The sequence below is a fragment of the Solanum tuberosum genome, unplaced genomic scaffold (genome assembly GCF_000226075.1).
Source record: "Solanum tuberosum cultivar DM 1-3 516 R44 unplaced genomic scaffold, SolTub_3.0 scf00120, whole genome shotgun sequence".
NCBI lineage: Eukaryota > Viridiplantae > Streptophyta > Magnoliopsida > Solanales > Solanaceae > Solanum > Solanum tuberosum.
Genome location: NW_006239047.1, coordinates 351762 through 410288, shown reverse-complemented (window position 1 = coordinate 410288; position 58527 = coordinate 351762). Strand labels below are relative to the sequence as shown.

At 33.3% G+C, this 58527-nt stretch overlaps 2 protein-coding genes across 4 annotated transcripts; both read left to right on the top strand.

The window, feature by feature from the left end:
• The first annotated feature begins 5463 nt into the window (after window positions 1–5463).
• On the top strand, window positions 5464–15272 carry LOC102588365 (uracil-DNA glycosylase, mitochondrial). Of its 3 annotated transcripts, none has more exons than XM_006350302.2 (8): window positions 5466–5889; window positions 6783–7003; window positions 7814–7972; window positions 9318–9348; window positions 11139–11274; window positions 12421–12504; window positions 13930–14067; window positions 15058–15272. In XM_006350302.2, the coding sequence occupies exons 1-7, from the start codon at window positions 5625–5627 to the stop codon at window positions 13994–13996; spliced, it is 963 nt and encodes a 320-aa protein (XP_006350364.1). In that variant the 5' UTR covers window positions 5466–5624; the 3' UTR covers window positions 13997–14067; window positions 15058–15272. The 3 variants fall into 3 exon arrangements, with proteins under 3 accessions (XP_015165515.1, XP_006350364.1, XP_006350363.1); XM_006350301.2 differs by having other exon boundaries at window positions 14994–15272; XM_015310029.1 differs by lacking the exons at window positions 13930–14067; window positions 15058–15272 and having other exon boundaries at window positions 5464–5889; window positions 11143–11274; window positions 12421–12505.
• A 10416-nt stretch (window positions 15273–25688) lies between these two features.
• LOC102588036 (uncharacterized) lies at window positions 25689–32182 on the top strand. The gene is made up of 2 exons (XM_006350300.2): window positions 25689–26315; window positions 31667–32182. The coding sequence occupies exons 1-2, from the start codon at window positions 25819–25821 to the stop codon at window positions 32076–32078; spliced, it is 909 nt and encodes a 302-aa protein (XP_006350362.1). The 5' UTR covers window positions 25689–25818; the 3' UTR covers window positions 32079–32182.
• The last annotated feature ends 26345 nt before the right edge of the window (window positions 32183–58527 follow it).

The window sequence follows — 58527 nt, the reverse complement described above, 5'->3', positions numbered from 1 at the left end:
GGTATGTCCCAACATTTCTAGTCAGTTTAGAGGCTTATTTCAGACATAGATAGATTCAGCTTAGTATTGAGTTAATATATTTCTTTTGTATTAAACTCTCAGATTTGATAAATTCAGTTATAGTATATGGATATTCCCCATCTTTTCAGATTTACTTTATGATTTAGCTTCCGCATCAGTTTCTATTATTCAGATTATATTTAGTATGCTCATGATCATGCCAGCAGGGTTAGCTTGGGATCACTTGTGGTCCTAGGTCCCGTGTCCGCGTCTCGGGGGTAGCTCGGGGCGTGTCACCCCCCCTCCCCCCGAATATTTTATTTATCTATTTACTACACACTTGAGTGTTCTCACCTCCTCTAGGCGCGTTAGAAGTGGCAAGAGCTTTAAATTTTGACGAAAACTTTTTATTTCTCCAACGGTCATCTTCCCCAACTTAAATAAATCATTGTTCCTTCTTCCCCACCATTAATCCTTGTTCCTTTTTTTAAAAAAATTCACGATTTTCTTTCAAAAATAGGTAGGGTTTTGTTGTTTATGTTCATTTCTACTTTAAAAATCTTGAATTTACGGTTTGTAATATGCTATAATTTCTAATTTAGGTCTCTAATTTGAATTTTGAATTTTCTCGAAATTCGTCAAAAATGACAAATGAAAACTTGAATAAGCTTTGTATGGATGAATCAGACCCAATGCTCAATGCCGTAATGAGATGCAAGCATGAAATTTTGTTGAATTTGCAAACTTCTTGGTCAAAATTAAATCCACGAAAAAGACTTTGGTCTTGCCCATGCTATGGTGTATGTGTTTTCCTTGTATTCTTGCTTCGCTTTATATTGAACGATGCTAATGTACTATTTTGGATTGTTTTCAGTCTAAAAATTGCAAAATATTCCGATGGAGGGACAAAGAAGAAGTGGATCCAAGATCAAGTTTTAACCTTTCAAGATTGGTGAACAAAATCAATGAGTTGGAGCATGAATTATGGATTAGACAGGTTCATATTGACAACTTGAGTAGCTCTAATTTGTTATTGGAGAGTAGACTTAATAGAATGTGGAAATGGTGTAGGTTCAATAGGAAGATACTTTTATGTATTTTGATTTGTGTTGTTGCTATGTTCATCAACAACCAATCTATTCGAAAGTAGTATTTGCTTTGAATTTCTCTTTGATTTGTATTGTTGTTATGTTTAATCATAATTGTCAATGTATGTGACAAATTTTATAACTATGATGTCAATTGAAGCTTGTATAAATAAATTGCACTTCATCTGTAAACTGAACATCAACAACAACCTAGTCATTCATTCCTACTTCAACATAGACAACACAACACCATTTGTAAAACACATAACCAACACAATATTATTTCTATAGTCAATTGAACCAACACAACACCATATGTAAACACACCTGAATAGCCAATACAATTCGATAGACAACACAACAACATTTCTAAACACATTTGAACATAACATCATCATTCATAACACAACATCACCGTTCATTCATAAGGCCTTACATAAAGCAGAATTTACAAAAATAAAGTCGTATTCATAAGGCCTCACATAAGGCAGAATTTATCAAAATAAAGTCATATTCATAAGGCCTCACATAAGGCAGAATTTACCTAAATAATGTCATATTCAAAGGCAAAATTTACCAACAAACAAAATCCAAAATAGTAGGCCCTTAATGCAGCATGTCTCGACTAACTTAAAAGTGCTTAAATACATCAATATCACTACAATTTTCATGGCATCTTTGACTGTGAAGAAGTGTTATTTTGACTTGGATTATTTGAACTACTTCCATTGTCTTCTTTCTTTGCTTCTCTCTAAGCTCATGAAGTTTTCTTGTTAAGATTGCTGCTTTACCATTCCATTTCAGCTTACTTGTATTACTTGGTGTATAACCAATGTCACCAGTTACATCAAATCTTTTCACTTTCACTTGTCCAGTAGAATAGATCTTACTACTTGACATGCCATGCTACAGTAAAATTAGGAATATAATTCAATATTTAAGTTGTTTAAATAAAGTAAACAATTTAAGATATAGCAAAGACTCGCATTCATGACTTTGAAGCCATCTGTAGCTTGGAACACACTCATTCCCATGACTCTTGGTCATTTCTCTGGAGATGTGTTTCCCCTGCCCCTACCTCTTCCTCTTTTAATAGTACCAGAAGAGAATGCAGGAAAATCAGTTGGTGCAGTAGGTAGGGGAGGTGCATTAGGTGCTACTGATGATGTTTTTTTTTGTCTTCTTCTTCCTCTTTTTAGTGGAGGCTTACCTTCTGATGGTGTTGATGGAGTTTTCTATACAAATAAAGAAATAGTAAGTTATAAATTAAGAAAAAGTAAAACAAGTTCAAATATTACCTTTGGTTTGCCACTGTTCAAGTTGATTCTGCCCTTACTCAACACCTTTTGTTTGAGGTCACCCTATCTTGCTATGGCCTCTGACATACCTTCTGCATATCCGTAATCAAGGTGAGACATTCACATCTCCAAGTCCTAAATCATCCCTTATGCACTTGACAAACATGGTCCATGAGTTTTTGTTCTCCTTTTCAACTATTGCCCAAGCAAGTGGCAACATATGATTGTTACCATCCTTGGCCACAACAACTATTAGTTGACCTTTACAAACACTTTTATGGAAACAACCATCTAAGCCTATGCACTTCCTACAATGTATCCATGCCTTCCTTAAAGCATCAAAGCATATGTAAAAATTCTGAAATATTGATTTGCCTTTTGCATCAGGTTCACCAACTTTTACAACACATTTGGTCCCTGAATTGGTCCTCAACACTTCATCCTTGTAGTAAAATATTCTTCCAAATTCCATAACATGATCACCCATTATATCTTTCAACACTTTAGCTCTTGCTCTTCTCACAGTAGTCTTGCTAATATAAAGTTTAAACTTTTTCCTAATCATCTCCTGCAAATTGAAGACTCTTGTGTTTGGTTGCTCAGTTATTCTTTCTCTGAAGGCTTTAGATAAAAACTTTGCATTGCATAAGTAATTTCTAGTTGTCTTGTTGCAAGTATGCTTTGGATTGTAAGTTTTTATCATGAAATTATTTGTTGTCTTGTCAAGACATCTGTACAAAAGTCATGGACGCCCATCTTTGCATCTAACTCTAACTTTGTTTGGCTCATTCACCTACTTCTCTACCTGAACCCTCCTTCTAACTACATATTTAGTTATTGTTCGTCTAAATTCTTTCACATCTTTAAACACCATACCCAACTGCCACACAACTTTTTTTGCAGTAGGATCATGAATGATTTTTTGAGTTGTTGTCCTTCTCTTTCTTGACAACTTTACTATTCTTGCTCTACCAGATTCATGTTCATCATCATCACAACACTCATCTGACTCAAAACAATCCTCATCAGAACTTGCAAAGTAAGGCTCATCACCTCCTAGCCTTCCTTCATGACTCACTTTACCTGTTCCAGTTTCATCAAAATCAAGATCTGGTCCATCTTCACCTATTAGTACCTCTTCATTGTCAGCTGATACTCTTTCCCTTCTTTTCATCCTTTGAAAAGTTCTCTGTTCAGCCCTCAACTCCCTAACCTCCTCATGTACATCACTACCATCACTTTTCATCCTCATCATCTCCAATTAATTCAGCTTTAAACTCAACACTATTCTCAGTTGAATAATCAGAATCCTCTACTTCTTCTTCTTAGAAATCATCTATATCATCATCTTCTACAACATCTGCAGTAGCACCATCTGCAGTATTGAAAGGAGGTGTGGTAGTGAAAAGATGTGAGGTTGAAAAAGTAGCAAAATGGTTCTTACTGTTTAAATGGTCTTCACCTACCCCAAAGTTAAAGTTTTTGCTCTCACTAGTCCTTATATTAAAAGCTGAACCAGATTCTCCCATATCCACATGACTATCATTTTCTATTAGCATGGACCCCACAATTGGCTCATCAACTAAATGCTTAACAAATACCTCCACTACATCCCCATCTTCCAAGGAACACTTCATGTCTAAAATATCCTTATCATCATCAACATCTACCAAAATGTCACTGTTAGATGCTTTAATACTAAAGGTGCAGGTTGTACTATTTCTCAATTCTCTAATATAGTCTCTCAACTCAAAATATGACATTTTATCTACATCAACATCCAAAAATTATGTAATTTTCCACCATTATATATTGGTTCCCCACTACTTAAATATAACACCCCACCATGGTACCACCTTAGAGTAATCAGTAACCACAGTAAACCCATACATGTCTTACCTGAAGGCAATCAAAAAAACAAAATAGTAATTATAGACATACTCTTACTTGAAGGCAATAAAAAAAAATAGAATAGTACTTATAAGCATAGTATCATTGTAGCATTATGAACATAATACTAAGACGAACATAAATACAACATAGTAGCATTAGCTTCTCTATGAACATAATACTAAGACCAACATATATACAACACTCCATGAACATAATATTAAGACGAACATAAAATACAAAATTACGCGACTTAGACGAGAAAGGAAAAAACCTAATTTCATGAAAATTGTGGTATAATATGGTATAAATGAACACCTAACACTATAATCGTAAGCCACACATAATATTTCGCACAATGTTGCTCTTAATTTCACGAATCAACAGAGAACCCTAAGGGATAAATCACAAACTCGAAATAATGGATAAAGAAATAACCTTTTACTAAATCAGTTGATAAACTATGAAATCAAATAGAAAATACATAAAAAAAATCCTTCGATCATCACCAGAAATGTATATGCAAATGGAGAAGGAGATGAAAAGGAGAAATGATGATTTTTGGGTCTTTTACATTTTTAGGAGGGAAATGGAGAAAAAACAAGAATCGGGGGTTGAAGTGGGTGGGGCACCCGGCCCGTGCAATCACGTGGGACAATTTATTTGGTTTATGTGGACAGGGCAGCACTCAACTGCGTAGTAAATAGAGAAGTAAAATGTTCAGGGGTGATAGGACACCCGTGAAGTTGGTGTGTAGTTGAGATTTCGGGTATAGGTTGGGATTTTTTAGACCATGTCCTCCCATTCTTATAACGCAATTTCATTGTCATTCTTTTTCTTTTTCAACAGGTATAAGTGAGCAAACTTTAAATGTCCTAGAACTGTACTCGCACAAGAGAAAAACAACTAAAGAAAAGTTATCATCAACCAACACATACAAAGTCTCTCAATTATTCATGGATCAAATCATTAATTTGCATCAAAATGGAAGAAGAGAGAAAGACAACATATGGTTATGAAGCAAGAATGCGATAGAAATACTTTAAAATTTTGTACAATTAGTTTTTTTCAAGTATTTTAGCTTATAGTACCATAATTGCCTTTTCCGTCAATAAATGACCTGTTCACAAAGTTAGCGTTTCTTAATAAGTTGATCAAAATCGCTATTAATTGAATGCTAAATGTTCAGTCAAATATCACGGGGACTAAAAAGTGAAATTAGGCAATACTACAGGGACTAAAAACGCCGTTTTAATGCACTGTGGTTGTGTTCCCGCCAGATAATAGAGTGAGTTGGGGGATTTTGGGTTCCATTTCCTCTCTGGTCATTACTAGTACTTTGACTAAAATGGCGTCTTCTTCATCCAAAACCCTAATGGATCTATCGAAGCAACCAGCAGCAAAGCGTCTAAAACAGGTGTCTTCTACCGATAACTTCATTTCTAGCGCCTTGTCATCTTCATCTTCGCGTAAAGACTGTGACGAAGACCCCAAAGACGTAGTATCCTTTACGCCGGAGCAAAAGTCGAGAATGGAGTTTAACAGATCACTCGCAAAGGCCAGAAGAAACCTCAAACTATGTTCTGATAAAATCTCCAAATTAAACGCAAACGGTCTGTTAAACAATGCTCCTTTCACTTTTATGGCAAAATTATTTTTGGTTCCTTAACTTTGTGTTACGACTGAGTTTTTTTTTTTTTATCCAAAAAGATCGCCATGCATTTTCAATACCACAAAAGGTTTCAAGGACCTCATTTTAGCTTCGTCTAGTAGTTTTTTTTTAAAATGTATAAAGCAAAACAAATTTCAAATAAGAAATTGACCAATTTATATTTCAACATAGTCTTTTGATGATGGTATTGTTGGTACAACTTGCACTCACCTCGACTATTCCACCATTTTCATGCCATGACACACTAGCACATGTATTGGGGTTACTTTGCCCACTAAGGACTTGTGCAAATATTTTCACATATTCTGGTTATAATCGTTCCAAATTAATAGTGGACAAGCAAATTGATGTGGCAAATTGTGTCTTATAATGTTTTGATTTTTGGACATAAATTTGTGCTACATGTATCCTTTTTGTTGTTCTTTAATGTTTGGATGTTGTTAAAAGATATAAAAAAAAGTTATTGAATTGGATTAATTTTAAAAATTATGTCAGATGCTTTGGACTATTTGAATGGAAAGAAATTTAAGATGATTTTTAGACAAGTATAGTAATGTGCAGAAAGTTGAAATGTACTTTTTTTTCTATTTCATCTTTTTGGTGTAAAGAAGAACTCTTAGAGGATGCGGACACACTGATATCTTTTCATGCGGACACATTCAAGTATAAAAACTGAATGTTTTCTACTTATAATATTTATTTTTTCATGCCAAAGAGCAATGTAGATCCTCAGTTTCAAAACTCAAAGTAAGATTGCTACTTACAGAGCCTTTGGTTAAACTACTTATTCCTTGCAAGGCACTGAAAAAACATCTCTTGTGTACCAATTGTTAGGTGAAGGGGGTGGATATGTGAAGTTACAGGAACTGTTGATTGAGGAGACATGGTTGGAAGCATTGCCAGGGGAATTTGAGAAGCCCTATGCAGGGAACTTGTGCAAATTTGTGGAAAAGGAAATTAGTGGTGGTGTCCCAATTTATCCTCCACTACATCTGATTTTTAATGCTCTTAACACTACTTCATTTGACAGGATAAAGGCTGTCATTATTGGACAGGTAGTGTTTCTAGTTTTTATAATAGCATTCACATGTAACTAACAGTATGTTCTCAAGGAATCACAACCTGTATAAAATTGTTTTTGGTATTGAAAACTTTACAACCTTACCCAAAAAGGAGACAGTAAAATATTACGCAGTATGTGCACCTGTGATAATTAGTTTCTTTAAAATATTTATGCAGGATGTGCACCTGTGTTAATAAGTTAGTTTTGAAATGCAACCATCTAAAATATAAAAACCAAATTTCTCTTTTAAAATAAAATACACAAGTTGCTTTGCTTCTCTTTTGACATCTTCCTTACTGGAGCAATCTGGTATTTATTCATCTCAGATATCACCTTTAGGGGTCGTTTGGTGTATTAGCAAAAATAATGCATGCATTAACTCTGTGTATTAGTAATACCTTGTTTGGTACATTTTTTTCAACACTCTATTATGTATTAACGTGTGTATTACTAATACCATGGATTTTTAGGTTACATTAGCATGGTTAAAGAGCCCATTGCCCCTCATAATCTTTTTTACATCTTTTCTGCCATAATTGTGAAGGATATATTTGTAAATAAATATTTTTATGCAATGCATGCTATTCTTAATACACCAAACCAAACAATGCATAAAAAATAATTTATGTATAATTAATACAAGCATTACTAATACACTTCATTTAGCATTATTCTTTTACGATCTACCAACGACCTTTTAGGAATTTGGTAATGAAGCTACACTTTTTGGAAATATTTTAGCCTTTGCTGGAAGCATTTTTCTAACTTACAGATGCATCATCCTTTTTCAATGTGATTTCAGGATCCATATCATGGACCAGGTCAGGCAATGGGACTCTCTTTCTCGGTGCCTAAGGGTGTGAAAGTCCCTTCTAGTCTGATGAATATATATAAAGAACTTAAGCAAGATTTGGGCTGTTCAATACCACTTCATGGAAATCTGGAACAATGGGCTGTGCAGGTGCTTCTGAACTTCTTGGTGGAACTTATCTAGTTTATATGGGTTTCATATTAAAAAAAAAATTCTACTGTGCTTTACGTAAATCAGTTTATTTAGTCAAAATCAATGACTTGTTACCCTTACAATTTTCACTTTTGCAGTCATTTGTGACACATTTGACACATGAAGTGCTATTGAAGCATGAACCATCATTTAAACTACTATCCATTTCTGATCTCTTTCACTTTAATTCATGGAAATCTATATTTGATATTTAAACAAGATGTGGCTGCATAATGTTTATGCCAGTTTTGTTCACTGAACCTATATGGCTACTTATTAGTCAGATCTTTACATTTCCTAATTATTGACCATGTAACAAGCTGCAAATGATTGCAACTTTAAATTCCAATGTCAGCTAATCACAGATCAATGTTCTCTTCTTTATCAACTGCCCATCATTTTTTGAAGTTGGGGCAAACTATTGAGTACATGGTTATCCAGTGGTTTCTAATGTAATAATGGTGGATCCTGACTTGGACCAAGTTGATATTTATGCAAGCTTATTTGATAGAAATACGTAACAGTCTGTAAACTATCAGTTTATACCTTTATAAGTAGTTTGAAATCTGAAACGTGCCACTTTTGTACACTACTGGTGGAACATTTAGAACTAAACTATAGCACAAAGATGTGTATCATAGAAGTTCTCAACTTACACCATTCCCCTGTAGCACTAGCTCACTTGCATACTTGAAAGCATGCTTGTTTCTTGTTAATGTAAGAAGGTTTTTATTTAGAGCATACCTAGCCTAGATTTGTACTTAGTTTGAGCTGGAAATTAGAGTAGTTCATGGTTCAATGTGGAATTTCTGTTAAATGAAACGATGCTTTCACATCAGCAAAAAATAACTTTGTAAACCTTGAGGTACTCCTCTTTATAAGTTGTGTTTGTTGAGTTCCAACATAGGTCATTTAGGGATGGAAAGATCTCTTTACATGGGCTTGGGCAATCCTCACCTAATGAGCTAGCTTTTGGGTTGAGTTAGGCCCAAACTCATTTTCTTATCGTGGTATCGGAGCCAGACCCATCCCAATTCTTTTACTCGATGTTGGGCCCCCATATTATATTTTCCACACTCCGTTGCCAGGCCTAGGTGTGTGAGGGGGTGTTGATTGACTGCATCGGTCATTTAGGGATGGGAAGGTCTCTTATATGGTCTTGGGCAATCCTCACCTCATGCGCTACCTTTCGGGTTGAGTTATCCCAAAGTTCGTTTTTTTTTATCAGTGTTGACAACACTTATATAGACTTCATTTTTCTTCCTTTAAGTAATTGTCTGACATACACCACATTGCTTTACAGGGCGTTCTGCTTCTCAATGCTGTTCTAACAGGTGAATTTGTGTCTTCAATGGTTTTAAATATTTGGTCTGGACACATTCCTTTTGGATTCGTTTATTCTCATATGCTTTTTAGGGCGATATTATTGCTATTGCCACAGATGTGCTTGTGAAGATTAATAAGGAGATACTGACTGAAAGAATATCTCTGTATCTCTCTCTCTCTCTTCCTCTCTACATAAATCAATTAAGGTGTGTTTGTTTATAAGATCTGAGAATTCGATTTAGGTAAAAAAAAAAAGAGAAACTCATCATTAAGTCGGTAGAGAGGAGTGATTCTGAACCAATCTCAATGTATCTAGATGTTTGTTCAAGGTTTGAATTTGAAGGCATCTGACAAGTTTCTTAATGTACCAAGGTATCTCCTGCGATGTGAAATTTGCTGTATTTTGTAATCTTATTGTTAGACATCATATCTGTCATATTTCAGACTTTCTGTATGCTTCACTTTTATTTCCTAATTTTTGGATTGCATACACATGACTGAAACATAAAGATTTACTGACATGAAACCTATCATATAGAACTTGCGTCCATATTGTTGCTTTCTAGTCCTATCCCATGATGTTGATGGTACTCCATAATACTATCGGAAGCTGTTAAATGCCATGTACTATAGAGTGCCTTGGCCATGGCTGCACTAACTTACAATTACTCTTGCCCCTACATTGGCCCACTTGTTAGTGGCCAATGCACATGCAGTGCCCACAAATAACGACTGTAGTAGTGTGCCTTCAGCGACCAACAACCAGTATCTTACGATGTATTATGCTACAAGTGAGTGAAGCTTTAGAGAGCAGCATGCAAGGAGATCTTGCTAGTAGTTGCCAACCACCTTTATTTAATATCAACCAATCACCTTTGTACTTGTATGAATAGGGGTTTAGCTCATCATTTGTAATTAGACAAGCTTAGGTCATTTTAATAGTGTATATTTCTGTTATCAGCAATACAACGAAATTTCCAGCATTCTCTTGTCTTCTTAGCTAATAGCTTCTTTGTTCTTGACTTAACCGAGTCAACAATTTCCTATAGGTCTATTTTGTCAATAATACTGAGCTTAGTACTCATTAGCAAAGCATAGCATTATAAGTGCTGCCTAGGTTAAGTGGGGTGTACCGTAGACTTGATCTAGGCCGACTGTGCAACATTTAATCGTTTTGCCTTCCAGGGAAAATGTTAAGTTCAGCCATTCATCTAAACATACAAAAACAACTTGTGGGACCGGCTTAGGCAGAAAGATCAAAGAAGCTAAAATCCAAGGTAAAAGAATGTGGGAAAATCTTGTGAGATTGCTGTCAATAGTAAGTACACAATTATACAAATAGGTTTCTATTAGTATATGTATACAGATGGTTGACATAATATGGGCAAAACACTTGCACCAGAGTTGCTGTTCCAAAAAAAAGAAGAAAGAACCAGAACGAAAACCTTGCATCATAGTTTGATTTCCTATCCAATTATTAATAGTTGAGAATATTTGTCTCTTCTATTTCTCTATCTACCTTAATTCACAAGTTAGTGTTGTCAGCTACATTTTGATCTTTTGAAAAATTAAGATCTGCTGTTCGGATATTGTGTGTCTGTCCTTTTTAAACTTCTGAGGATATACGGTGGAATGTTACCCCCCTGTTTTGAAGAAGACACTCCTTCTCATTTGTTCTCGAATGCTTTATGGTATTATTTGCTTTTCTTTTTCATTGAAGAGATGGAATGACACTTCTTCTTATCTTCTACAATTTAATAGCATTTTGAGCCTTCTCTTTTCACTGATATACTCTCAGTCAGGCATCATCAGGCAAATTCACATGCAAATAAAGGCTGGGAGCAATTTACAGATGCTATCATCAAAACAATTTCTCAGAAGAAAGAAGGAGTTGTTTTCATTCTGTGGGGAAACTATGCCCAAGCAAAAGCCAGGTGATTCATTACAGGGCTGCAAATACTCTATTTAGTTTGTTAATATCTGATTGGGAATCCCGGCTTTATAATAGTTAGTCTGAAGACGACTTAGTTATTTTATGGGCATCACTTGTTACCTTTGCCCTTGTTGGAATTATACCTGCAAGTTTAAGTGTTCAATGGGTGAAAGTTCGAAGATAGGGGATGATGTGGTAACATTTTTTGAATGTCCAGTAGTAGATTTCTGGTTAAATTTCCTATGAATGAAATTCTCTGCTTTGCTTCCATCTTCAGCTTCTTGCTGATACTTTATGAGAGCCATTTCATTTGACTATAGAAGTTTTATGACTTCTTCACTCAAGATTTGTTATCAAAACTACTGTTGCCAAGGATTTCTTTTATAAGTTTGCACTTTTTGTGTCGGACTTGTTATGTGTACTTAAAGTGATGGCATCTCAAATATTTCACTGAATATTTTTTCTCACCAGTATTTTCCCAAGTTTGAGTTTTTTATATTAAACATAGTATGCTATCTATAGTGAAAGCTGCATAAGACACCCTACAGACAAGGTCCACCAGAATATCATTTGAACTGGTGTTCTTTTTTCAAGTCATTACTTTTTGAAGATAAAAGAAACATATTTTATTTGTAAAGTAAACTACTATATTTTTCTTCTTACATGCTCGTAATTTTGGAAAAATAGTTGGTCATCCTTATTCTACTTGAGTTGCAGCAATTCTGTTTAATCTTTTTCTGAGAGCAACAGTTACCCCATCAACACAGGATTGTCAGACCTATTCGCTCCCTACAGTACTTTCTGATTTTTCGTTTCCTTCGCTTAGAAATAAATAGCAATACCTGCAGCTAGTTACAGCAACATCCCAGTGAGTTATCCTTGGTACAACTTTAGATGCTAGATATAGATTCTCCAATATTCTGAAGAGGTTAAAGTTTACGATTTAGGTAATTGCTTTGGATGTCTAAGGAAAGATTCCATAGAAGATTTTTTATTTCTATAAAAAGATCAAATTTAACTGTAAAAACACTGGGAATGAGATTGCGTTATTCAGCTCTACTTTCTTGAAATTGATTCAATATTGTGCAGACGAGGTTCAAACAGGAACTATTCCTTTTCCCTCCCAATTAACCCTTTTGTTTTACAGGTTAGTTGATGAAACAAAGCACCATATTCTCAAATCTGCACACCCTTCTGGATTGTCTGCAAACAGAGGTTTCTTTGGATGTCGGTGTGTTCCCTTGACAACAGACTCATTTCAACTGAAATTCTCTTAAGCATTTCGTGCTTTATAATTATAGTGCTGTAGTTATAGTATACGAGTTTAGTTGTTATATTGCATTAAATATATTATTTTCCCTATTTACTTTTATGGATTGTGTTATATAATACTCCCTCCGTCCCATTTTATGTGGCACATTTCCCTTATTAGTCCGTCCCAAAAAGAAAGTCACCTTACTATAATGAGAAACAATTTAACTTTCAAATTTCCCTTTTACCATTAATGAAGTGATTTATAGTCACTCAAATATCTAAGGATTGTTTTAGACCAAAAGTTTCAGAAGTCTTCCTTTTTTTCTTAAACACCGCGTCAAGTCCAACGGTGCCACATAAAATGGGTCGGAGGGAGTAATAAATATGTTCATGGAAGGGGAGGCATGCACAACATGACTAATGCATACGAGCAACCAATTAGCCTTTTTTATTTGTTTCAAGGGCCTGGTTTCCTCTGAAGTCACAAGTTCTCTGCTCTCCCACCTGCTAAAGGAACAAACGGGAGCCAATATAACAATGAATTTGAAAACTAGGTTGTTTCCATTGTGAACCATGGATGTGTCTGCATCGTGATTGTCTTCTCCCATTTCCTCTCTTTCAATCGTTTTCTGTGTTGAGCAAGAAAAATAAAAAATTTCTGGATCAGCTTATGATCACAACTCTTCCTGTGTAAAATGATTTTCTTTTTCTTGGTCTTGTTTTGGGGTGTCAAAATTATCCCATGTAAACATGACCCACCCAAATTTGGGTTGGTCATTGACCTGCCCATTTATTAGTTCAACTCATCAAAAATGGGTTGATACATAGCCCAAATTGGCACATGAAAATTTTGTCACATATTTGTGAAAGGACATTTTTTATTTGATATGTCATATTAGTCATAATAAAGAAAAAAAGGGTTCTATTAGGTACTAAAAAAATTATATAACAACAAATAAAAAAATTAAAACGTAGTAAGAATTTGGCGGGAAGGGTTATGACCATTTTATCCCATTTCAGCCCAAACAACTTTAGGGCAGGTCAATAAACCAGCCATTTATTGACTCAGCCCATTTTAACCCGCACAAATTCAGCCCAATCCACCCATTTGACACCTTTAATCTTGTTTGCATGGAGCAGGTTGCTCACATGATGCCCAGAAATAGTAGTGTGATTGGATGAAATTTCTTTTGCTAGAATGCAGTGGGATATGGTGTCACAGTGGCCAACATCCAGCCATTTACTCGTGCTTGAGTTGATGCCACCTTCTAACATGAGATTTCTGCAATTTTTTTAAAATGACAGTGTTTTCTGTTTACATTATCACGTTTCATGCTTGAATTGACTAGGAAGTTGGTATTAAACTGTTTTTCTTGCCTTCAACTGGTGATTACTTGTGCAGGCATTTTTCACAGACAAACCAACTTTTGGAAAAGATGGGAATGCCTCCCATTGAATGGCAACTATAAGCTGCTTCTCAACCATCACTTTTGGAATGCTAGTGCTACAGGGATTTGCCATTAAGAAGTGATTCATCTAGGTATGTAGATTTCATTGCTTTACCAGGTTCACTTGAAAATAATTATCATCTGATATCTTAACGTACATAGTAGGCTAGTAGCTATGGCTGGCAACTGCTTGTTCACAATCCACCTTCTTGGCAGTGGATAATTGCTTAATGTTGGTAAATTTTAGTAGTATGAGTTTTAGAAAGCAGAGAAGTCAAGAAGAATATTGGTAGAAGAACATATTTATTGATGTCTTCAGATTTCATTTATAAGACTGGAATAAAAAACAGAAAGCAGTAAACCCACTACTAGCATATTCCTAACTCACTAACTTACTCCTAAATAATAGGAATAGATGGCTAACAACTAATTGACTAAGTCTTATCTAATATAATGCAGTAAAAGTAAAAGTGCAGTTGAAAAAGCAAATTCCTAACACTTGAGAACTGCAGCTTTGTAGCTCATTACTCTTGTTTTTCTCTTTTGGGATGAAGTAGCTAATTACTTCTTTCATAATCATCTCTCATTTAGTGCATGTTTTTGGTTGGCATCCTTTTAGCAATCTATCAAGTGATCTTATGTCTTTACCTAAAAAATAATGATCCTGTGAAGTGGAATAACGATTTGGCAATGCTTCTATTTTTGTGAAGGTTTATCCATAAGTTGAACAAGAAAAGCTTTATTTTTTAAGTTCAGTGTGGTGTTAGTAGTGACTATTTTAGTGATCTGCACGAGTCACACCGCATACATGTTCAGCACTGAGATCAAGGAAAATAGTGTGGATGTCCAGAATGTTTGTTTTGGATATAGTAAAAATCTTATTGGGTTACAAGACGTATAAATTGATGAAAGTTATCAAAACAATCATATAAAGGTAAACAAATCTTGTTTAATTTTCAAGGACTTTGTGTTTTTTTATATAGTGGGATTTTTTCTTTTGCATCTGCTGCTTTATTAGGTTACTAAAACTTGCTGACTACTGAACAAAGAAGCTTAATTCATTGCTGCATCCTTCATTTCAGGGAGGCGTCTTGCGGTAAATGGAAATTTGGATAAGGTTTTGCTGCTTGTTCCTATTTGTCCATTCTCCTGTGAAGGGTTTTACTTGGCTTCCTGTTATTTTGTAATAGTATGCATATATACTACTGCTTTCTAGTTATTGGAACATATATCTTTAGTTATTGAAAACTTAAACTAAATCGTGATTTCTCATTCTAATGTAAAATGGATTCACTCGGTACTCTTTTCAACACCTTGATCCTTGTACTTCCTTTTATATATTTGTATTTGAATTAACAATAAAACGTAAAATATGAATGTTTTCACCTTTCGTTTAATTTTCTGCTTTAGAGGTGTACTGGAATATGTCTCATTTTGTTTTGGTTAAAAATCAACTTGTGAAAGGTTAAAAGAAGTTACTAATATTAGAAAAGTAGTGATCGAGTATGCAGGTAATCTTTACTGCTCGTCTTAGTTCGGTGTTTGTATTAACTTGTTTCTCTTTGGTGTTTGTTGTTGTTCATATTATTACCTAGAATTGTTTGTTGTGCTATGTTAAAAAATCTGATTCTTGTTCATATCGCGGCTTCAGATATATGTTCGAAACTTGACGTTGTATAGACTCTTTGGCATCATAAAAGTATGTTGTTTTATAATTTGTATTCCCTTCATGTATTAAGTTTTGAATAGGCTTTAGATTAGCTTGTGCGTTAGATTCAACAATTAAGGTTACTAGTTATGCAGATTAGCAGTTTGTTGCTTCTTAGATGTTTTATTTCCTTCAATAGTTGGAAGTCAAAGGTTTAAATTAGCAAGTTTTTTTTTTTTTGTTTTTTTGTTTTTTTGTTTCTACCATTCCTCAACTTCAAAATCTTAACATGTTTTAGTTTCAGTAGAGTAGATATTATCCCCTTCTATCTAAATTCGATTAAGTTATGGAATTTTCTATTTTCCTCTGATTTATGCATAAGTAGTGAAGATGTCTAGTACTTTGGTATAAATTGGTAGCATAAGTTGTTCACGCGGATGGTAGCACACGTCGTTCACGCGGATGGTAGCACACGTCGTTCACACGGATGGTAGCTTATTTTCTAGTTCGATGCTTTGATTTGTCCCTATTTGGTCTGTGACATAATCTGAAATAAAAGGATCAAATTTTATGTTTTAACCTCCATCCCTCATAATAGGGCGTACAAAATTAAATCGAAAATTAAATCAAACCACAAACTGAGTCAAATCAGGAAAAAAAATTTGACTAATAGTTTGGTTTGAGTTGGGTTGGTATTGAAAAAGAATTCGTCTATACTTGGATTGATTTGGTTTTAACTAAAAAGAGTGAACCTAAAATCAAACCAACCCCACATTATATATATAACTTTTAAATTTTTTTTATACGTAGAAGTATTTATTTTGATATAATTTTTCATAAATGTTATATTTTAACATATTATGTCAATTTTTTGAGACTTAGAATTGTGAATGGTCCAATAAAAGTTATAGTGTATAGATGTTAGTAACTCTAATAAAGCTCAAATCAAAATCAAATCAATACTTATGCTAAAAAAATAAATTAATTCAACACTAAACATGATAATAATGTTAAATATTTGTTTTTTTAGTTTTACATTGATTTAGACATTTAAAATACATAACCTAATTTTAATTTTTCTTTTATGTTTAATCATGTAATTAATACTTATTAGACTTATTTTAGCATGGTTTAGTACTTTTAGATTATGATAATTTTCACTAGAGATAAGCATAAAAAACACACCTAAACTATCTCATTTTTTGAGTTTCATACCTAAACTATTGGGAGTGTGAGTTTCGTATCTAAACTAGTACTTATTAGTTTGAGAAACATACCTCAATAGTGTGTGTAATACACTATCTTTTATTTTTTCAAACCTTGCCACATGACATTCCACATCGATAAAATATTCTACCTTGGCAAAACTTAAATAATAAACTATTAGTATTGATTAAAGGTTAAAGTATTACTATCCCTAAAAAAAATTTAAAAAATAAAATTTATTTTTCTTACCCACTCTACCACCTCCTCCTCCCCCTCTCCGCCCTGCGACAATCTCTCCGTGCTTTTATTTTTTTTATTTCTTTTATAAAATATTTTAAAAAAATTTATACTTCACCTCCTCCCCAACCCCAAACCACCCACTATATTTTTAGGAAAATCTCTTTTTTATTTTTGCATACCGAATATAACATAAGTAAAAAAATTATTTATTTAAAAAAATCTTATGGCAAGTAAAAAATAATTAAAAAAATATATATGTATATATCTAACACAAAATGAGATTTTTTTTTTTATAAGTGTAGAGTTAAGTGTGGAGGAATTATTTTTAAAAACATAATAATATCTTAATTATTATTTGAGGGGGGGGGGGGGGGGGAGTACGATGAGAGGAAGTGGTGAAGTGGGGTAAGAAAAATATTTTATATTTTATTTTAACAAAAAATTTTTTTTTTTTGGGATAATAGTTCTTTAGTATTTAATTTTAACTAATACTATTAATTTGTTTAACTTTTGTCAAGATAGAATTTTTTGTCCATGTAGAGTGTAATGTGACAAACTCTTTTAAATAAAATGAGAGTGTAGTACACACATCATGAATCAAGCGTAATAATAGAGAGATGCAGTTGTCAAACTAATAAGTGATAGTTTAGATATGAAATTCACACTTCCTATAGTTTGGGTATGAAACTCAAAAAAAGGAGATAATTTAGGTGTGTTTTCGACGCTTATCTCTTTCCATAATGACTTATTCATTTGCAATATTTGTTTTATGCGATATCATTATTATTTTTTGTTGAATATTTTAGTGTCATCACCATTTCATATTTTGTGTTATTTTCTTAAGAAACACCTTAGATAAAGGAAAGACACATTGATTAAACTTTCCTTACTCGAGGATTATGCGACACTAATGTCCAAAGCTTGGGAGCTTCGAGTTAAGAATCGGTATTAGCCCTTGAGCTTCTTGAAGTGAGACCCATGGTTTAACCCAGAAGTGGAAACAAGTCTTTCCCTGAACTCTCAAGAAATTTGTTTGACAAAGAATTATTATTTTCTATGGCAGCTGCACTTGGAAAGCCTTTGGTGATTGACAAATTCATGAATAACCAAACTAGACCTAGTTGTGTTAGAGTCAAGGTGGAAATTGACCCGTTAAAAGAGTTACCAAAGAGGATTCAGATAAACTGTGTAGATGAAGAGACAGGCACAGTAAGATCTAAATGGAAAACAATTCAATACGATTATCTGCCAAAATATTACACACTATAGTCTTCAAGGACATGATGTACAAGGATTTTGGGTGCTCTATCCAAAACATAGACCAAAGAAAGAGGAGAAACAAGAAGAAAAAAGGGCTATTGACAAAGGAAAAGCTAAAGAGGAGGAGACAAAAGAAAAGCAAGAAGAAAACCTATCTAACACAAATAGAGTCTATAAGAACGGAAAGCTAATTCAACAAAACTAGAACGTCGTACAACACAAAAAAAACAAAGGCAAACAATCTGTAAATAATCAAAAAGAGGAGGACATTCAACAAGATCAAACTAATAAGGCATAGATATTAAAGGAGACAAAGCGATAGGAAATACCTAAAAATTTGAGCCCTTAGTAGATTTAACAGGTGAAAAGAAACAAGATGCAAAAACGAAGGTGGAAAAACTCCAAGAAGATAACAAACATAGTAGAAAAGAAACTTCTAAGCCATGGGTAGAAGCATCCTTTGGCAAAACACAAATTGGACAAAAGGAAACAGAACAAAAACAAAAAGTAATAGTAGCAAAGATAGCAAATAACAAAAAGTAAAAAACTCGACTATCGAATGATGCCAAGTCTTGGGGTTGTTATATATATTTTTTTTTTTTTATTTTTATTTTCCTTCTTCTATTTTGATATTGTTCCCCGTTCCCATTATGTTTCCTTCCTTGTGATAGCTCGTTACTACTGGTTCCAGGCTATGGGTTGACTTACCTACTGATGGAATGTAGTAGTTGTCATCATGACAGATTGATGTCAGAGCTCTAGATTTGTCAGTATCATTGATATGAGAGCAAATGTTTAATAGAGTTTTGTGGATTAGTGCAGAGATGTCTGTGTCTTATCTTCAGAGGGCTATGATGCATTATTAGAAAATTCCATTATTGAATTCCAATGAAGGTGGAGTGGTGGTGATGAATGGGGCTGAATCATCACTAGTGTCCGAAGTGAAAGAGAAACAAGACCAAGACCCCGCTTTTCTTGAATTGAAGGCGAATGTTCATAAGTAGAAAGTGATGGCTTTTGAACAATGGGGAGATGGTGTATTGAGGTATCAAGGTAGATTGTGTGTACCAAATGTGGATGAACTTCAAGAGAGGATCATAGAGAAAGCTCATAGCTCCAGATATTTGATCCATCCTGGTTCAACAAAGATGTATCGTAACTTGAGAGAAGTCTATTGGTAGAGTATTATGAAGATATGTATTGCAGAGTTTGTTGCTAAGTTCCTCAATTGCCAACAAGTCAAGGTAGAGCACCAGAGGCCTGGTGGTATTGCTCAGAACATAGATCTTCCAGAATGGAAGTGGGAGATGATCAACATGGATTTTATTACTGGTTTGTCGTGATCTCGTAAGCAACATGATTCGATTTGGGTGATTGTAGATCGGATGATTAAATTAATCCATTTCTTACCGGTAAAGACTACCTATTCAGTAGAAGATTATGCCAGATTATATATTCAAGAGATAGTCAGACTTCATGGAGTTCCGGTGTCCATCATTTGAGATAGAGGTGCGAAATTCACCGCAAAATTTTTGAAATCTTTCCAGAAAGGTTTGGGTTTGAGGTAGATTTAAGCATTGTTTTCCTTCCTCAGACTGATGGTCAAGCAAAACGCATGATTCAGACTTTAGAAGATATGTTGAGGGTGTGTGTGATCGATTTCAAGGGTAATTGGGATGATCACTTACCTCTAATATAGTTTGTTTACAACAACAGTTATCACTCAATCATCCAAATGGTTCTCTATGAGGCTCTTAATGGGAAAAGATGTAGATCTCCTATTGGATGGTTTGAGGTTGGCGAAGCTGGGTTGATAGGACCAAAATTGGTTCATCAAGCTATGGAGAAATTAAAGATCATCCAAGAGAGGTTCAAAACAACACAAAGTTGCCAGAAATCCTATACAGATGTTAGGAGAAGAGACTGGAGTTTGAGGTGGATGATTGGGTGTACTTGAACGTTTCACCCATGAGGGGTGTTATGAGATTTGGTAAGACGGGGGAAGCTTAGTCCCGATATATTTTTCCTTACAGAATATCCAAGAGAATTGACAATGTAGCTTATGAGTTAGAACTACCGCCAGAGTTAGTAGCAGCCCATCCGATGTTTCACATTTCTATGTTGAAGAAGTGTATGGGCGATCCTTCACTTATATTACCTACCGAGAATATTGGTATTAAGGACAACCTATCTTATGAGGAGATACCCGTCAAGATACTTGATCGTCAGATTCGCAAGTTGAGAACCAAAAAGGTTGCATCAGTCAAGGTCTAATGGAGGAATCAGTTTGTTGAGAAAGCTACTTGGGAGGCTGAGAAGGATATGAAGAATAGATACCCACATCTCTTTTCTTCCGGAGAAATTCCAGACCAAGGTAATGACATTTTGTAAAACACTCTTTAAATTGATATGCTATGTTGTGTTGAATTGCATGTTAGGTGTTTGAGTTGGGTGTTAGATGTTGCCACCCTTAGTTCTATTTAGAGTGATCTCATTGGAGGACGAATGTTCCCAAGGGGTAATATTGTAACACCTCGGTCTTAGAAAGAGCTAATTTTAGAAGGAACTAAATTGGAATGAGCTAATTTGAGATTTGTGCAAGTTAGACTTCAATTGTGAATTTTTGGTCAACTTCAAACAATCATAACTTTTAGTAAAGAATGAGTTAGGTGGATCATGAGATATCAAATATAATATATTTGAGTCATATTTCCAATGCTGCCGAGTTTGCTAAATTTCGAGTTCGGATGAAGGAAATATGCTCATTTGAGTGCAGCTTGTCTAGTTAAGGCAATTCATCCATTCTAAGGAGGGGTATTTTGTTTTTTTCCTTATCCCCACTAGCCTAGCTCGTTTTTGTTAATATTTTAGGGATCAAAACTGATTGGAATCAGTTTTAGTCGTTTCTAAAACACACTTAGGGTTCTTGAGAGGAGTTCAAGAGGAGAAAACGGAGAAAAGCTTCAAATGTTCAAATTTTTTGCGAGCTTTCAGGATTTTCACCAAGAATTTGATTCTTTCAAGTTATGTAAGCTTTCATAGTGATGGGTTCGTTCACCCTCACGTCAATCATGAGTTTCTTGATTAAATTTCGTGCATGAATATCCATGTAATGAGGTTCTTGATGAGTTTTCTTGAAGTTTTGTTCTTCAATCTTTATTATTGGAGTTTGATGAGTTCTTGAGGCGAGGGTTATTCTTGAGGAGATTTGAGTAGGTTTTCGTTGACTTATGTTAGGTATACGAATCTAAGAGGGTTTGGAAGAAATCAATCGATTCTAGGTGAATAAGGGTAAAAAATCGAGAAGAAAAATTCGTCAGAACATTTTGGGGAGGGGGTGGTGCGACGCGCCACGTATGCTTCAGGAGGGCTGGCGCGCCACGCCTGCAGTGTGCCATAAATGGGCTGCAGTTGATGTGGGGCTAGAGCCCTGCGCCAGGATTGCGTCAAGGTCGCCTGCCCCCGTTCATTTTCCGTCGTTCGTTCCGTCTAAGTTCTTTTAAAACGTATCTTCGCTCTCTTCCTGATTTTAACTATCCAAACTACATCTAATTAATGAGAAATCCTATATATCAAAATCATAATTCTTGAATTCACATTACAAATTCAAGATAGAGTTAAAGATAAAGTTCGAGGGAGTTCTTCGAGTCGTTTGATAAGTCTTTTGCAAACTTTGAAAACTCGATTTAAGACTTGATTACTTGAGTATGAGGATGAGGATAAGGAAAGTTGAATTCATGTTTTTAAAATGAATATAAGGGAACTAAGTATTCCCAAAAGTAAATGTTTTTACCTTTAAAATAAGAGGAAACTTTGATTTCCAAATAAGTTAATGAGAAGTTTTGAGCACTATCTCTTTCAAGAAGACCTTTTGAGTAATAATCCTCAAACTAAGGATGAGGAAATGTTTTTGAACATATGACCATGGGTTATATTATTGAGAGTAGTATTGAACATCGATATGGGGACGAGTTCAGACAATTCAAAGTCCTTATAAACCATGTATGCCAACATGGGTAAATGGTCATACTTTTTAGATGATTTCTTATTGCTTTTAAGAATAGCTTAGTTGATTCACTTAGTTGAGGATGTGTTATACTCCGGCAAGGTATAAGACAATTCTGACAGCGTGGGTGAGACGATGTATCATCACATAGCTCATAGTGATGGTTGTCTGTTAGAGAATCTCCCAAATAAGAGTAAGAGTTATTATTATAGTTTTAAATACATAAAGTTATTATCTACTGTTTTAAAAGCTTTCTTTATAATGCATATCTATTGTTGCTTTTATATTGAACTGAGTTGAGTATTTCTGATTTTGAGTATCTTTGAGTATCCTTGAGTGGAGTTGAGATGAGGCAAGTATGTTCTTCCTTTTTATCAGTTCAAGCTTATGTCTGTTCTTTAGAATTTCCCTTGCATGCTCGTACATTTCATGTACTAACGCCATTTGGCCTGCATATTTCATGATGCAGATACAGATAACCAGGGTCATCAACAAGCACTCCGTTGATACCACTTGTAGTTCCAGAGTTGCTTTGTTGAGCCTCCTTTCTTCGGAGGATTACACATTTGCTTTCAATTTTGTTAGGAGGTCGTGGGTCTTGTCCCGACTTCCCTGATAGTTATTAAAGGCTTTGTAGACAGTAGTGTTTTGAGGAGTCTTTTTCTTTTTCAATTGTTAATATTCAAGACTTGAGTTGCATCTTTCGGCCAGATGAATGTTTTTAAATATTTTGAGTTAATTATTTTGAGACTTTTGAGAAACCTGTACTTTTGAGTTCATATATTGTTGAGTAAGTCTTCCGCTGAGTATTGAGTCAGGCCAAGGGTTCGCTTGGGGACCAATAATGGTTCCCGAGTGCCAGTTACGTTCAGGGTGTAGGCTCAGGGTCTGACATTCTAATATCCTACTATACAAGTTATTGCGACAATACATCTTGAAAGCTCTTATTATCCTAGCATCACAAGGTTTAATCTCAAAACACTCTTTATTAATAAATATTAATTTATCAATTAAATAATACCTCTACAAAATAATAAAATTTCATGGTCTCAGCTATATTAATTTAGTGAGGTTTTATTGTATATTATTTATTAGATATAGAAAATATTTATAAGTCAAAAAGTTGTTTCACAATTTTACAAATTCAATTAACAAAAAATAAACTAAATCTTTTTTTTTAAAAAATAAATAAATTATAACATCCGCAACATTACTTTTTTGAAAAGAATTATTTTTTTTTCTTTTCCTTTTGATTAACCTTTTTGATTATTTTCCCTTTTTTTAGTCTATTTTTTTAAAAAGAAAAATCCTTAATAAAATTTCTTTGTATTCATGCCAACATTATTTTTTGATTCTCCCATTTTCCTTCTTTTCTTTTTATTTTTTTTGCATCTTTGTTATTTAATTCCACCAAGAAAACATCAATAATTAGCATCACACCTTAAAATAATCAAGTTAGCTTGTCTTTAACATTTTACTAATTTATGAAAAATGTCAAAAATCAATTCTCTTTATTAATTTTTTCTTATATTTTCATGATTCATGTTTTATATTAAAAATCTATAAATAAATTCATAATAGTTTTGATTATTTCTCACCAGTAAGTGCACCAGCGAACGTAATTTAATGTTTTTCAAAAATTATTCTTGATGCTAACTTTTATTAATGATCTTGCTTTTATAATTTCATTGAAAAGTTTCGAATGATTTCGCTATTTTATATATTTTATTTTGTATCCTCCTTATAAATAAAATTAACTACACAAAGTAGTCTTTGTTGGTGCACTACAAAATTAATGTAGAGAATAACTAAGTTCAAAATAAATATTTTTGGATAAAAATATTATTTTCATGTGATTTGAAGATGTTATAAACTTGAACATTAAGTAATTGGGGGTTATAAATGTATTAAACTTGGGAATTATAGATATTACTAATACTAATTAAGAATAGAAGTTATGATGAGGAAGAAGTGTGAGTTTAGGAGAAGAATTAAATAAAAATAAATAGATGGTTGTGCTTATAATTTTTTAAATTAGAAATCCTAAATTATAACTTATTTTGTCTTTATGAGTAAAACATTTTGTTTATTTTACCTAAACATTATAAAAGAGCTTAAAAATTATTTTACCTTTAAAACACTTAAAATAAATCATTCCAAACAGGGTCTAAGTGGAGTTTGTCTAAAGATTTGGAATTAAGTCTTAGCCTCAGTTTACCAGATAATAATAGCAACGAAGAAAAGCCGGGTTTGTCTAGTTATGCAAAAAATATATTATAAGATCTTCGTATAGTTCGATATATAAGAAATTCAATAGTTGCAAGAATTTATAGCTTCAAATGAACCATCTCGAATAATAAAATGAATTATAATTTAAATGGCATACCTTACTGAGTAACCCATTACTAGAGTTGTCAAAATGGGCTTGACCCGCTAGGCTGGCCAACCCAACCCTTGAATTAAGTGGGGTTGGGCCTAATTTTTTTGGCCCATTTAGGAACAAGGCTTTTTAGCCCAGCCTCATTTGTCCCGCAAGCCTCGTAGGCCCAACCCGCGAGTCTCAGAGGCCAGCTCGTGGGTATGACTTATGAATATTTAAAACTATTTCTTATATATATATTTAGTAGTGTTTTATTTGTAAAGTTTTTCTCAATAAATATTTTTAAAAATAAAAAATCAAGTCTTTTAAATTAGATAGTTTTTTGTGGAAGGAATGGTGGAATGATCATCATTTTTTCGCTAAATCTTACGTTGACTATTATATATTTTTGTAAGTATTCACCGAAGTGTATGATTCATAAATGTATTTTTGTAAGTATTCACCGAAGTGTGAGAAAAAGTGTGTGATTCACTCGAAATTTGATATTTGTCAAGTAAATTTCATGTGAGAAAAAGTGGCTTACTCAAGAATACGTGTTTGATAGACTGAATAAGATTTCAATTGATATAAACTTATATAAATACATATAGAGGAAAAGTGAAAGACCATATGATTTCATAATTTTTCATAACTCACATATCTTTCCCATATCATATGTCACATGTTTCATGAAAAAACTTCGAACTACAAATTTCATAAATTCATATGTTTTCTTCGTATTTTCTGGATGCATGCATATAACCAAATCCAATAAATATCAGAAACTCAAAATAATATTATGATGATCGAAAAGAAAAAAAGAAGATTTAAATTGATATTATTTTTCCATCTCTCCGCAAAACTCCAAAGTAGCAAAGACTAACTAAATTATGTAATATTGAGGTTTATAATTAAATTTAATATTTTTTTGATAAATATGTGAAGTTTAGAATAAAGAATCAAAATGAGCCCATTTTGTTATAGAGTAAAGAATCAAGTGAAATACAAATAAAGTAAATACATTTTGTCATTTTGTGTATGATATGATAATGATGAAGTGATAACCTTGTAATAATTTTGAGGGGCTGATTATTGCTGATGGTTTTGCCTAGTAGTTGTTAGAAATGAGTGTTATATTGTCAACATCAGTTTTCCCCTTGTGTGGTAACCTTAACCTAGAGAATGTTCAGCACATAACCAAGGTCCGTTTGAACCCTTGGAAAATCTGTGATTGTCATAGACGACTTAATTTTAGGAAGAAGGGGTCAAAGTTTGTAGTGAGAGAGCAGAAAAGTAATTTTGTTGATTTTGATTGGGAGGATGAGGATGAGTATGAGGAAGAAGACCAAGATTCGCCGTGGGAAGGCGCAGTTGTGTATAAAAGAAATTCTTCGGTTACACATTTGGAGTATTGTACGACATTAGAAAGGCTGGGGTTGGGCAAGCTCTCCACAAAGGTTTCAAAGTGTCGAGCTTCGGTAATGGGACTGAGGGTCACAAAACAAGTCAATGATTATCCTGATGGAACTCCAGTTTTAGTTTCCTTTGATGTCACAAGGAAGAAGCACAAGTTGAGGCTCGACGGAATCATAAGAACTGTCATTGCACTCCCTTGCAACAGGTCTGTTTCTACTTATCTATTACTTTATTTATCAATCCACCATCTTCACTGCTCCTTTTATTGCAAAATTCAACTCTATGTTTCCTGCTTTATGTTCACAATTTTCAATTGTATTTTATAGTCAGTTAAAGCAAGATGGGTTATACACAACTGGACAAGCCTAGCATAATTTGTATTGACACTCCAGTTATAATGATAATTGAGGCTGAAACACATGAAATTAAATAACATAAATGATACGTTATAACAAGATATGCGACAATGTGAAAGGTATAAATCAATTATGAGGCCAACAATCTTATTTGAGAGAAAAATATTGGACTTCTAAGATCCAACATATGAATGTTCAATAGGTGCAAATGTTGAGAGAGATGTATCATCATGTCCCCAAGGAGATGGCCGAGTGGTCGAGGCTTAGGAATAATCTGAGATCCTATGTTAGAGCTACCCTTGGTCATAGGGCTTATCCAACACCTATATTTATTTATTGGCACAAGTTTCCCGTTTTGATTAGTCGAGGTGTGAACAAATTAGTTTAGACACCACCGATATAAACAACGATGGATGTGCTATCATACAAGAATGATTTATATGATCATTATCACATTTGACAGAGGGTGCAAGTAGTACTTGTAAATGACACAATTTTTTGACGATTTATTGGAGAAGGAATGGCCTCATTCTACATGTAGGCAACAACTTCCCATTTCTTAGAGATATTGCATTCACAGTTTCTTGTGCAGTCTTGTCTGAGTCACCTCTAGGAGTTCCCTGAGCCGTCTCAGATAGAGTGGTAGCAATCTACCCTACTTGCTTCTCAAAGTTCTGTATTGCTGCATCCTGATTAGCAAATTTCTCGTCTACTCTGGTGATGAAAGCTTTCAGCAGTTGTTCAAGACTTGATTGATTATGTTGTGGAGGCTGATATTGCTGCCTCTGCTGATTCTGGAACCCTGAGAATGCTTGCTGTTGTTGTCACGGATTAGCACTACCCTTTAAAGAGCTCCAAGAAAATCGAGGATGCCTTTGTCCCATATAATTTAAGTTGTTCCCTCCTTGATAGTTGTCTCTGTTGAAATTACCCGCCTCAGTTACCTCTTCTTTTGACATGGGTCCCTGTTGACACTTGTGAGTAGGGTGTCCCTGTCCACACAATTCATACCTCGATGTTGGTGCTGCCTGTACTTGAGCTATAGTGAGCTGTTTAACATCCTTCACAATTGAAGCGATTTGAGTCTGTAATGTAGTGTATGCATCCACTGGGTGTACCCACTTGGTTATCATCCTCTGCAAGTTCATTCAGAATACCAATTGCTTCCTCGACTGTCTTTTTTTATGATAGGACCCTCCCTCTGCATCATTTAGTAGCCTCCGTGAGGCCAGTGACAACCCTTCCTAGAAATTGGTCAACTACATCCATGGCTCTATCCCATTGTGGGGCCATTTTCTCAACAATCTTTGAACTTCTCCCATGCTTCAAGCAGAGTTTCTAATTCGAGTTGTCCGAAATTGCTGATTTCTTTTCTCATTCTTGTCGTTTTTGTTGGTGGGAAATATTATCCAAAAACTTTGTGGTCATTTCATCCCAGGTGCGGATTGATCCTGTTGGTAGGCTCCTTAGCCCGGATCTTTGCCTCATCTTTTGGAGAGAAGAGGATGCCCCTCAAATATATGGCATTGTCGGATGCCCCTTTGTAATGGAAAGTATTCATGATTTCATCAAAATCCATCAAGTGACTGTTTGAATCTTCATTTTGCTTCCCTCTGAACACACACTTGTTTAGAATTGCTTGGAGCACTGTGCTTGATCTTGAAATTATTGTCCGAGATAGCAGGTCATCTTACACTAGACTGTATCCCATTGTAGTTCGGCCTGGCATAATCTCCCAACAATCTCCCTGCCCTGCCATTGTTTTGATCCACTTGGTCCTCCACTTCTGTAGGAGGGCGAGGGTTTCTACGGTTAACGACCCTCTGATTTTTAACATCATCCTCCATGCCAGGAGGACGATTTTGATGATTGGGGTTGAGTGGATCATCAAGTGCAGCATGTCAACCATCCTCAGCCATGATGCTCTGACTGTAGGACTGCCCTGAGACTCACTCTGCAAGTTCCTTCTTAAGCAGGCATAAAGACTTTTCCAACTATGGGGGTTGTACTGAATGATTTCTTTTGATGACAATTGTGTCATACACCAAAGTTAGAGACTAATACTGGTTGCCTTAGCGATCAGAGACAAACTTGAAATGTTAATAAATAAAAAATCTGAACTAATACACAAGATTCTTTTTGAAACTGAGGCCAAAATTTGACGAGCGCAAAACACACAATACCTTTAAGCACTTTGCTAGTCAAACATAATATATATAGATTACCGTTTCCTCAGGGATTGGAGTAAGTAACATCAACAAAACTTGCTCAGTATTATTTAGGTAGATTTTCCTGAACTTTCTGATCAATATGAGAAGTGAGGGAGACTGACAATCAACATATATGTTCTCATTAACAGAAATAGTATCTCTAGATCGATGCTCACTCTAAGCTATGATTGATTCATGCGAATTCAATCGTTACTTATCGTATCTTAATGAAGCAAGATCTTCTTTCAAATAATCTGCTCTTCATGAATACAATAGTACTAGAACTGTATATGTTTGCCTCTATAATGTCACATGTCTTAATCCAAGAAAACGTATATGTTTGCCTCTATAATGTCACATGTCTTGATCCAAGAAACCGCTTTCCAATTGTTTTCTATCAATAAATCTTTACGTCTAAATCATCAAGCTCTTTCAATTACTTTAAAGAAATGGGCAAGAAGACTTAACCAAGTATATGAATTAATTTATCTAATGATCCTTCCTTCGAATAGAAAGTTATGCTGAACAAATCCACAATGTAATTTAAACAATAGAAAAATCTCAGCAACCGATCAAAGCGTATAAAATCTAGTTAATGATTACATATAGTTTCGGCTGAACTCCCTATAAAAAGTTTACTCCATAGAGGAGGAAGAGTTCACAAAATGATAGCAAAAGCAAGAAGACATTACAACCGATCTCTCAACCCCAAACTTCCATTTTGGATTGGAGAAAACGTTAAACCTCATCTTCCTTGCATTCTTCATCTTTTCCACTCCAAACCCAGATGCTCTAAATTGGGATGAGTTTGTAATTTACATAGCATGGGGATGTGTCAAACAAAATTCCAGAATTGCCCTCGATTTAAAACTGCACTACTTAACGTTGTACGCTCGCTCAGCTAGAACTCCAAACGCGCGGCTGACCACGCAGCAGTTGCAGCCTTTTCTCGCTCACTGCCTCACCCGTGCGGTTGGCTGCATGATCGCGCACTGCCTTCCTTTTGTCTTTCAACTTGTTTCTTCTTCGTTTCGTCCATTTGGTAGGTTAGCCCCATATTGACCTAGATAGACTGTATTTTAGTAGTATCCAAGCTTCTTCCTTGAACTCCAAGGGCGAAGCTGATTCAGGCAGGAATTTGTAGCCATCAGAAGAAGGAGAAGGGGGTTTCTGCATGTGGGGTGGTGGTGGTTGGGGGGGAGATACTCCTTTCTTCTATCTAAAATTCTTCATGAGAAGTTTTGCTTCTTCCTTAAACCTCTGAACTGTCAGTCCTTCACATTCATTTCTTAAAACCTGCCCTGATCCATTCATTTTGGTAATTTATATGATTTTCTTTGACACGATTGTCACAAAAAAGCAAAAAAGTGAGTTCTGCAACTTTCGTAGTTCTAATGACCTGAGTGGGATTTACTTCTTTCTGTTGAGTTCCTAGTGTTTCTTGAGCTAAAGTGAATGCCTGGAAATCAATATATGATCCTGCTAATTGATTCCTCCTTCCTAAGTTCATATAAAACTTCTTCTGCCAACACATAAGGACAGATGAATGATTTGATGAATGACTTTCCAAGTATATGGCCTCTGATAATACTAGCCATGGTGCAGTGTTATAAAAAGCAAAAAACACAAAAAAGGTCTAAGGCATGTTGGGGCTTTAAGCGCAACTCGCAAATAAAGCGTGGACTTTAATGAAAAAAGGTGCAAAGGGAGTTAAAGTACAAATATATAGATGTTTATTCCAAGATTTAAAAATTATAAGCGTGAATGACAAATACATGTACAAAAAGGGGAAGAAATTACAATAAAGTGAAATATCAATTGTTTTCACTGTGTCTTAGAACCTTGATGATGGCACTGAAGCACACATTAAGCGAGTGAAGTGCTCAACACGTTTTGAACCTCGCTTCAGGGCTTAAGCGTGCTTAAAGGGCGCCTTTGACAACATTGCCATGGTGGAAGCCAAAAAGGTTTGATGTACATCAAATTGGAAGAAATGCTGCATGAGCCTTTGATGATGTCCAACCTCGAATTCCCAATGGCTTTGGTTTGTGGAAAGAGCCAGCACATCCGTGTGATGTGTGAGTCAGGTGCATGTCACGGCTTCGAACCGTGCCATAGACATGTTGGTATTTAGGTGGAGAAGGGTAGAGGGGCTGGCCCTTGGGAATTTCTTGTTCATCCACAAAAAAAAAAAAAAAGAAGAGAAGAGAGTCTCTTATGATGACTAGCGTTGAAATTGTATAATTTGTGTTACCTAGAGATTGTAAAAGAAGTTAGTACCTAATTTTACATCTGAGTAAGGTGGTCAACTGGTGGCTACTGACTGAAATGGACGAAACAGTCCCATTTAACCCAAAACTAAAAGATTGAAATAATCCTAAACTATCCCCCATTTCTCCAAAAACTTACAATGCCTCCAGAGGGGACCAAAACGCATAAGATTTTCTTGACATGACATTTACTTTTCATGCAGTTTAGTTGAATGTAGGCCTTGTTGAAGACATGATTAAGTAAATAGGAGTGTGATCTTTGTAACAACTTAAGCTTTTAGGTGAGATTCTCACACAGTCACACTTCAACATGGTATTAGAGTGGAGGTTCGAGTCTCCCCACCACCTATTATTCAAAATAATTTTCATGTTCATTACTCATTAAAAAATGAATCAAGCCCGCACGTGAAGGGCCTGTTTAAGACTTAATTAAGTAATAAATGTATGCTATCTCTAACCACTTAAGCCTTTAGATGAGATGATCACACACTTCAACACACCTTATAAAAAAGGTCTTCCCTGTATTGTTTAGATAATCTTTTTGCCTTAAAAATGGTTCAGAAAATAAAAATATTCTTATTTTACACGTATATATAACCTGAAAACTCTTCCTTTTAATTATAATGTTCAGTATTTGTTTGTTATCAAATTCCATTTTCATTTCACTTCAAAGCACAAATATTGGTGTTTGTCTCATGGGTGAATATTGTGCTTGTGAAGGTGCGGCGAACCAGCTGCAGAAAGTATCTTTTCAAACTTTTCGCTCCTATTGAGTGAAGAACCTATAAAGGAACCAGAGACCCTGGATATGGGTATAATGTTTGGAGAGGACAAATTCAAAAGTTTTGTTAACATGGAAGAGGAAATGGAGGAGAATGATGGTTGGATACCTTTAGAAGACCAGCTGTATTTTCCTGGTGAAGAAAAAATGATTGACATTTCAAAACAAATTAGAGATCTGGTGCACATTGAAATCACCATTAATGCTGTGTGTGATCCCAAGTGCAAAGGTTTGTGTCTGAAATGTGGTGCTAATCTTAATGTCAGTAGGTGTAATTGTCATATGCAAAAGGTAGAGGAGAAAGGTTATGGTCCTCTTGGAGGTCTCAAGAAGCAAATGCAGCAAACATGAACATTTTTTTGGTGTGTAATACTTTTTAACTTTGAATTGAAAGGCCTTTTCCTTTTACTTAAGTATTTTTTATGCCAACAAAATTCTTTGGATGTTGAACTGTTTGTTCTACTTCTCTCCCATTTCCTATTCAAAATATAGCTCTATGCCTCTATCATTGCACTTCTGATCAATTTATAGACATTAGCCAATTATTTTATGTTGACCCTTATCGCCAGGAGTCAACATTCCCCCAACACTAGTGTAATATTAGAACAAAAAAATAGGGGTGAACAAAATCAAATCGAAAATCGCATCAAACTACAAATTGAGAAAAAAATTCAACCAAAAGTTTGATTTGACTTGATTTTTGGTATTGAAAAAAGAATCGGACTATACTTGAATTGATTTGATTTTAATTTTAAAAAAGTCGATTCGAGATCAAATCAACCCGACATTATATATAATTGTTAAAAATTATTTTATATATGTAATTATTTACTTTGATATAATTATAAATATTTTTTGTACTTTTCATAGTTTTTATCTTTTAATATGTTATTTCAAGTTTGACTTAGAATTTTAAATAGTCCAATAAATGTTATAACTCATAGAATATTGGTACCTCTAATAAAGGTCAAATCAAAATCAAAGTAATACTATTGTTATGAAAAATCAATTGAACACTAAAAATAACAATAATATTGAATATTTGTTCTTTAGTTTTACATTTATTTAGACAATTAAAGTACATAATCTAATTTTAATTTTTCTTCAAAATTATGATTATTTTCATTATATCTTATTTATTTGCAATAATTGTTTTATGCGATTTCATTATTATTTTTTGTTGAATATTTCAGTGTCATCACTCATATTATATCTTGTGTTATTTTTTTAAGAAATATATTAGATAGTTATATTTTGGTAAAGATTAAAGAAATATTTGACACACAAGTTAATATATATTTGTATAAATACTTTTTCAGGAAAACCCCGAATTTTATTACTTTGTTTGAGTTTATAAATTTAAAAATTGGACACAAATTATTTAAAGGACAAACTACATAAATCTCACTAGTTTAGGTCTTAATTACTAAGATTCCCGATAGTTTCAAATATTACTTTCTTTACCATATTTCGTGCTTAGGATACATGAGTCTGAACCCATGAGATACATGTATTTGTCGAATTTTAAAATCGAAAAACATATGTTATTTATTTAAATCAATTGGTTGTAACTTATTTCCTTAATTAGAGGAGTAATTGAGATTTTCAACATACATAAACAATTAAATCTGGAAATTTAAATTAATCAAATCTCTTAATATAAGATGGAAATCAAGGAGTATATCTATATTTAATTAATTCCATTTTATTATTCTTTTGAAAATAAATGCATTAATATACTATTAATAAAAGACAAAACATGTAGATTTTGGTGATGTAATTTGATTAATTTCAAATTATTACTCTTAAAATAATAATTTTATTAATTTGATGTATTTATTATCAATATATGATATATCGAACAAACTAAACACGTAGATACATGAGTGTCATACAAGTACATTCAATTCATATGTATCATAGAAGTATCTAGTATTAATTTCGTGTATTTATTATATGTATCTAGTATTAGTTTTATGTATCTATTTATATGATCTAATATTAATTCCATTTTTTTTTATGATTTAATATTAATTTCATGTATCTTTTATATGTATCTAATATTAATTTGATGTATCTAGTATATTTCGAATATATAGTAAGCATATACATCTAATTATGTGTATCTAAATTTCATATGTCATATCCAAAAACATGTATCATGAATACATAATAAGCATATACATTTAATTATGTCTATCTAAATATGAAATGTGTCTAACATGTATTTAGGAACAAATCACGACGGTAGAGCATCTGTCGTATCATTAATACCATTGTGTTGTTAAAAATCATGTATCTAAAATTTAATGGACACATATACATGTTCAGATATCCCATTACTAAAAATACAACTTAGATCTTAATTAAGATTACTACTTATTGGATACACATGTTTCAAGGGCTATATCGCAATAATATTGGTACTACCACATCCATGTCACAATAACCAGAGAAAGCCTTGGAAGAACACCAACTAATAAAAACTCTCTACAATACTCCCTTTGATCCTTTTGTGCCGTGGAATAACATAATCAAAACAAAGATCCAATTCTTCCAGAGACAAACAATCAAGATCTACTTCAAAAGTTTTCTTTGTAACATTTACTTTGATTTGGTCCCGTTATAACTGAATAAAATACGGAATAATATTTGGGTTCAGGGTATTTTATTGGTCATGGTGATGATATATTGAGAAGAAGAAAATAGATTACCCATTGCTGGAATGAAATTGTACGATGAAATCTTGATCAGAAAGGAGGAGAAATAACTGGTGATAACTATGAGAGGGGAGAATTAAGAGAGTGGTTGATTTGGAGTGAAAGAGTTAATTAAGAAGATAATTAATCAATCCTAGTTTTAAGAGATGTGAGTATCTAGTTGTATCTTCAATAATATATTAATATATGCTATAAAATATTAAAAGTGGTAATGTGGTATAGGAGTGATGTATGTCTAAATGTAGTTTATCCTTATTTAATTTGGTATTTGCAAAAATTCAAACCAACTCGATTCGTGTACACCCGTGGTTAGGGTTGTTCATGGTTATGGTTAAAAAAACAAATCGAACCGCAATCTAAACCAAACCGATATGCAGTTAGGTTTGGTTTTGAATTTTGAAAACAGATACTATTTGGTTTGGTTTTAGTTTTACTAAAAAACAACCGCAGAAATAACCAAATCGAACCATAAATTGGATATATAAATTTTATAATTCTTTATATAGTATTCATAAATAAAATATAAATATTTTGTTAAATTTTAATGTGAAAATTTTATAAATGACATTTATAATATTAATAATTTCAAGTTATGATAGTATAATAATTCTTTCAAGTTGTAACAATAAAAAATTTCAGGTACTAACAGTTTATAAAAAAAAGTTTTTAATTAATAGTAAAAAATTGATTTTTAAAAAAAATATAAGTTAAAAACGGATAAAGGTGTAGTAATTAATTTGAATACATTAATGATAATTAATAATTGTCATAAATTTAGGAGATTCAAAACAAAATAGGAATATTTGTTTTCCTTTTTTTACTCAAATTAGTTGACAGTAATTCAAAAAACAGATTTTCTTCTTTTTGTTCAAACGTTTCTCTCCTCGATTTTTTTTTCTGAAATTGGCGTCATTCACGATTAGTTCCAAAATTTTTTGGTTCAATAATCTTCATTTTGTTGTAATGGACGACTTCTTATCTATATTGATTAAACATGGTGGTAGATGGGATTCTTCTGGTTAGTGTTCTTTACGATTTATTATTTATATTTATATATTAATGAAACGTAAAAAAAAAAAAGAACAATGAAACTGTAAATGACATTTTCTGATTTTGTTTGTGTATACTAGATTTAAGTTCTGATGTTTTTTGTATGAACATTTTTTTGTTCATAATACGTAATCATTTTTGTGAAACTGGAATAAATGTTGGTACAAATTGTTTTGTATTTTATTTATTTTTGGTTATTTTGTATACTGTTTATACCATGGATGTGTGCGATTTTGGATTAATATCTGAATGATTTGAGTATATTGTTTTCTTGATAAATAACAGTGTATGAAATAGTAATAGTGTTACCGTTGTAAAGTTATGAAATTTGTGATAAAAAATGTATGAAATGTGTTTAATGGTATGAAATGTGTTGTAACATTGGTATGAAATGATATAATTTTGGTCAATTTGATAATAATAATAATAATACTAATAATAATAATAATAATAATAATAATAATAATAATAATAATAATAATAATAATAATAATAATAATAATAATAATAATAATAATAATAATAATAATAATAATAATAATAATAATAATAATAATAAAATAGATTCCTCATATTGTTTAAAAGTATAATCTGGGATACTTTTTTTTTGTATGAAAATATAAATAAAATGTATAGGTTGGAATAAATTTGATAGTTTATTTGGCATGATAGTGGTATGAATAAGTAATCGTAAAAAAATATGTGTGAGAAGTATGATGTTTTGTATGAACTTTGTATTAGGTTGATATGAAATTTGAATATAAATACAGCACATTTATTTTTACTTTTGTATTGTGTATAACTGACTGTGATTTCTTAATGAAACAAGGAAATATGTTGATTTTCAGATGGAGGGAATTATTTTTTAATCTTCAAGTCTATATAGTAGGCTAATAAATGCGATAATTTCGCAACTTAGAATAGATGCTACTATTAATGACATTGAGATTAAATATATTGTTATCGATCGATGCCCACCGATTTGTATCCATAATGATGTGGGTGTGCAAGTATTTTTGAATCAAAAGAAATTTAATGTTGATGTCTTTACAAAATATCCATTATGCATTACTTTGAAGGATATGACCATGGATAATCCAGACTCTAGAGTTATTGTGGATAGAAGAGATTGTGATGTTAGTAGACCACTAACAAATGTGGATTTATACTCAAATAATTCAATCCGCTTGATAGGAATGAATTCTGGTGGAGTTGTTGATGAAAATTATGATGAAGGACATGAAGTAATCAATGACCTTACTAATATGGTAATTACTGAAAATCAAATTTACAAAGATAAGGGAACACTTATGGAGGTGATGTGACATTATGGAGTTGTCCAAAAATTCTGATTTATTGTGTCTCGTTCTAGTTCTTCTTGGTAATAATGTATTTGCTTATTTGTATGTGTAATTATTTTTGTATGAATTTGGTATATAAATGTTTCATTAATATTCTTTTATTTTTTGAAACAACTATTACTTAAAGCGTCCTTCTGAAAATTGTTCCTGGTTAATGAGTTCATCAAGTTTGAATCAATCGGGGCTATTCAAGATCCAAAAATAATGTGGGGATCACACTTGTTCGGTTAGAGATAGAGTTTATGCAAGGCGTCAAGGAATCACTGACGTTGTAGCTGTTATGATACTAGATACATTTGTTGATCCAACAACTGTATACACTCCGAAAGATATAGTCAAAGGCATGTTGAAATTACATGATGTTTCGCTAACATACATGTAGGCCTGACGAGCTAAAGAAAAAGCACTAAAATTACTGTGTGAAGATCCGGCTGAATCATATGCTAAACTACCAGGTTTTTTTTCTGAATTTTAATTTTAATTTTAATTTTACTTTATCTCTAATTGATATCAAAATGTAAATTAATAGTGAAACTAAATTGGTATGCATTTTAGCAAAGCAAAATATTGGTAGCCATTTGACATGCAGTTTGTTTCCAGATTGGTATCCATTATGTATCCAAATGGTTTCCATTGTTTATCCAATTGATATCCATACTGTATCCAATTTGAATCTAATTGGTATCCATTTTGTTTATGTTAATATATTGTTGTGTTGCGATATGTAGTTATCAAATTGTAAAAATAATTGTAATAATTGAACAACTTCCAGGTTATCTATACATATTGGAGCAGACCTATCTTGGTTATGTTTTGAGCTTGAAAAGAAAAGAAGGTGAGAGCTTCTTATATGCATTTGTTGCAGTAGAAGCATGTATTAGAGGTTGGGAGTATTGTGGGCCAATTGTAGTGGTTGATGGGGTAGCCTTAAGAGGCGTATATGGTGGTACAATGTTGACGGCAAGCACTATGGATCCAAGAGGTATGATTTGAATCTTTATATTTATATGCAAATATAATTATGATATAAGTTGTGTTTCCAATCTATATGATTTTTTTTAAAATAATGCATCAGGTCACATACTTCCACTTGCTTACGCCATAGTGAATTCTGAGAATGATGCATCGTGGACCTGGTTCTTTAAACGATTTAGGGAAGCATATGGAGAAAGGGAACACATGTGTTTTATGTCAGATAGATATGAGAGCATATAGAAAGGAACTGCAAGAGTATATCCTGGATTGGAACATTATGCTTGCATATGACACTTATGTTGCAATGTTTCGAAGAACTTCCATAGGAATACTGAAGATTTGAAGAATTTTTTTCATGGCAAAGGCATATACAATACAACAATTTGAGGAGTTTATGTCAAGAATAGACCAGATAAATCAAAGGATAAGAGGTTATTTATTCGATATCGGGTATAGCAAGTGGTCAAGGGATCATTCATAATGTAAGCAAACATGGACCATGACTTCAAACATAGCCGAATCTTTAAATAATGTTAACAGGTTAGAAAAGAGGTTTCCAGTCGTATCACTTCTTGAATTTATGAGGATAACAGTTCAAACATGGATTCATAAGCACAACGAGGAGGCTGCAAAAACTAGATCAGAGCTAACAAAAAATATGATCTTAAGCTTCAGAAAAGTGTTGCTTTGTCTACTAGTATGAGGGTATGATTTTTCCTTTATTCATTATCCTGGATAAACTTGGACATTTTTATGTTTAAATCCATTTTTTTATGTGTGTTAGGTAATACCATCAACGCTTTATTTGCATGCTGTTGTTGATGGACCAAAGCGGTACATAGTGTGCATAAGAACCAAAAAATGTAGTTGCGGAAGATTTTAAAATAATGAGATACCATGTGGGCATGTAATAGCAGTTCTTAGGTACAAAAGACTGCATGAAACAGATTACTGCTCTTCTTTTATAGCTTGAAGAATTTTGAAGATGCATATGTGATCCCTGTTGAACCTCTCCCATGTGAGAGTACATGGGATATACCAAGTTATGTTTCTGAGCCTAAATTGATGTTGTGCTAGAAAGACCGCAACTTGAACGCTGAAAGGTGTTTGCTGATGTGAAATTCAAAAGGTCTAAAGTTACTTGCAGTACATGTCGTCGAGAATGCCATAGCAGGAAGACATGTTCAAATTATCCTACGCCAAAAAAATCATAGTTTATTTGTTTGTGATAAAATTATTTTTTATTTTATTTTGTCTTTTAGACTCATGTTTTGTTTTGATTGTGACAGTGTATTCATTGTTTTCCAATAATATTTATTGAGTAATTTATTAGGTAATTATAGTATCCATTTGATATGCAACTGAATACACACTGATATTATTTAATGGAACTTACCGTGAGTATTAATTTGGTATCCAACTGGTGTCCTACTCTAAACAAAAATAAAACAAGTTGTAATTGATGTTGGTACAAAATTTAATGATCACTGTTTTACATTGTCAGATTCATTTCTTCCAGTATTTATACAGATTGTATACCAACTTCATACATCTTTAAGAACTTAATCCACACTTGTTAAGACAATGTAATTTAAAATTAGTATTAATTTGGTATCCATTAAGGTGTCCAACTGTAAAAAAAAATATAAAACAAGATATAATTGAGGTTGGTACAAAATATAATGATCACTATTTTACATTGTTAGAATCATTTCTTAAAGGTATTTATACATGTTGGATACCAATTTCATACCTTTTTTTTTAAAATTTTTGTCTTAGATTATGAAGTAAAAATACCAATCATGTATGAATTTGGATACCAAATGTATACAATTTGGATACCAATTATAAGACACTTTTAGTTCATGAACTCTAAATTGGTGTTCATTTGGTTTCGCGTTAATAACAAAACTAAAACTATTAAATGTTGAATCCAATTGGTATGCATTTTGTATATAACTGGTATCCCGAAATTATTATACACAATGTGTAATTTATCTTTTGAATGGTGTATCCAATTGGTATGCAGTCTGTATATAACTAGTATCCTAAAATTATAATAGTCAATTTGTATTTCATATGTAGTTGATATCTGACTGGAAGAAAACAATGAATATTATATATCATCCAATACTTAAAACTGTATCAAACACAAATATAGATTGTCCAAAAGTTAAAAAAAACATGTAATACTAAAGAGTCTAAGCTGCAATCAACTATTTCAAATTTGATCTCCGTGGTCTTGGTGTAGGATAATTGCTGGTATCCAGAGCATGTTCTTTTGCTATGCGGGGTCCATCAAATTTGCTAGCAACAATTCCAGTTACTTCACTCTCACTGATCGCGCTATCATCGTTCTTTGTTTTTCCATAATGTCATATGATTGTGACATACCTCTGACGATGGTACTTTGAATTGATAACAATGGAACGTCTATTAAAAACTCCATTGTTGATGTATTCAACAAATAGACATGTGTACATGCCACAATCATTGAAAAATAATTTGAAAAAAAAATAATTTTAAGAAATAAATTGAGTTAACTTTTCTGATGAAATCACTAAATGATAGAAATACATATTTTGAACTTTCTTCTTGTTAAGGCACATTCGTCATATGCTTGACTTCAAGTGGGTCAGATTGAGACCTGTCAACATATTCGGGGAGTTTATTGGCATACAAATCAAGCCTTTTACCATAAAATTTTGTGCTCGTTAAAAATAGTGGTATCATTGTAGCAAGTTTGTCAACAACTATATTGACATTCTCGTTGTGAAGAGCTCCCCCCCTCATCGAATCATATACATGTAGACATCTAAACTTGATTCGGAAGACAACCTGAAATGCGGTACTAACATTGACAGGAATAATGACATCGTCGACTCTGTCCCAAGAAATGTTGGCAAGCAGTTTGAAACCTCTAATGCACTGTCCAACATCGTGGTCGGGAGAATGGATCTCATGTCGTAATTGTAATCTCTCCACTGTTTCTCAATGTTATCAACCCACGACATAAACCAACAATCAACTATATTGTATGATAGTGGTTATGGAGAATACTTTGCCTTCTTCCACAGATAATACATAACGATATTAACATGCTGTTACAAAAAACAAGCCACAAAAAAAGGTTTCAAATATATACAAAATGGATATCAAATTCATTCCAGATACTTGTTTAATGTACTGTTCATGTAAGTTGACATTTTATACCAAATTCATTTCGTAATCATACCAATTGCATACATGAATACCATTGGATATCAAATTCATGTCAGTTTAATATATAAGGTACTGTTCATATTAGTGAACATTTTATACCAAAGTTATTCAGAAATTATTCAAAATGCATACATGATGGCTATTGTATAAAAAAATTATACAGAATGGATATCAATTTCATGCCAACTAAATATGTAAAATCTTATTTAAAATAAAATACATTTCATAACAAATTTAAAAACAAAAACTCCAAAAGGAATTACAAAAATCTGGAATATGAGTTACAAATTAACTATTAAAAAAGTTAATAGATATGACTTACTCTGTCTTCCCATGGCCTATCTTAACCATTATGTTGAAAAAATTCATTTATGAAACTTTCACACCACCAAAATTCATTTGAGGTTCAAACTTAGCTTTGACCTTGGAATAAGCAGATTTCATATGTACATTAAAAATAAAAAAACAAAAAACATTATATACGCATTGTTTGGATAGTATTGCAAAAATAAAATTGGCTTTATTTACATATATACTTGCCACACCTAGATGAAACATCTTTGAAACCCCATTTGTTAAACTCATCGATCAAATCAGCTGCAACCTCAAACCCATTGTGACTTTCAAATGAATGTTTGATACGAGAGAAAATAAAACCTCTTATTGCACTGCTTTCGCCTTTCGATAATCGAATGTACGGAGATGTCTCATACTTGCCCGGATTCCTATTTCTTGGTTGCACATCTGGAGTAGTTGTGACATTGAGTATTGGATCAAATTGAACAATCTATTTCATGGTCAAATCAGGATAATCATCTAGGCTTGGTGGTTTTGAAGCGGATGATCCAGGTATGTCAGCATTAGAAACACCACCGACTGTTTGGTCAATTGGATTCTGCGTGTCATCTATATATATTCAAAAAAAGAAAAACTAATGTTAAAAAAACTTTGTAAGTGAATATACACATTATATTAGTGTTATGCGTAATTTTACTATCTATAGAAAAATCATTTTTTGAAATGTTCTAAGTATAAAACAAATTTTGAAAATACTTAGAAAAGAGTCGCCACTTAATTTTTTAAAGAAATTAAAAAACTTAATTTTAAAAAGACTCTAACAGATTAAGTTTTTATAAATTTAGAGAAAATGGGTAAGAAGTTCTTATTTATGCTTCAAGAAGGTTTTTAAAGCATTTGAAGCGTCTGCTAACACGCGATTATCCTACGACTTAGTTAGAATATATTTTGACTATTTTTTTATGAAAATGGTTTATTATATAATAATAATAATAATAATAATAATAATAATAATAATAATAATTTACAACATTCGATTAACTTGAAAAAGTAGTTAAATAAAGAACTTTTTTTTTTCAAGAGAAAGGGACCTAAATTGAAACATTCAAATTTAATTACAAGTGATTTTAACAAAACCAGATTAATTATAATTTATTTGAACCTTTTTAGACATAATAAATTAAACCAAGTTGGTTAATTTATGCATGAAAATCATTTTAAATTGATTGAAGAATAAGTAAAAAAGTTTTGACCAAAGATTGTTAATAGAAAAAAACAAGAGTTGATAAAAAATGAAATTTTATTAAAATAAACTAACATAAAGAATGTAGTTCATCTTTTGGGGATTTAATTAAGTTAATTAACAATTTTAAAGTTAGAGTTAACAATAATAATAAGAAATGCAAAGTAAAGGAGAGAGCAGAATTAGGCTTTTGCCCATGTTCAGGCTATTGGGCTAATATGCCCACTCTTCCACCTTCCTTGAATTCTATCAAGGCTGCATCATTTGGGCCCTTTTTCAATCCATGTTTATTCTGAAATTTGCCAATTTTAGTCCTCTTTTGGACTACTGTTGCACCTGGGCCTTTTCAGCCTATTTCCGCCCATGTATCACTGCATATACAACAACAGTGTACACCAGTGTATATCGGTATGTATACAACCCATTTTTCTGCTTTCCGAGACTTGTCGTATGGTTACGACCTGCACGTCTCCCCCCGATGGCCTGATGGCCTGGCTGACTCAAGAGAAAAAAAATGGAGCCTTTATGGCTCAACTCGGAAATGCAAAGAGGAGATGCCTACCATGGACTCAATTAGAGGGAAATCATGCAAAGAAGACAAGATGATAACGATTAGGACATGAAGAAGGATCATAATAACTTAACACAATAAAAAAGGTGCAAACATATGAAGATGAAACATGAATTCCATATTAGGCATGATATAATTGTGGATGACCAATTATTGTTGCAACTTGGCTCCAAGTTCTGGGCATAATCGATAAAAAATTAATTGTAGTGCCAACAAAACAACACTAAAATAGTGATCAAGATTATTAAGTATCTGCTAATGCAAATTTGTCACTAAAAAAACAATAGCTCAAGTAAAGAAATCAAACATAAATGTCACGACCCAGACCGTCGTGATTGGCACCCACACAAACCCTCCGATGAGAGAACCATTACTACAACCCAAACAAATAAATTTTATGAAAATTAAGGCATTTAAATGTACGGAAGCAGGTTTTAATGACCATAAAAATGGAGTCCCCATAAACTCCAAGGTTTTAACAAACAACTAACCAAACTGATGCGGAAGAAAAACCCCTAGAACCTGAAAGTCAATGTACCAAAACTATAACAAGATTCATAAGTCTAAACAAGAAAATCATCTAAAGAACTAGTCTAAGTCCGAATAGGATGGACTAAACAAAAAGAGAACTCAAGGCAGCCCGGAAGAACTGTCTCACCGTTGAATTCAAATCGGTGATCACTAATCTTCTAAGTGAGGTCTGTCAATAGCCGCCAGAAGATGCCCTGTACTCAACAAAAATAAGAGCAAGTGCAATATCAGTACACAACCACAATGTACTGGTAGGATCACGCGGCTATCCCAAAGGTGAAATATACATAAGCAATCACCACAAAGTAAAACACGCATATACAATATTAGTTATCACTTACAAATAACACACACTTTCACAAGTCTCAAGATATACAATTATCCTTTTAGAGCAACATACAGTTTTTCAATATCAATCATCTTTAGATATGAACGTAATCATCACAAGTTTATACACAACACAATTCAATGGTCCTTTCAGGGAACCCAATTCAATGGTCCTCTGATGGAATCCACACCTAAACTGTTAGCATACCAGAACGTGGTACCCGATCCAATGTTTATGCCGGAACATGGCAACCGATCCCATATTTATGCCGGAACGTGGAAACCGATCCCAATTAGTGTGTTGGATCGTGACACCCGCCCATTCAACAAACCACAATCACAATCACAAACACAATGTATACTCTCACAATCATACAACAAAAGGTGATTCATGGCATATAATTATTCAATTATCCTCATTTACGATTAGGGTGATCAATAATGCAACATTCACATACATACATGCATTATAATGAAGCAATTACAAACATATATCAAACCAATATGAAATCAAAACCATCACCTACCTCGAATCCAAGCCTGAATCCCCTAAGACACTTAAATTTTCCCTTTTCGGATTCTTTTCGCTTGTTCTAGGTCTACAAACAACAATTTATACGCAAGGATCAACAATCAAGACCCAATTACCCGGATCACAATCAATAATATCAACCCTAGGTAAAACCCTTGATCCCCATACCCAGATTAGGGATTTTCCCACCATAATTCTCATATCAAAACACTCCCCTATTGATAATTACCCATTCTATTGCGTTCTACGGATCGAAAAATGGATTTGGGGAGTGAAAAGCTTACCTTTAGCATGAAGAATGGTGGAAAAATGTCAACAGTCGCCTGGGGTTCGTTCCTTAGCTCTAAAAATAAAAAAGTGCAGAATAAAGTCATATGCTTGTAAACCTTCTCTTCATATATAAACATATATATTAAAAATTAAAAGTTTACAAAATAAGATGTAATATTAAGTAATGGAAAAGGGTTTGAGAAAATAAACATTATCCTTTAGTTCTTTCAACTCTTGTCGAACCTGTCATGAAACATTAAAGAGTGAATAAATTTTTTAAAAATTATAAAAAAATATGTTAAATGATAATATTTTTTGTATACTAACCTTTGCAATTTCATTCTTCAACTCAACATACTTGTTTTCTAAGTCAACATTGTTCCTTTATGATGTTGCTTGATTTTCTGTCTCATGGTGACTAGAAGATTCATGTAAATTGTTTTGATCAATGGCATTCATCTCTTCAGCCGTAAGGACTATGTTTTTAAATTTATGTTGTACTAAAAAAATAAGATGGGAGAATTAAAAATTTTAAACAAAAAGATAATAAATGATAATTATTAAAAGATAATAAATAATAAATAACCTGGTTGTCATATGTTCTGAAAATGATATTCTTTAAGTCCTCAAAGAAAATAATTTCATTCGATGTCTTCCAGTTGAAAATACGAGGTGTGCCATTTGCAACACGGATAGCAACAGTGTTGTCAAATAAATGACATCACTCATAAAACCAGACCTGCAAGGCTAAGTGGAATCCGCTAAATTTGAATGATGTAGGATTATTTCTCAACTCATGACTGCAAGCTTTTAGCGTCAACCTGAAACATTCAGTACCCCATGGGTAGTTGACATACTGACCGATCTCAACCAAATCAAAATACAGTGTAGGTATAGTTGTTTGGAGGCCTCAGAACCGATCAGAAATGTACTAATGAATTACAAAACATCAATTTTAAAACGGTCTTCAGGCTCAAAGAATTTAGCCTCTTTAAACTTATTCAAGAAGTCTAACTTAGGGACTTTGTTCATTTCACCAAAATACTTTTGAATAAGCCTATTTGGAATAGATGGATCTGAAACAAAGTCGCTAAGGAGTCTACATTTGAGACCCGTAACTGCTGCGAATTTCTTAACCTCAAAATGTAGTACTGTACTGTTTATTTTGACGATGAACATGTCGTCACTGACGTTTTTAGTTTCAATAAGTACCAAATGACGCAATAACTGACATTGAATCTTTATGGGGGGTAGCTCGTTAAATACACCAAATGGTCTTTCCAAAAAATGTTGAAACTTGCCCAAGGAATGTCAGTAGGTCTTTTAAAATATTTATGTTTGTGCATGAATCCCAGTGTGTATGGATTGTGTATAGATTCCTTGCCTGTAAAATAATATTGTTTATAATTAGTTATAATTAAATTATATCACAGAATTCATACCAAAATTAAATCAGTTTCATACCAAATTAAAACATAGTTCATACCACATTCATAAATCATATATGAAGTCAATTCATACCAATTTATTCATGTTTCATTCCACATTCATATACATAAATTTTAGTAATACATCATACCAGATTTAAAAACGTTTCACACCAATAATATTGATACATCATACCAGATTCATGCGCACAAATAAATGAGATTGGAAAATTATTTTTCTTACTAAGAGGTGTGACATTTAACAAGCTACTTTCATAAATTTATCCAACTAAAATCAAAATAATTTTCAAAATAACATTTAATACCAATTTATGTCAATTTCATACCAATGTTAAAAATTGAAATACCTAATTGGAGAAACTGAAAAAGAAACATTCTTATTAGGAAAAATACTAATTTTATACCAATATTAGTCATAATTCATACAAAAAATGAGTCATTTAATAAACTGCACTAAATTCAACTAATTGGACTACTGATATCATACCGATTTCATACCAATGTTAAAACACATTTGATACCAGTTTCATACCAATGTTAAATCACATTTCATACCATATTCATAAATCATATGTTAAGTCAGTTTCATACCAATATTATTCAGAGTTCGTACAAGTGTCACACCAATACAAGTTTCATACCAACAATATGCATAATATAATATTTTTAACCAAAAAACTATTAATTTGAATAATTGGAAAATAAATTAAATATAATATTTACCCTAACCACTATTTTGCCTTTTTTGGATATTGGGATTTATGAGTCCTCCTTCGTTGTTGCTCTTCTTTTTATGGTTTTGAAGACTGACCCATATCGACATTTGTTATTTTTTTTTTCTGTTTTTCTTCTTTTTCTCACTTACAAAATTCGAATCCAAATCAGAAGGAGTTTCTACCATTTCCCCCCTCCTCTTTTGTCCCTTTTGATTTGCAGGACTTTCAGTTTTCTTTGATTGACTATTCTTCTCCGTTTGTGTAACCTGTTTCTTCGATTGAGAAGAACCACCCTTTGCCGGAATTTCATTCTTTTTTGGCGGCGAGGTTTGAGTCAATATGTTGAATGTTGGAGCATCTATTGCTCTATACGTTAGGTGTGATGCTTAGGGGTATGAGATTGACGTGGGGCGTGAAATTTACGTGGGGTGGGTGGTGTGGCGTGTAACTGTAAAAAAGGAACGGTAATCAATGTAAATCCCTATAATTGTGTAATAGATAATTATGGTGTAATCTTTAATTAAATAAATTATTAATAATATAAATTATAAAAAGATTAATTATTTAATAAAGTTAAATTTAATTGATATGTTATAACCTGTAATTAAACTCTTATAAGCAAGAATTTTTAAAAAGTAGGTTTAAACCCATATTGTCTCTTAAATGTGTATAAGGTGTGATTTTTCCAATTTTAATTAACTTTACCCTTTTCTCAAGACAACACTTAAATTTTAGCCCAATTATTACAATCCTAAGTCTAAGTCCATCAAAATTCATTACTTTAGTGCCGCAAAGTCCACAAATATTCGCTTTTCTTTTGGGGCCTTATTTAATTTTTATTAAAAAAATTATCTTGCAAAATTACATTGAAGTTGAAAACTAATTTGCATCTACCTTCAGACATTTTTATTTGAATTTTGGCCTTGTAAAGATTAATTATCAGATATTTTTGTCTGAAGTTTGCCATGATTTGCCAAGGCCAACTTCAGACATATTTGACTGAAGGTGACTTAAGACTTGGCAAGACCAAACTTCAGAAGTTGGAGTTGCACTCATGGTGTCTTCAATGAGTGAGGTTTGACTTAGACTTAGTGTTTCACTCGTGGTACGTACATCTTAAATATATATCACTCATGGACGTAACTTAAGCTAATATATATATATTTTTAGTCTAAAATTAACCCAAAAATAAACAAAATTTTATGGGAATTTATGATATAATAAGTCATGAAATCTTGTTAATCAAGACTGAACAAAGCTTTTGAAGCAGAAGAAGAATAAGTTGAGGAAAAATGATTTTGTATAAAGTTCACCTTTTATGCATAGTTGTTATCAGTGGCGGACGCAGGATTTTCATTCAGGGGGTTCGAATATAAGAAGTAAATTTGCGAAAAGCTTGATTAAAAGGAGCGTAGTGGTGAAAGACAAGATCATTTTAACTCACCAAATTTTAACTCATTTGGTCATGTTTCATTTAACATTTTCTTCCTACTTATGTCTTGCTTCATCGAGCCTTTTTTAAAATCTATTGTGCTTTTAGGAAAACAAATACAGTAGTTATTTTTGAGTTGTGGCAAAACTTCTTTTCAAAAGCTGAAAACAAAACTTTCTCCAAAAGCACTTTTGAAAATTTTGGCCAAGCACAAATTTGATCTCTAATATTGACGAGAAAAAAATTGAATTTATTAGTCAAACATGAAATGTTAATCTACAAAATAATTTTTTTGATAAAAGGTACTCCTCATAATAACAAATTATATAAATTTGGCCAATCCCCTATTAATTTTGTTGTTTTAACGTTTTAAATATATTTATTACTAGGAGCCTATTCTTATTCTATATCCTTCGTAAAATGATATAGAGTTTTTATAAAATTTATATAAATATTATTTATGAAAAAAATCAAATATTATATTAATTAATACTCCCTGTCCCAATTTATGTAACACTTTTCATTTTTTGAGAGTCAAATAGTTTAAGTTTGATCGAATATTTGCGCATAGAATTTTCAAAAAATGAAATTTATATATTTATAAGCTACGTAAAAAGTACTATAAGTCAAAATAATTAAAAAAATCAAAATATTTAAAAGATATACGAAAAATTCACGGTCAAAGATAGACTTGTTTAAATTTTGAAATTCAAAAAATGTCATCAAACTTCAACACAATTTCGTATAAGCTTTAGTGATTTTAGTATGGATATTAACCTTTGTAAAACAACCTTTTGAAAGTTAATTTGTGGGCTGGGCTTTGGGAAAAGACAAAACTAAAACTTATAGCTAAAAGCTTGGGATGGGGAAAGACAAAATTTAAGCTAATGTCAATATTTATTAAAGGGAAAATTAGAAAACTAGTCAAACTCCCTAACATAGTTATTAAAAACATCTACAGTTTAAAATAATTATTAAAAATGTCAATATGTCAATATTTTAGCAAATAAAATGTATCCTAATATAATTGATTTTCTTTCCTTTTATTTCTTAAATCAGGCCCCACATGCAACTAATTTTACTCCTTATACGTGAAAAAGAAGAAAAAAAATTCTCACTACCCACTTTCCTCTCTTTCTAGGTTTTTACTCCAAATTCTTCCTTTATCTCTCTTGAGTTTTTCACCATTGTTCTCTCCTATTCTTGTTTAAGAAAATCGCCTCTTCTACTTTACTCCAATTTGTTCAAGAAATCTCACAATTCCTTCAAAAAAAAATTCACCCACTGATAAAGGTAAATACATTGTCACCAAGTATCTTTTGATTTTCAATATTGGGTGCTGAAGATTTCGAAAAACTTGTTGAAGACCAAAGTTGAGGAAGAACAATTTCCTATTAGTTTGTTTTGTATTTATAGTTTTTTTTGAATTTTGTATCCTTTCTCAATTAAAATTCAAATATGTATGTATGCTATTAATATTTGTATTCATTCAAAATCTCATGTTGCATAAATATGAATCTTGTATTTGTTCCTAATTTGAATTCATCCCAAGGGTATGTCAAATAGATATGTTTTTATTTATAGGAAGAACAACTTCCTATTGGTTTGTTTTGATGATTTTTTTAGAATTTTGTATCCTTTCTCAATTTGTATTCAGAATCGTATGTATGCTATTAATATTTGTATTCATTCAAAAATCATCTTGCATAGTTTATGAATCTGGTATTGTTCCTAATTTGTATTCATTCTAAAGGTATGTCAACTAGTTATGTATTTTATTTAAGAATGATTGCAACAAATATTCACTTATTCCTTTTCAGTTTTATATTTCATTCTCACTTTTTCATCATACTGTTTTCTGTAATTTATATATTATTATACAAAATACTACATAAAAACTTGAATGAATACAAACACAAATAAAATACTAAGAAAGGATACAAGATTTTGAAGAAAAAAATACATGAATACAAATACGTTTCTCAAATAACTATAGATTCATTTGGCATAACTATTGGAATGAATACAAACTAATAAAAAAACATACAAGTTTCATTATACAAAATACAACATGAAAACTATAATGAATACAAATAATATACATATTGGAATGAATACGATTTAAAAAAGGTTACAAAATTCTGGAAAAATAAACAAAAATACATTGTGAAAAAGGCACACGTTTGAATTTTCTTTAAAAAATGTAACTGATGAGAAAATTAAGTGATATTTACCTTTTTTTGAAATATTCTCTCCCTTGATTTTCTCCCTTCTGTTATTAAATAATTGTATTCTTTCAAATTAAACAAATTAAGAAAAACATAAATAAGATATATAGCAAACTAAATTATTGACACTTTTAATAAATATTGAAAATGTGGCTAAGGAATCCTATTAAATGTTTAAATATTGACATTTTGAAAATTTTTCCAAAATTAAATATAAGCGTAACTGGCAAGAATGGAACTTGGAACCTTGGAGTCATTCTGAACCCCCTTGACCACTGGGCTATGCGTCACAATTGTATTGAGGGGGTTCATTTTAATATTTATACTCATAAATAATAATTTTAACCTTATATATACGGTATAATTTTAACCTTACTCATCGAGGGATATGTCCAAGCATACAGCCCCTCCAACAACACTATCGAAATGCTAGATTTAGTAATTGTAGATTACTTCTTAAGAACAGTATAATTTGACCCAATGATCCCCACATTCAACCACACATAAACGGAACATGACCTCGACGACTAGAGGAATATTAAGATTGCCGGACAGCCACAAATACGCATGGTAGCTCTTCTATAAATTCTCATAAGCAAGGTGGTACGTGTAGAACCTCTAAAATACTTTAACAACTCCAAGACAACACAAATTATGTCATTCGAAATAACCAAAACTTCCCAATCTTCCCACTCAACTAAGAGAACATCGCATGATTTGGTACCACTGATCCACCACTAGGGATCCACCACAAAAGTGAAAACACACTAGAGCATAGCTAGTGAATGATACTCACAACACTAACAACCATCATAAATACTATGACCATTAATCTCACTCTAAACCAACACTTGTATATGAAAACCTTTCTTAGGTACTTAACAATCAATAGTAGTAAACTTACGACTCAACCCAGGTGTAAGTCCTTTCAAATGCTCAATACCGGATACAATTGATCATTTCTCACCTTGCCAATTCATACCTTGACAAAATACATCACCACGAATGTAGACTCACAATGAAAAATCTGAATTGTAATTTCCACCATAAAACACAATCCCTTTCTCTATCAACATTAGCTTGTACCTTGAAGATTTTTATGAAATCATGGATCTTCGCTTATCATCGATCGCATCTCCATCGATCTTACAATATCTTTCGCTAACAATCCAATCATACTCATTACTAGACTCAAAACAAAACCAAATATTTGTCATCACACTCAATCTAATGTCCGCATACTCCTTTCTCAAGTCTTTTTCGATAGTTTTTAACCAATTCGACACACTTGTGACACTATTACCATAGCCACAACAAAACAAATGAAATCACACGCCTCTGAACCCAATTATCTACTCCTCTAAAGATAACTCTTTATCCTTTGCAATCAAATAAAATATTCATCCTCTTGCCTCTTTCTAAAGGTTGTACTACATCCCACTATATTTCTTCATCATTACCCTATATCTTTTAAATTCTATTTGAGTGGTGTTCCACCATCTTCCATACAACCACGTTACTCACCAAAAATTAGGAAACCACAACCCTAGGTACTCGCAAGTCGTAATTACTATACAAAATTCGCTTAATCAACAATCTCATTATATAGTTGCATCCCATCACAATCCATCGCGAACTCTTATTGCCATTACGCTCAGTTAGCCCTGACTATCACTATGAAGTCAACCTTTTCATCAACATGGCACCTAAAACTCAGGTATACTCATCAAATTTAAAGGACTAACCCAATCTTGGTACACACTTTCTTACTAAAATCTTCAATTTCCTTCACCCTAGTATACTCAATGAAACTTTCTTTATCTGTAAGCTTGTCATTCTGGTATCAATCCACTCCTTTATGGTTTAAGATATTATCACCAGTCCTCATACTACCCTTCTTCTTCTTAACAAACACGACAGGAGCACCCTACGGGGAAGCACTAGGACGGATGGAACCTTTATCAAGAAGCCCTTGGATTTGAGCTTTAAGCTCTCTCAATTCTCACACCACCGTAATAGACTCAATAGAGGGGGATTCAACCTCAACATCCCGAACATGAGCCAATAATCCAACAATCATTCCCCACCAGTTTCCTAGCCTGAATGGAGAATATGATCTTAACTAGCTTAGGCTTGTACACCCCTTCCCACTCTAATCTTTCCCTACCGGGGATCTCTAGAGTTACCGACTTAGTATTACAATTAAGCCCGGTATAATAGGGGGACAACCAAGTCATGTCTAAGATTATATCAAGTTAGTCATATCTAGCATAACCAAATCAACCCAAATCTGAAAATCCATAACCAAAACAGGACAACACGATACACATGGGTGACTATGAATGACTCTTCAATTGGGGTAGAAACATGGATGGGGGCATCAAGCATATCACAAAGAGCTTTAAGCTCTCTCAATTCTCACACCACCGTAATAGACTCAATAGAGGGGGATTCAACCTCAACATCCCGAACATGAGCCAATAATCCAACAATCATTCCCCACCAGTTTCCTAGCCTGAATGGAGAATATGATCTTAACTAGCTTAGGCTTGTACACCCCTTCCCACTCTAATCTTTCCCTACCGGGGATCTCTAGAGTTACCGACTTAGTATTACAATTAAGCCCGGTATAATAGGGGGACAACCAAGTCATGTCTAAGATTATATCAAGTTAGTCATATCTAGCATAACCAAATCAACCCAAATCTGAAAATCCATAACCAAAACAGGACAACACGATACACATGGGTGACTATGAATGACTCTTCAATTGGGGTAGAAACATGGATGGGGGCATCAAGTATATCAACAAACCATATCAAATCCCAAGGCAATTGAACTAACACGTATGAATAAGTAGAACCCAGATCATGCAAAACAATAGCCATCTAGGCACAGACAAGAGCAACACTAGTGACCACTGCGTCACACACCTCAAACTCGGTCTTGCCCAGAAAAGCATAAAACTGAGCCCTGTTGTCTTGACGGGTAATCTCCTCGCCTGGCTGCACTACTCCTCTACCTGCGTTACCATTTCTCCGGCCTCCACGGCCTCACTGATTTCTTCCTCATATGCCCAGGTTCTCCACAATTTAACACACTTTACAACTTATATTCGATTGCTGAACAATGAATTAGATCGCAGGGATTAGTTCGGGTACTATTCGGGGTCGATAATTGTGACTAGGGGAAAACAGAGGAGACAGGTTGAGGTTCTGCCTCGCCTCATCCTACTCTGACGGGAAAATTTCCACACTGGCAGCCTCGTCTTGGCGGGAAGAATCCCGCCCCAGCGGCCATAATGAAAACAAACCCCTGCCAATAATTTTTCTAGGGTTCTTTTCTTTTCTAAATTCTACAAAGGTTCCCAGCTTTACTTAGCAATTTTAGAATAATCCTCATAACTAGGATAATCATTGTCTACTTCCAAATCAATTCCACGATATACGAACCAATTCATTCTTGTCAATTCAGCACCACAACCACACATCCCCAGGATACACCCAGACACTCACACGACCCTTAGTCAAGATCTTCCTTTCACAACGAATTTCACGATACTCAAGTATTTACAACTTGCATAACTTCAACGACCAGGCCAACATATTGTACATATCAAAGTTCAGACACTCATTTATTGTGCACATAATCACCTCATCATATTCAAGCAATTACAACTTCGCATTCGCAGTTAATTCAGACAACCAGAAGCACACATTCAAAGTTTCCAAGATACAATTCACAGATAAGTTCAAATTCTTAATTAGTTCATTCCATAAACGACCATCAGCCATGCCTTATACGGTCCCTAAGGCCAGATACCAATTGGAACCTTCTCGGTTTCCAATTTGCTTTGCTTGTGGCCCCTCAGTCGTGACCACGACGTCCAGTTCACTTCGTTGAGATACCAATTGGACTCAACTCATACCACAAGCGACAATAGTAGCTAGCGAACCCCACAAAACTACTCATTTTAATCCTAGAACTTGGTTGAACCCAATTCTTAACCGCCTCAATCTTTAGCTGATGGTAACCAGACATTAAATCAATCTTAGAGAAAAATGACGCACGTTGCAATTGATAAAAAAGGTCATCTATCTGAGGTAATGGATACTTGTTCTGAAAGGTGACCCTATTCAATAGTCGGTAGTCTATACACATCCTCTCATGCTAGCGATGGTGTTACCACTTTGTTGCTCTAGTTCGGATCATAGAGTGAAGGAGGAAAGATACCAATTTGTATCACCCAGATACCAATTGGATTCAAGTCATAGCACGAAGGAGTAGAAAAAAGTGAGTTTTTTCTAAAGTCCTATAGCCTCTCGAAGAAAAGTACGGACGTTTTCGTACCATTCCGCAAGACTCTACTAGACTCATTTTGGTACATCGAGATCAACGAACCTAGGATATGATACCAACTTTGTCACGATCCAGACCATCGTGATTGGCACCCACACTAACCATCCGGTGGGAGAACCACTACTACAACCCAAACTAAGCAACTAAACCAAAACTAAGGCAATTAAGTTACGGAAGCAAGAAAATACTAAGGAAAGAAATATAGTTTCCATAAATTTTTACAAAAGTCTAACAAAAATAACTAACAATGCGGAAATTCAACCATAAGAACCTGAAAGTCAATGTACCAAAACTCTAACAAGATTCATAAGTCTAAACGAGAAAATCATCTAAAGAACTAGTCTAAGTCCGAATATGATGGACTAGACAAAATGAGAACTCAAGGCAGCCCGAAAGAATTGGCTCACCCTTGAATTTGAATCGGCGATCACTGATCTTCTAAACGAGGTCTGTCAATAGCCACCAGAAGATGCCCTGTACTCAACAAAAATAAGAGCAAGTGCAGTATCAGTACACAACCACCGTGTACTGGTAGGATCACGTGGCTATCCCACTAAGTAACATACATTAGTCAATACAACAATATAATCACATGCACATATTACACATATACAATATCATCAACATATACGAACAATGAACAACTTCACGATTCTCACATATCATAGTTATATCAATTTAGAGCATCATACCGTCTTTCAATATCAATCATCATTAGATATGAACGAACTCATCACAAGTAGATACACAACACAATTCAATGGTCCTCTCACGAAACCCAATTCAATGGTCCTCTCATGGAACCCAAACCCAAAGAGTTAGCATACCGGAACGTGGTATCCGATCCAAGTTAGTGTGCCGAAACGTGGCAGCCAATCCCATATTTATGCCGGAACGTGGCAACCAATCTCATATTTATGCCGAAACGTGGCAACTGATCCCATATTTATGCCGGAACGTGGCAACCAATCTCATATTTATGCCGAAACGTGGCAACTGATCCCATATTTATGCCGGAACGTGGCAACCAATCCCAGTTAGTGTGTCGGATCATGACACCCGCCCATTCAACAAACGACAATCACAATCACAATGTATATTCTCACATTCACACAACAAGAGGTGATTCATGGCATACGCTAATTCAATTATCCTCATTTACAACAAGTGTGATCAATAATGCAACATTCGCGTACATACATGTATAATAATGAAGCAAGAACAAACATACATCACACAATTATAGAATCATAATCATAACCATCACCTACCTCGAAACAAGCTTGAAACCCTAATAAACTTGATCATTCCCTTTCCGAATTCGTTTCATTTGTTCTTGGTCTACAAACAATCAATATAATACGGGAATCAATAAACAATCATTAATTACCCGGATTACTAACAATTCTATGAACCCTAGATCAAACCCATGAGCCCAATCATCCAAATTAGGGTTGTTTCCACCATAGAATCTATAATAAAACCCTCTCCTATCAATATTCACCCATTCTATTACGTTCTACGGATCGAAAAATGGATTCGGGGAGTGAAAAGCTTACCTTTAGCCATAAGAATGGTGAAAAACGAGTAGGAGTCGCCTGGGGCTCGCTCCTTAGCTCTAAAAGTCAAAAAGTGCATAATGAGGTCGTTTATGGGTTTATTAATGACTTTAATTCGCGTCGGGCCGGCCAGAGCGGCAAACATTCCCGTCAAAGCGGCTAAAACGAAACAGAGAGCTATTTCAAGAACTCCAAAATTCTCATTTCATAGCACACCTCTAACCCACGATAATCAGAAAATACCCTTCACGCTAAGATCGATTCCGGGAGTTTTACTCGCCCGAATTCAATTCCATAAAGTCGTACGATTTCCTTAACAAGTTATCTAACTACTCATGCAATCAAACTCAAAAACAACTCACCCGATTGTTACCAGATTTCCCCACACCTCAAGGACTCCGATTTCGTCCAAATCTGGACAAGGCTGGGAAAAGTCCAAATACTACAAAAAAAGTTTTTAGCCCCAATTCTTTCCCCATTGGCTTTTCCATAACGACGGAAATCAGGACGTTACAGGTTTATGCTCTGGAAAGGTGAAGCTAAGCTTCTGATTTTTTTCATGACAACAATTGAAAGGGATGTGCATGTATTGGATAAGCATGCCAAAATATATAATGTTTGAACCTGTCGATGTCAATTCTCACGACCTTACAGAATTTGTTAAATTGAATTTTCATATAATTCATCGTTAAGTGAAATTAGCATGAGATTTTTGTTATTTAGCCACAACATTGAGTTTATCGCTAGCTTATTTTATCATAGTTATGCATGCTAGTTAAATGAATTTACTGAATTTAATATTTTCGATATAAATATTTATAAAAAGCTTTAATACATATTTAATTATGAGTGTGTGAGTACAGAAAGAACAACATATATAGCTCAATGGAAAAAAATCTCAAAGATTAAACTATACGTTAAATTTAAATGTTGAGAAATACATATCTTGTACATATATTTTTGTATATTTAGTTTTCATATTTGTACATCAAATTCCATTAATTGGGGATCACGATTTCTTTTCTAAAGCTAGGCTAGATTGATTTGCATCAAGTATACGTATATATATCAGTTTGTGAATATAGAAAATCACTTTACCAGAATATATTGTTTTCTCTTCTTTTCTAAGATGGTATCAGAGTTTGATCATTCCAAAAGTCCAAACACTAGCAATAAAAGTAAAAATATGGATTCATCTTTGGACTCAATGCTTCTATCACTATAACAAAAATAATTTTTAGCGACAATAAATAGACACATTAATAAAAAGTGCTAAAATCTTTACCCACATTAGTTAAGTGTTATTAGATCCAATGTCGCTAAAGATTTTAGGGACATACACAAAAAGTGTTATTGCCGCTAAAAATACATATTTAGCGTCAATTGAGCTATTATCGTTAATTAATTGCTGCTAAAAATAATTTTTGATATAATGCATTGTCAACAAGCTCGTCATAATAGAGGTTTGAGGATGGTGGAGGCACACTTTTTTTTGTTGTTGCAAATATCTACTTCCACAAAATAAACATCTAATAATAAGAGTGTGGAGTTAGAGCACTAGAAAATTAGATAAAAATGCATTTGTCCTTGGTTATATCTTTATAGAAACTTTCAGTGGATACGTCAAATAACGGTTGGTTTTATACAACTTGAAACGTATAGTTTTTAAAAAGCTGAATGAAAAAACATAAAAATCTATAACTTATATGCATTTCCTTGAATATCAAACAACCAGAGGCGGAGCAAGATCAGGAGTTTAGGGGTTCTAAATTCTAGAACAGAACAAAAAAATATTACAAAACATGCTTCATTCGTTGATAGTGGGATTCAAAACCCACAACACTAGTGTGAAAAATATTTTTCATCGTCATTTTTTACCACTAAATTGTCAATTAATTTTGTTAAGGGTTCACAAGTTAATAATATATATATATATATATATATATATATTCAATTTTT

Bases quoted from the DNA above. Each gene is read 5' to 3' on its own strand.
- LOC102588365 (XM_006350302.2), top strand. From the start codon at position 5,625: ATGGCGTCTTCTTCATCCAAAACCCTAATGGATCTATCGAAGCAACCA. The intron at 11,275-12,420 runs GTGATTCATTAC...TTTGTTTTACAG, and splicing joins TATGCCCAAGCAAAAGCCAG to GTTAGTTGATGAAACAAAGC. The intron at 12,505-13,929 runs GTGTGTTCCCTT...TTACTTGTGCAG, and splicing joins AGAGGTTTCTTTGGATGTCG to GCATTTTTCACAGACAAACC.
- LOC102588036 (XM_006350300.2), top strand. From the start codon at position 25,819: ATGAGTGTTATATTGTCAACATCAGTTTTCCCCTTGTGTGGTAACCTT. The intron at 26,316-31,666 runs GTCTGTTTCTAC...GTGCTTGTGAAG, and splicing joins ATTGCACTCCCTTGCAACAG to GTGCGGCGAACCAGCTGCAG.